The sequence below is a fragment of the Mytilus galloprovincialis genome, chromosome 9 (assembly GCF_965363235.1).
Source record: "Mytilus galloprovincialis chromosome 9, xbMytGall1.hap1.1, whole genome shotgun sequence".
NCBI lineage: Eukaryota > Metazoa > Mollusca > Bivalvia > Mytilida > Mytilidae > Mytilus > Mytilus galloprovincialis.
In genome coordinates, this window is record NC_134846.1 from 84,573,417 (window position 1) to 84,645,505 (window position 72,089).

Below are 72,089 nucleotides of genomic sequence, written 5' to 3' on the forward strand. Positions count from 1 at the left end.
GCAAAACAAAATAAAAATAAAAATGTTAGAAAACACGAAACAATATTGTAACAAATTCAGTATATGTTTTAAATTATGTTTTTACAGCTCTTGATCATATACTAAGTAATATCTAGTTTATTTGAGGATTAAAATAAGAAAGCTTTGTGAATAAAAACGGATGTCCAACGTTACATTTATGAAAAACTGTTTTAACCCTTATGTATAGTGATCCTATTTCTTATTCTCTGATCTTCTTGATTCTTGGCAGGAACAACGACATGTGTTGGTTCTCTGTGCCGTTAAAGCCGTTATTTTGCCAAATTTCATTTGACTCGGTGACTGCATATTAAGCTGGAATAAGAAAAATGTCCAACGACGTTTTTCATTAACTCAACGACTGAAAGTGAATGTTATAAGTAGATACAGCAGAAAATGAATAAAAAGAGTAAGACAATAATAATATCTAACAAAAGTACAAATATTTGCCTCATGTGAATTCAAATATTGCTGATTCAATAAAAATCTTCTCTACACAGTCGTTTTTCAAACGGTAGCCATTTTGTCCAAGTTGATATTCCATTTTTCAAAGCAGTTAACGCGTATTTTTTATAATTAATAAAAACAAAAGTTAGATACACGAAGAGTAAAAAATGCCAATATTCTTTTCTTATTACCTACATATTTGGGTCTTAAAGGAATAAAATGCTTCCACACATTACAAAACGGTAGCCAATTTGTCCAAACGTCTGAAAACGTCTAAAATCCTAAAGACACTAATTTCCGACGTTACATGTGGTAAAGTTTCAATTAAATGTTCATGATAATTAAAACAAATCGTGTTATAAAATTTGGAAAAAGAGGTTGATGATTGCTGCCGAAAAAAAAAGAATAGTGCATGTTGCTATAGACTCCGCCCGAGGACATAGGTTCGACACAGGTTAAATTTTGCAATTTTTATTAATCGTTTATAGCTTTTAACGATTTATTTAAAAGAATTGGGAAATGGGGAAAACATCCCATTACATGAACTTCGTCCAACTTTTGCAAAGACACCAAGACAGTCCTCTAAATGTAAAATGCGAATTGAAAGTTATGTTACGGAAGTACTCCGAAATGGATCATTTAAAGTCGTCACTTCAGTAAGGTGCAATCACCAATATTTAAAGACTTAATACCAGTTCACGGAATGTTTTACTTCGCGATTTGTCCTGCTATTCATGTTAACTTATAACGGTCGTAATGAAAATAATTCCTGTACTAGCGAAGCCGGAACTTTTCGTCAATATAAACTTGTGCATGAAATGGAGGTAATTGAAAGACGAATCCCAAACAGCAACGAAAACCGTTTCATCGAATTAATAAAAACCCGGGATTATATTTGCCGTTTTCGCGGACGATCCAGGAGTAGATTACTATACTTTAGAATGTATATCAGAAGTTAAACGCTATAGATGACTTGGGAAATAATTCTCAAGCCAAGGTTCAAGTAATTGAAGGGGTGTATTTCGACAACTTATGTGCCAGGGAAAATACAATTCTATTCAAATTTTACCAAGGGTAAAAATGTTCGATTTACTTGCAGAGTGTCAGATATATTTGTATTGGTTGAATTAAGATATAGAAATTTTACAATGACAGATGATATGCACCTTGATAGTTAAACATCCTATGATAAAACAAAAATATGGAAAACCGTATGCATGTACTTCCGTCCCATCTTTCCTTCCTACATTACTTGCGACAGTACTGCATTTTTAGTTGAAATAACTTAAAGAGTAAACATTATTAAATCGATTTCCACAACTCGAGGTAATTTTTGACATCACAAAACGAACAGAACCAGAATCAACCAAAAATATGAAAAACCGAATAAAACTTGCAAAAATTAAACGAAGTCAAAAACCCTCTTCGACGCCGCATGTTAAAGTGTAACGTCGTGTTGTAGGAATGTCGTGCCCAACGTTTGAAAGTAGAAATAGAGCTATCAATACTTCAATTCACCCTTATTACAAGAAGCCATGTAGTTTGCGCTTATATAATGGGAGATGGAATGCTTGCCATGCAATGTCAGTCCTCATATATTTCCACGTCTTATTTGTTTATTTCAAACTTGTCTGGCTGTACAGCTCTTCTATGGCAAGTAACTTATAAAAGTTTTAAAAATATATAAGTTTCTCACTGAAGGTATCCAAAGAAGGTAACCAAAGATTTTGCGACGATGCAAATATTAAACTTTACAATGTAAATAAAAAATCTTCAACCAATGAATTCAAATAGCAAAACCTATGCAATTAACAAATATATACTTATAAAGCTTCATGTAAATTATTTAACAATGAAATACATTAAATATGAAATTTGGATTTTTACCAAGGGAGCTAATAATTAATTAATAACACTGTCTGCCACACAGCATTTCGGGGACTCTCCCTTTTGGTATCTTTCCTCCCTCTTTTATAGCTGACTAATCGGGGGCTTTTCTCATTATTGGGGGCATGATGATGACCCATAGTTGTTAATTTCTGTGTCATTTAGTCTCTTGGCAATCATAATACATATTCTTTTATATATAGCGATGTCGTTATTACGACATGATATGTCGAAATTACGACATAGCGATGTCGTTATAACGACATGTTATGTCGAAATTACGACATAGCGATGTCGTAATAACGACATGTTATGTCGAAATTACGACATGCTATGTCGTAATTACGACATAAAATATTTTTTTTGAATGGCCCTTATCGGCTTCCGTACTTTTACAATTATATCTAAACGCTCTAAATATACATGAAATATTTGCTACTGGACATCACGCAAACAGTTTTGAATCAGTCAATACTCCCATGGCCATACATCAGATATATATTATACATTTTTTGTGTCTTGCTTAGTTATATCTAATATTTGATTGACATAACGTTTTAGCTTACCTGACCACAAGAGTAAAGTGAGCTTTGCTCATAACTTGGCGTCCGTCGTTCGTCGTTTATTACTTTTTTTAAATTCTCCTCTGAATCTTCCGGTCCAATTTGACAACACTTGACCACTCTCCTCCTTGTATCTTGTGGCTAAAAATTTAAAAAAAATAGTATAAAATGCGCAGTTTGTCTTTTATATTTAGAAACTCTGTCGAAGCAGACATATTAATTTAGAATACTGCAATCTACCTTCTGTTTGTATTTAAATCAAAACTGTCAGACGACTTCTCCTTGGAGAATTGCCCAAAAATATCAATTTTAACTTTTAATTTTAATTTTCAACAATAAGCAAAATAATCAGCCCGACAAAAAAAATTTGGAATCGTATAATGGTATGATGTTGTCGTCTGTGTCGTCGTCTGCGTCTGCGTCGTAGACGCATTTGGTTTCCGGACAATAACTTTAGTTTAAGTGAATGGATCTCTATCGTCTATGTGTTACATATCTGTTTTTCGTCCATTTTTTGTACATAAATAAGGCCGTTAGTTTTCTCGTTTGAATTGTTTTACATTGTCATTTCGGGGCCTTTTATAGCTGACTATGTGGTATGGGTGACCTATAGTTGTTAATTTCTGTGTCATTTTGGTCTATTGTGGAGAGTTGTCTCATTGGTAATCATACCACATCTTCTTTTTTTATACTCTATGATTTTTTTTAAAGAAGGTTCAATACTACAAAAGGAAGGTTGGGATTGATTTTGGTGATGATGGTCCCAACCGTTAAGGAATTAAGGGCCTAAAAGAGGCAAAAAACAAGCGTTTTTGTAGTTTCAAGACACTAACTTGTGTGTGAGTGTTTGGACCTCTCTGAAATTGTACAAGGTTCCATACCACAAAGGAAAGGCCTGGATTGATTTTGGGCGTCCTTGCTCCAAGGAGGAATTCAAAAAGTTTTGAGGGGATTTTTTCCAATTCTTTTTAAGGGGTTCATATTTTTTTTTCAAAATTTTTGAAAAGTTTTAAGAAGAAAGAATAAACCTTCAATAGCACAGTATTCCGCAATAAAATTTTAAGATCTTTGACCACATTTATTATGTGTCAGAAATCTATATTATGTCAAAAACTTGATCACAATCCAAATTCAGACAGTATAGAATATTGTGTCCAAATTTGCCCCATCTGATCAGGGTTCAACCTCTGCGGTCGTATCAGGCTGCGCTCAGCGAAGTGTTTTATCCATATTAGACATTTTTTACATAAATAAGGCCGTTAGTTTTCTCGTTTGAATTGTTTTACATTGTCTTATCGGGGCCTATTATAGCTGACTATGCGGTATGGGCTTTGCTCATTGTTGAAGGCCGTACGGTGACCTATAGTTGTTAATGTCTGTGTCATTTTGGTCTTTTGTGGATAGTTGTCTCATTGGCAATCATACCACATCTTCTTTTTTATATTTTATCTCTAAAACTATAACGAATATAAATCTATATAGCAAACATGATCAGCAAAACAGGATCTACAAATAAATCAAAATGGTTTAAATTGTCATTCAACTCCTTATAGAAGTTATTGCCCATCAATAAAGGATTTACCATGTTTTGCCTATCATATTGAAAACAGTAATAGATAGATAGAAGCTGTAAAAGCTTAAATGATCAGCAGGACAAGATCTACAAATACTTTAACATTAGGACTGAAATTATTGGTTAAATCTTTATGAAATTATAGCCTTTAAATGATGATTTTTACCCAAAAGTGACCATTCGTGAAGATGAAGATAGGCCCTGCGTCATTACTAAGCGAACTCGGCAAACATAAAGGGAAATGTGAAATTCGTCACTGAGACGGCAATCCATCAACGAGGATAACCAAAAGACACCTAAAGGTCAAAATGCAGTGTCTTTAACAAAATAGACAGTTGTCTTTAGAGCTTTGAATGAATGAACAGAAACTATTAAAGATCTGCCGCATCTACACAAATTATTTCAATAAGAGAGGCGGCGATATGAAAGAAACATTCAAACTCAAAAATCGAAGACAAACTGACAAATGAATGGCAAAAAAACGAAAAACGACGAAATTTAAAGACAAACAACAGCCTGCAAAACACAACATATGAAAAGTCGAGACCGAGCAACACAGTACTAACCCAGTATTTTTGAGATTTCGACCTTCCGTTTTTAATATCAATCAGTGGCTTTACGAAAGAAAACAATAGTCCGTGATAGGTGAAAAGATTTTTTCACTCTAAACTAAAACATAGCAAAAGCAATAACATGATTAGGAAATAAAACAACAATAAACAGCATATACAACAAAGCATGATCGCCGACCCCAAAACTAACTTCTTTTAAGCTCAACATGGCAATGTGTAATATTGCCCTCACTTGTTGTTCATCGTCCATTAACTGCTAAGAAATATTCTCCATAAACATAAAGAGGACTTAGGCGCACTGGGGTTTCCAATTTAAACCGCCCCAGTTTGACAAAAGAACGTAAAGTTTATAGTGTCAACTGTTGAGTGACACCTTCGGTCACATGTTCCAAACAGTACCGGTTGTTCTAATCCGGATTGTCTTCCGTAGAGACCATTAGTCGGAGTACTCCAATAAAAAAACTAATTTGAAGCTGTAAGAGATGGTATCAGTAAAATAAACAGATACATTATATACGGTTCAATCATTTACACAGTTTAAATCATCTATTTTCCATATCAATCAATACAATGCAATTACGGTAATTTACCTGATTGGTTAAATTTCTAAATTCAATCTTAAACCGGCGTAAATCATGAAAAAAAGTTGATGACGTCATGGTCACATGACAAAATTGTGTCTATGATATGATAAACAAAACGACGTCAGCCTATCAGAAGACGCGTTACATCCAAAATTAAATTATTTCTACATATTTTGGACCTGTAGTGCAATAACCTGTATAATATCGATATACTGGTGCTTATCTATTCGTTGTTTTTATCTCGCATGCGATGAATGTCACAGAAACTGAGATTATGGAATTATCGTTGGTCATCTCAACGGGATTGTTTTTCGACGGAAGTGAAAAAAGCAATGGAGCTGAGATGACCAATGATAATATGTTTACCGCTATCTTACCTATGACGACGTTTTAAATTTCATTGACAACGGCCGTGCGCCCTTAGTTTTAGCGATAATTTTTCTTATATACTTAGACTCAATAACATAGGATTTTTATTGTATGATAATACTAGCATTAGATTAACGTAAATTCCATATTTTTCGAATTGGTTCTTAGCGGGCTGATATGAAAAGTTTATCACATGCTTCGATTGTTATCACATGCATTTCCGTAACGTTATCGCAAATTATGGAAAATACACCTCAATGCTATGTTTTCTATAAAAAAAAACATTACAAAGTAGTGTACAAAACAATTATTTGGATACTGGAAAGTATATCGTGTAAAATAATAATAAAAATAAAACAACAACAAAAAAACAACAACAAAGTTGAACAAACACAATTTTATTTATTAAATAAATGCATTTTAAAAAGTTTTAAACATGTTTTAGAAAGTTACTTTAAAAAAGTTGACTTTTCCAAACAGTGTTCATTGCGTATATTTTTGTCGATTGTGCACATACAAATGTGTTTCTTTTCTGTTGAGGCATATGATAGTATCAGATTATTACATGTCATTTTTCATATCGCATGTATTATCAGCCCTAGGTTCAATATCAGCCCAAGAGCCGCATGGCTCGAGGGCTGATATTGACAGAGGGCTGATAATACATGTGATATGAAAACTGACATGTTATGATCTTTTTATCATATGCTTCAACAGTAGAGAAAAATAACACATTCATACATTGATTCTTTTACGTGGTTCCCGAAAAGAAGTTCAAAGAGTGAAAAGTTCACGGACGTCGGACTCCAAATTTAATACATTCGATATGAAATCTTTCTATCATATGCCTCAACAAAGAAAAAAAAACATATTAATATGGACAAATCTATAAAAAAAAAATATTCAACAATCTACATACTGAACAGTATTTGGAAAAGTCAACGTTTTTAAAAGTAACTTTCTAAATTGTTTGAAACTTAAAAAATGCATTTATTTATTAATTTGTTTGGGTCTTTTTTTTTTTACTATTAATTATTGAACACAATTGTCTTAACAGTATCCAAATAATTGTTTAGTACATTACTTTGTAATGTTTTTCACTGAAAACGTAGCATTGTGTATTTTCCGGAATTTGCCGAGTATCACCGGAATGCCATGCGATAACGTTACAGAAAGGCATGTAATAACAATTGAAGCATGTGATAAACTTTTCATATCAGCCCGCTAAGCACCAATTCGAAAAATATGGATTATACGTTAATTTAATGATATTATCATACGGTAAAAATCATATGTTATTTAGTCTTAGTATATGATAAAAAGATTTTACATCGAATATACTAAATTTGGTGTCCGACGTCCGTTAACTTTTCACTCTTTGAACTTCTATTTGGGAACCAAGTAAAGGATCAATATATGAATCTGTAATTTTTCTCCACTGGTTGAAGCATATGATAAAAAGATCATAACATGTAAGATCAAAGGAAAAGTACGTAAAATAGCGATAAATACCGATGGTAATCCAGAGACAGTCAAGGTAAAAAATATTGAAAATTCAGAATACAATGGGTTGTTCGGTTTGTCTGAAAATTTCAAGACTGATAGATCTTGACCTTTCGAATAATTTTACCCCCATGTCATATTTGCTCTAAATGCTTTAGTTTCTGAGATATAAGCCAAAACTGCATTTCACTATGTTCTATTATTAGACATTGCGGCCATGTTTGTGGATGGATAAAAAATTCGGATACAATGCATAAACTAATACAGCAGTAGTCCCACTAGGCCACGATCGCGCTACGATCTGTGAATAAATGAAATTTTGATGATCGTAGTACGATCGTGTAGATCGCAGTAAGGTCGTATCACGGTGGTGAGGTCTTCAAGATCGTGATGAGCGTGGCCAACTTTGAACATGTTCAAAACAATCGTGGTGCGGTCGTGGCGAAATCGGGTCGCAGTAGAAGCGTAGTGAGAGCGCAGTAAGGTCGTAGTAAGATCGCAAAGGTCGCTATACCATCGTAGCGAAAGCATGATTCCATTCTGAGATATTGCGCTAAGATCTCACAGCGACGTTATTACGACCTCACCGCGACCCAACTACGCTTCCACTACGACTATACCACGTTTACACCACGCTGTTCAAGACCATAGTACGATTCTAGCACGACCTTGCCGTCCTCATTACGCTCTTCTTACGACCTGACTACGTTCAGACTACGACCATTAATCTCATTGTCATTTTCAATTAAAATATATTAAATCTATCCAGGTTTAGTTCGTCAGTATGTAATTATACCTCTTGTCCATTTTCTCTTACGGCTCAAAAATGCTTCTCGTTTTTAAATAGATTAGACCGTTGGTTTTCCCGTTTGAATGAATTAACACTAGTAATTTTTTGGGGCACTTTATAGCTTGATGTTCGATATGAGCCAAGGCTCCGTGTTGAAGGCCGTACCTTGGCCTATAATGGTTTACTTTTATAAATTGTTACTTGGATGGAGAGTTGTCTCATTGGCACTCATAACACATCTTCCTATAGCTATTGTCACATCTGTGTCATCTCTGCTACCGTTCATTTTCATGCCGCTCATACCGCGACCTCACCACGATCTGAATTTATTTTAGATCGCGGTGAGCGTGGTGCGATCGTGGTCTAGTGAGACTGAGGCTTAAATTCGTAATGGAACATTCATGAACAAATTTTGTAAAACTGTCTTTAAAGAGCAATAACTCCTTAAGGGGTCAATTGACAATTTTGGTCATATTAACTTCTTTGTAGCTCTTACTTTGCTGAACAATATTTCATTTTTCGTTTTATATCTATCTATGATAATATTCAAGATAATAAAAAAAAAAAGCAAAATTTTCTTAAAACTACCTATATAGTGGCAACAACCCAACAATGAGTTGTTCGATTCGTCTGAAAATTTCTGGGCTGATAGACCTTGACCAATGAAACAATTGTTTCCCTGTCAGACTTGCTCTAAAATCTTTTTTGAGATATAAGCTAAAAACTGCATTTGACCCTTATGTTCTATTTTTAGCCATGGCGGCCATGTTTGTGGATGGATCAAATCTTCGGATACAATTTATAAACTAAATACCCAAGTGGACATTTAGTTAAAGTTTGAAGGTATTTGGACTAGTAGTTACAGAGGAGATTTTTTTTAAAACAATTTACGACGACAGACGACGAACGATGACGGACGCCAAGTGATGGCATAAGCTCACAAGGGGCCCTTCGGTCCCCGATGAGCTAAAAACCAGGTCCCCGATGAGCTAAAAACCAGAGAATAGTGATAACAAATGATTATATCAATATGATATGTGAGGTTGAATTCAATGTCATTTATTAATCAACCACACATGAACTTGTTTAAGAAAAAAATACCTCTATGTACCTTTACCTAACTTCCAGGTATATAGTGATTATCTAAGATAAGTGCTTGTGACTATAAACCAGAGCTTGCGGTCATCCGATGCTCAGTACTTTGCTTATTAATGTCGTCTCCATAATACTATGCATATGATTACTAGTAGATACAACAATATTATGAACATGCGTGTAAAGAGATCCAGAAGTGGCTTGGAACCACGCAATCTGAAAAAAATAATTCTTCTAGTCAAACAAAATATTAATATACCCTTCTTTGTTTTTAGAAAGAAACACTGAGTGAGATTTTTGATAAAGTAGACACAAGGTCTTATGAAAAATGTCACACATAGATGAACATACATCTTGTTTAGATGTTCTATCTGGATTTCAAGGTACAGTACTAGTCATTGGTCCGTCTTATTCCTGACTTATATCAATGACATCAACGCACATCTTCAGCTGTAAGATTATTTGCGGACGATAGGTCTACAGGAAAATTAGAAATCCTGATGATGCAGCAACTCTCTAGATAGACCGCACTGCCTTGGAAGAGTGGGAACTTAAGTGGCAGATGTGGTTCCATCCAGAAAAGTGCACAGTCAAGAGGATATCTAAAAAGGGTCACACCCTGCAAACAAAATATACCTTGAACGGACAACAACTAGAAGTTGTTGATAGTGGAAAGTACTTTGAAGTGACCATTAGTCAAGACCTACAGTGGAAAAAAAGCACATTAACAACACCACCGGAAAAGCAACCAAGACCTTCGGTTTTCTCCGCGGGCCGTTGTAAGCCATCTGTCAAAAACACAGTCTATTTTTCACTGATTAGACAATCTATCGAGTATGATGCCACAGTGTGGGACCCCAATTACACCACCTTGATCCAACACCTATAACGGGAACAGCGCAACGCAGCACGATGCTTATACAACCAGTACACAGACACTTCCCTATGATGTATCACTGGACTACTAGACCAGCTCCAGTGGAATACCCTATAGCAAAGATGTATGAAACAGCGATTTGTCCTTTGCTTCAAGATATATAACCAAGTAGAGGAGATACAACCAGCTATATACTACACTCCTGGAGAAAACAGAACAAGGGGTGATCATATAATCAGACAGATAAGAGCAAATAAGGAAGTATACAACAACTTCCTTTACAGACGCTCTACACGGGACTGGAACATACTGCCAGACTCAGTAGCAACTGCACCAACTTGAGGAGTTCAGGGCCAGATTAAGCAGTGTGCCTTGGATCCAGATGAAGCCTATTAAACTAGACAACAGCTTGCCAATTTTTACAGTGTATATAGTTTTTAATTATTTGGTTAATATTTACTTTTATCCAATGGAGAACCCTCCTGTTTTGCCGAGCGGAGTAAGTAAATCACTCATGTATGTGGTCAACTCCTTACCGGAAGAAGAAGAGTTGCCTACATCAACGTCATTTAGTTTATGGTTGTTTGATAGCCAATCATACCACATCTTCATATTTTCATATAAGACCAAATCAGATTACATAATTCTGTCTTCTAACGAACCATGGGAATACACTCACCAGATGACCGAACCTATAACCTCGCGAACCAGACGCAATCACCACACCCCCACCGAGGCAGTAACATCAATAAAATATTCGACAGTCAAAAAGCCTACCTCGAATCGACAGCTGTCGAATATATATTGTTCCAAAACGTGAACATTTCTGAGATGGTTAATTTTATTCGGATTTAAATTTTATCTTTTAAACTATTATTTTTTTCCTTTTGTAAATTAAGGACTTTTCCATCTGCACTACTCCAAGACCCTTAATAAAATTTACAACATTCTTAGGGTTTAACCCCAATGAGGCTATTTTGTTTTTGATCCATGCACGCCTGGTAAACCATCTAATCTCAACCAAATGTTGAGACGGAAAAAAGTATTCTGACACTTCCTGTTGAGCTTTTCTGGTTCAAAATATTAAAAATAAACACAGGGAAGGTCGACTTCTCGTCAATTTACTGAAAATCAATGCGTTTTTTGTAAAATCGGAGAATGTCATGCCAGAGATATTTGACTTACAGTTTGTCTCGTGTATAACACAAATGAATAGGATTTAAAATGACATCGTCATGACTTTTCTCCAGCAGGTAAATTTGGCCTGCGCAGTCAGCTATTGACAAAATGACAGTGATATCATTGATAAACTAGCATATATATAAGTAAATTAGTATTTTTCTAAAACATTATAAACATAAAATTATACTTTGTTCTTTTTCTTTACTAATATAATTTCATTATGCTAAATATGTTATAAAGTATGTCATGTTGAGATTTTCTGGTATCGGTTGAGATATTCTGGAACAATGTTGAGATCTTCTGGTGAATGAAATTTTCAACTATAAAAAGGAAGATGTGGTATGACTGCCAATGGGACAACTGTCCACAAGAAACCAACATGACACAGACATTAACAACCATAGGTCACCGTACGGCCTCCAACAATGAGCAAAGCCCATACCGCATAGTCAGCTATAAAAGACCCCGATATAAAAATGTAAAACAATTTAAACGAGAAAACTAAAGGCCTTATTTATAAAAAAAATAAATAACGAAAAACAAATATGATTTAATATGTAACACATAAACAAACGACAACCACTGAATTACAGGCTCCTGAATTTTCGTCGATTTACTGAAAATCAATGACTTTTTTTGTAAAATCGGAGAATGTCATGCCATAGATAAATCATAATTGTAACTAATATGTCTCTTCTTGGTTTAAAGTATTTTAAATTGAAGTCACAATCACTTTTCTCCTACGGATTATAATGTTTAAATTCTTTAAATCCGACAGAACTGCTATGATATATAATGACTTTGCAAGAAAATACTACAAGTATGTCAATTATTTGTGTTTTTCTTTTTTGGCTTTACGATAACCACGTCTGTAAATTGCCCAAATATCTTTTTGTGAAGCCTACTCAGCAGAAAAATAAAAAAATATATAAATGGTTGAGATATAAAGGTATTGGTTAAGTCTTTCTCTCACAATTTTGAGACTTTCTGGTTGCGCTGTACTATTCGAGACTGGGTTTACCTTTTTTTACGGTTAACCTAATTCATGTTTTCATGATTTGGATGAATTCGATTCCTAACAGACATTAAAATTTATTTAATGCCGAAAATGCGCACATTTATAAAGAAATAAAATAGTTAAAAACTAAACAATCGAACAGGACCCCTTTTCTAGGTTTATTTTTTCGTACACATTATTTTAGGTAAAAGGTGGTGATAACTTACATACGAGTAACAGATGTCATTTTTGTCATTATAATACTTATCACAAAAAAATATGATTCGATTTTAGAATTGCTTTGTAAGTATTATAAGTGACGTCCAACTTAGTGTAATCACAGGTGTTGTATTGAAATAATTAAAACTTAGATGTTTGTTCACAACTGCATTCAGGGCAAATCCTTAATATTTGGTGATATTCAGCAACATTTATATTATAACACGGGCCCCGTCACACTAGGCCGTGATCGCACTACAATCTCTTAAACAATAATGCTATTGGCGATCGTAGTGCAGTATGGTCGTGTTACGGTCTTGATGAGGTCTTGGTATTCGTGTCGAGAGTAGCCAACTTTAATTTAAACATGTTCAAAACAATCGTGATGCGTTCGTGGCGAAATCAGGTCGCAGTTCTGTTCTAGTCGTAGATTTTTTTAGCCGTGGAATAGTTAGGATCAGTTCCAGGTTGAACTGTGTAAATCGGTTCTAGGTAGAATTTACCAATGACCAAATCAGTTCTTGGTTAGAACTGTTCTTGCTAGAGCTGTCTTAAAAGTGTCAGGAGATAGTTCCACATTTGTCCGCTAGAACAGTTCTCCTTCAGATTATGACAGTTAGAGGTAATCTCCATTGTATGTACATCTCCTTTGCAAGTATCTATTTTAAATGAGAATAACTTTTGATGAAATTAATGAATTTAATGATTATCCATTTCTGAATATTAATTCAGTTTTCTTTTTAAATATTTTAAAACTGGATTCGACGTAGCTAAATTGTGGGAGATAGTTAGTTTGAACTCTGGCCTGGTCAACTTAATTTCTAATAAAAAAAAATGTGTGTGTCTATGCTAAGCATGCGATATCTGCTAAAAACTGTGGTCACACCTTACCAGATAGCGCGAACGAACGCCGAAAGGATAAACAAAAGTTTTACATTTACAAAAGGAAACTAACGGCTTTATTAATATAAAAAAAAAAACGAACGAAAAACAAATATGTTACACATAAAAAAATAAATAAATTATAGCCCTGGAGATGTTAATTACAACATTACAACATTATTGACGTTGAAGATTCTGTGCAAAACTGTATTTCAAACGCTAGACTTAATCTCCAGCGTTAGAACTTTAATACTAGTACTTAAAAACACAGCTATTTACTATTTAGACTCTATTACAACCAAAGGCCTCTTTAGAAGCTGCTGTGATAACTACAGACAAGATTAAAATGACTGTTTAAATGTTAAACAATATACGGCAAGTTTATGAATTTTGACAGTTGTATATGTAATTGATACTAAGCTACACATGGTCATGTTTTTCTCTGACTGTTATGACGTCTTTACACTAAATTCATTGGATGTTGGATGTGTACGGATTGATAGTTTAGTCTTAGATGCATGATTTTTTTATTAGTTGTTAGTGGCTTTGAACTTGCTGTCAGATAACTGTGAGTACTCTCAGATCTGTTCCTAGTGTCTTTTTGTTGTCGGGATGTTCAAGAACCCGGCCACATCCGATTGTATTTTTGTCCATCTGATGAGTTTAATAAACCTTTTTCAACTGATTTTTATAGTTCGTTCTTATGTTGTACTGTTATATATACCACTGTCCCAGGTAAAAGGGGGGATCCCGCTAACATGTTTAACCCCTCTACATTATTTATGTATGTGCCTGTCCCAAGTCAGGAGCCGGAAGGGTAAGCAGATAATGCTTAACCTGTGGCACCCGCAGTTTTGCTAATGTAAGTTCAAACATGATATAACAGATACCTTTTTTCAATAATCAAAAAGAATCTGTCCAAGTTTCATTGAATTCCACGAATGATAACCAAATGTTACCAATGTTTAAAAAACTTAAACTTAAAATATAAATGTTACCTGCAAAAACTTCAGCTTGTAAAGTATAGACAAAAAAACATTTTCAAAAAATTCACTGAGGAAACTGTCATTTGATTACGAAAAAGATACTATCCAAATTTTACAAAATTTCATGAAGGTTTAATATCTTTTAAATACAAAACTATTTTTTAATCGCTGACTGAACATAATCAAAGCGCTGTAAGCACTGTAGGCAGTTAACCAAAAACCAAGGCAAACATAATTATGAAAACTGTGGCAATGTTGCTTCAATTTTTTTTTAAAAGATTTAAAAGAACAAACATTAAACATTCATATATAATTGTACATTTATGTTCATTTAATGAATTAATCATTAAGGCAAATAATTCATATTTTATCAAGGTTTTCAATAGCAACGTATACATCAAGTATATATTTTTTCATGGTCATGAGTCTCGAGTCAGCAGTGGTACAAATTCGCAATGATTGCAGTTCTTCTAGTTGGTTGTAATAGTTCGTATTAGTTGACGGTTAGTATTTCAAGTTGACTTTAGTACAAGCTTGTAAAAGTATGAATGGACTTGCTACCCTCGAAAGAAAACTGAGTTTGTGTTCTACAGTACAATATATTTCATTTGTTTTGTTATATAATTGTCCAATACATGAATATATATGGTTGAGGTGTGGGGATCTCATCTGTTCCCAAGTTATCAAACAGGATTGGGTTAGGGTGACCCTTAGGACTCTCCCTATATTTCATTTGATTTGTTCTTTTGTCTTATACATGAAAATATATGGTTTAATTTAAGGTTACTATATAGGATCTTGACTGTTTCCAAGTTCTTCAACAGGAGGGGTGGGGTGACCGCAGGGACTTCCCCTATATTTCATTTGATTTGTTATTTAGTCCCATACATGAGTATATATGGTAATGTGGTGAGGATCTCGACTGTTTCCAAGTTCTCAAACATGAGGGTGCAGTGACCCTAGGGACTCCCCCTATATTTTATTTGATTTATTATATTGTCCCATACATGAATATATATATGGTTTAGGGGTGGGGATCTCGACTGTTTCAAAGTTCACAAACAGGAGTGGTGGGGTGACCCCAGGGACTCCCCTGTATTTCATTTGATTGGTTATATTGTCCCGTACATGAATAAATATGGTTGAGGGGTGAGGCTCACGACTGTTTCAAAGTTCTGAAGCAGGAGGTGGTGGGTGACCCTAGGGACTTCACCTATATTTCATTTGATTAGTTATGTAGTCCCATACATGAATGTATATGGTTGAGAGGTGGGGATCTCATCCGTTTCAAAGTTATCAAACATGAGGGGGGTAGAGTGCCCCAAAGGACTCCACATACATATAATTTGCTTACATTCAGGTATCATATAATCTAGTTGTACTATATGTTTAAAATAAGAAACTTCCAGCTATTTTAACTGACCCATCAAAATTGAGGAAAAAAAATACCCATTTAGTAATATATTTACACTTTAAAAGCATCTAACTTGCTTTACCAACATTTTTTACTGATAAAGAAAATTTTTACTGTCACCAGGACCATATATATTGTAAGATATACTGTTCCCAGCTGTCACAAAGACTCACATTGTATTGGATTTTGACATTAAAATTTGTCAAAAAGTAATTTTTAGTTTCCTATGGGTACCTATGGATCTTCAGAACGCTGGCACTATTGCACCATTATTTTCTGCTCTACTTCATCATCATGGTATTTAATTGTACGTTTCTCACATTTTCAGTACAAAATATTTTCTGTTTTTTCATTCTTTACATATATCTTTTGGTTTTCAATACTAGTGTTTATATTTAATTACCATGCAAAGATGTATTTTGTCATCTATCTGATTTTTTTAAAAGTTCAAAGATCGCCAAAACCCGGAATTACCCATATCCGCTTCCGAAATCGGATCCGATATTAGAATTTACTTCTCATGTCAGCCATTTTCTTTTCAATGTTGTTTTTGTCAGATACGATTTTACTCGAATTTACACATTATTTGTCGGCGATTTTCTGTATAAAGCTAGCGGTTGAACAAAATGAACATCGTTGTCATGAATAATAATGCTAAAAACAAGTTTTGAGATCGTTTATTAGGTACTTTGGTAAAAAAAGTTTGCAAAGTTATTTTTTATTTCCTCTCAAGTCGTGCATGTCGAGCGTAGCTAGTAACCAAGTCGAAAGTCCGACTGCAAAAGTGGAAGTTCGCAGACCTCGGACAGCCGCTAATTGAACCCTTGCCTCCAAATTGAAAATATACAAAAATTTCGTCTTATAATTTAAAATTGCCGCCAACAGCATGAACAGTGGAACTTATTTTAAGACTACTGACGTAGTTGACTACGTATTGGCGACAAACAATATTCCTACGACTTTTGCCATTTGGGAAATCTAAACTACTTGTCTTTAGAAATTTTCGGCGATTAAACATTTCATATATTTGTTCTTTGACAGCTTAGCCAAAATCTCAGGGGATAATAAACTACATAAAGATTTCTAATGTGCCCTACTTCCTATCTGAACTTCAAAACTTTTGGATAAATCGACGATCATTTAAGGTTTTTCTGATCCTATTTTTTGTAATCAAGAATTAAAAGTAAGAAAAAACTGTCCAATTAGTTATGAATAACATAACATCCAGCTAAAAAATAACAATGGCACATATTTCAGCATTTATTGGGGTGAACACAAATCGAGGGTGCTCGCATAAGGCAGCTTAACTGCCTAAAAACCGACGACAGACGACTCTCCTCTGCGATTTTCGTCGCAGGCTCGACAAAAAACCCCGTATCAGTGCCATCAGAGATAATTCATGTGCCTTTGATAGACAGTTTGATATTCAGGCTTGATTTTAATATAACGATTTGGTATGACATAATTTGTAGAATAAGATATACAAATAAGCAAACACCAGAATGTGTGACTATGTTCTCAGTGTTTTGAATTTGTTTAATGAGTAAGTATTTTTTTAAACTATGCTTAAACACCTCTTGCTATAAGTTTTCGTATTGTGGCAAGTAATGGAGCGTAGCCCGCAGCATTTCCAGCTGAAATTTGGCCTGATTCAAAAATCTGCCAGTGTCCTTGAGAGTTTCTAGACACAGAACACATAACAACTGCTTGGGAGTTCCTGGCATGGTGAAATGTAGTTTTACATAGATCCACTCTTGGCTTTGAAGCATCATAAAATTTTAAGCTAGGGTTCGGATACTGGGCTATAGTTGGCGCGGTCCAAGCACTTAATGTAAAAAACAAATGTGTAATATCTGATGGTATTTTCTTCAGAGAAACTTTAATCGTATGATGTCCAATTCGCTGTACACTATTCATAACGTCACCAGAATGTCGAACAGCTTTTGTGCTGCTGGTGCAATTGTCATAATCAACTGCATCCACAAATGAATTTCCTTTAAACAACAGACACGAAGCATCGAGATAGTCCACTCCATGAACAGGATAACCCCAGTACAAATCAAACACCACATCATCAAAATTTTCTGGAATACTGAACAGGCAAATGACTACACAGATCGTGGTATTTGGTTTGACACCATAATCGGATAAAGTTGCGTAACTTCCATTCTGTCTAATGGCCTGTAAAGAGCAAACTTAACTTTAGTACAATAAAACCTCCCGCGACAAAGTGTAACTGTGTTTGGTAGTGAAGTGACAATAATTCTGCCGTATTAAACGCAGTTGAATCTGTTAACAATTATTTTTTTAATTTATTAAGTTTGTCGAAAAATAAGACGTCTTCCATCTACACAACAACATACTTAGTATAAGTGCTATTATTCAATTAATTAATTAAAGGAAACAATTATATGTGAACACATAGAAACTTTTTTACATTAATATTAAAATGGATTCTAATAAAACAGAATAGTTCATCCGATTCATATAATCAAAGAGCTGAATAGCTCTGAGGGGAAAGACGGCCCTTGTTTCTATTCATTTTTCTTTTTTTTTGGGGGGGGTGGGGTATCTTTTGATAGTCTTCATATAAAGAATGAAAAAAAGAACAGCTAGAACATGTACAAAGGTTGACAATATTGAATTCAATTGTTGTTTAATGTAATTTCGTTTCCTTAGTTTAGGATTCAATTTGGACCAATGGAAGAGATCTGCATCTTCTAAATCTAAACATTCGATTAAAGTTGATAGTTAATTATCTAAAATTCAAGTGAATTCTGTCATTTAACAACAACTACAATATATTTGGAAATCTTAATTGTGTACCACTGAACTGCAGGCTAGGGCCATTTTCCATTTTTTGTGACAGTACTAAGATTTTAAAGTTTTTTCTTAAGAAAGTTTGGACTGAAAAATCTATTCAGTTTTAGATTTCCATTGATAAAGTTCCCAGTTACAACTCTCATCACAGGGATATAGGTACTAATAAAAAAAATATGATTGATGTAAACTGTGTGAAGCTTGTTTCCAAATCCTTCATTTTGAAATATTTCTAAATTTCATGAATAAATAGGTATACACAACAAAATGCAACATTTTTAATTTAACTCAATTTATTTTTACCATTACAATGATTATGTTGGTACACAAAGATTTAGTTTAAATGGAAGACTAATAATCATAAATCAAATGAAATGTCACATTTTGATTGTTCAAATACATTAACTTTTATTTTAGTGCAGAATTACTAATCAATTGAGGTGCTCCTGAATTGGAGGAAGATTCTCAAAACAGACTTTTACAGAAAAAAATGAAAAAAATCGTTTCTCTCCCCTATCTCATGTATTCCCACGATCTTTGTTACTTTGAAAGTTGTTGACCTACAAATTAAAGTACTACATGTTGATGTTTGAATCATCTACAGCAAACATTACTATGTTTAAATTTAACAAATACCAATTTTTAATTAGTGCACGATCTCTGAAAATGTTTTAAATAACCAGTGAAGGATATCCCTGCTTCTGTGTAGTGTGGCATTCCAACAATGACGTCACTATAAAATATAATGTAGGTTCGATATATTTAGAATATCTCGTCATACTGATTTTTCCGGATTGTAAAGGAAACGTAAATAGTGTAAAGGAGAGCTCAGGATACGATAATTTCGCGAGAAACAGAAGGGAAATGTGTAAAAAAGTGTTTAAAGTCAAACTATTCATTTGTGTGTCTCCCTCTCATCAATTTCAGTAAGATTTGTTGGGGGGTTTTCCACACTATAAAAACAAAATGAATGATGTGAGGGAATGTCACTCTGGTCAACCCCATAGGGGATTGACGGCTTGAAGCCGTCTTTCCCCCCAAAAATAAGGAGATGTTATATGATTGCAAATGAGACAACTATCCACCAAATTTCAAATGAAGTAAATGTAGGCAATTATAGGCAACCCTACAGCCTTCAACAATGAGAAAAAAAACATACCATACGGTGGGCTATAAAAGACACTGACCTGAAAAATATGAAACAATTAAAATGGGAAATCTAACGGCCTTATAAAATTTATAAGAAGAAAATATTTTCGAAAAAAATAAATATGACAGTCACGAACCAACGACAACCACTGAACTGTAGGCTCCTGACTTTTTCGAATAACGCAGATTTTGGATGTGACTGTAAAAAAAAATCGTAGCACTTCTTCGAAAAGGCAGTTATGGAATTTCTCTTTACATTGTGCACATTGTACGACAAGAAAACTGCGGAAAGAAATATTTTATAATAACAAACTAGAAATTTTATGACTAGTCACTATGACCACATCAATATTTGTATTTATGTGCATGGAACAAAATAAATGGATCATGTCAAAATGGAAGGACCCTTTTTTGTCAATGTTGTTTACTACATAAGGACCCGGTTTTGTCTCAGTATAGTTTTGTTTTGAAACCACAATCTTTTGTTAAAGCTAGTACTTACACACTAATATGAATAGTGTCCGTCAGAAGAAATTAAAATTTGAGTCATAAAGATGTTATTACAATAGAAACCTGTTGTATTAATATATATTTTCGAAAAAAAAATGGAGTAGACATTTTTCGAACGCTATACGTATTTCTTATTCAGTTGATCTATACAAAAAAATAGATTTATGTACAAAATGTGTACATTCCTTCATAAAATGGTTTTTCTGAGTCTTAAATATCAAGTTACCAACTTAGTGTTTAATAGTATAGATGCCATCTAATTAACTATCGAGATGACCCCGAAAACTACAGATGGTCAAATAACACGATTTATACTGTACTCGTTCTATTTGAGAAGTAACGAATATCAAGGCTCAGGCCATGTGTAAATTTACAACAAATCTATGGCTTCCATGAATTATTTTAGATTCTAATATGGTCACTAAAAAACTGAAGCGAGGGTGGATATGCCGTGTGTATGGCTGTTCTTTTTTAGTCCCTGCTAGATAAAGCTAAACAAGAATTAATAAATCTGTAGCTTGCCTGAGTTATTTCGTAAATAACTGCTATAAAATGTGCTCAAACATTTGTCACATCTAATTTACATGTTTTTCTCGTAAGCTACCGTCAAATCAAAAACTGACATAATAAAATTGGCATAGCGTTTGCAAATAGGTTCCGATACATGTGGATTTGCGTGGGAGGTATATTGTAACATCTATTATTATGTATACCTCTGAGCCTTTGCTAAGTATATATATATCGAGAATTTTATCATGGTGTTGTTTACAAAGCGAAACAAGCAAATTCTATTAGAATTAAGAAATAATTCACGGGTTGGCCCTTCATGCCGATATTGTACCCCTCGCTCTTGAATTTATACTGATTTTACCACGGGTTGACCCGTTATGCTAAATATTTTTCAACGAGAGACCAGCTTTGTTGAAACCGATATTAATTGAAAAGTTTCAAATATCGCTACTACACTCAATTTGTTAAAATACGACTTCAAACTGATCTCATGATGATGAGAACTATAATATGCTTATCATTAATTGTGTATGTATATATGTAAAAATAAAATCCCAACATATTACTCTTTTACTAAATGTATGTGGATTTTGGTTTCGTCTAGAAGGAATGTGAAAATTGAAAGTGGAAATGACTATCATTAAAGTGGATAATGTCAAGTGCCGTTCAACCAGCTTCAGTCTAAAATTATCGATGAAAAGTGTGTATGTCTATTTAGGTACGTTATTTTCAATTTTCTTCGAAAGGTGTTCCTTTGCTATTCATATCCCACATCGGAGTAACATTCCAAGATTTTGTGCAAATTAACTTACATGCATCTCGTTTCCTTCATATAACAGCTTTTGTTTTGCTCTTTCGTGCTTCATATTCTCCTGTATCTTTCTCTTTAAGTCTTCAACAGTCATTAGAGGAGTAAATGGGATATTTACAGACTGTCCAGTTAGGCCTGTGACGTTAACATACTGATTGCATCCTCCAATATCTACCAATGGTGTGTAGGCCGACTCGTACTCTTTAAACTGTTTCGAAAGTGTTGCTTTGAACAGCTGCATAGTTTGTGACTGTTTTGCAATCACTATGCTGCAATTAGGATGAGGACATATTCCATTCTTCTCAATATGATCCAAAAAACACTGCAAAATAGTCAACATATAAAATAGATCAAATATGTCTTAAACGTTAATTTGCAAAATCGGCTGATAGTTGTGATTTTATAATTAAAATTAATTTCAACTTAAATAGATATCAATGTGATGACCTCCTATAATTAAGTGTGAATTAGTTTCAAAGCATTTGGTTTAAGAAAATTTAATTTAGAATACTAAACGAAAATGGGACAAATGGACGGACGGACGGACCGTCAATTGTAACACTTATGCCCCTGTTGCCTACAGCGGAGGCATAACACCCAATGAGAGATCTTATTTTGCTTCGGATCATAAAATGATCAGCAAAACGAGATCTACAAATAGATCACCGTGATATCGTCAGTGAATTCCTGAAGAGTTTACCATTCGGATAGTATTTTGACATATATTTGCGTGTTTAGTTGCAATCTTTAAAACTATAGATGATGATGAATATGGAAGTGTTGAACTACCTTGACTGGCCATATGTATATATATACTGTGAGATTCCGCCAGTATATACGAACCCATTGAATGACTGCAAGGGTACAGCGGATCCATGTACACTCCCTAAGGATTAATGGAGATGTGTCCTTTACAATATTAACCCACCACCAGAACAATCCCCATCCCAACATCGCCCAAGGGAGCATGTACTGAGGACACCGGGAAGTCTGTTATTATGGTACAGCCCTCGCTCGGTCGGTTTTATAGAGAGAAACTGTAAACGACAAACATGCTGAGATCTAATATGCAAGATTAACGGAATTTTGACAAAAGACGACTATCAGGCGAAAAGTATGAGTGTTTGTATATTTTTGGAGAAATCCCATATCTCCGTTACTATTGTAAAAAATGTTCGTCTTTTTTTACCTTTGATAGGTTATCAATGAATCAAAATCTAACATTACAGGTGAACTTTTGTCCAATCGCTGACCACTGGCCGACTCATTCATTGCATGCACAAAAAAAAAAATGCTGGTGTATAGTACTTTAACAAACGTTTATCGATTAATTTTCAGAAATACAAGCATATATTACCCGGAGACATGTAAGCGATGGATGATCACATTCCGTCGATCCATTGTAAGGTGGGTATTCATTGGACAATTTTTCCACTTTACAAGAAATGCAAGCCATGTTTCTGGTTAGCTGAAAAAATGCATATATCATTAAAGGTTACTGGACATCCAAATTTAAAGTAAACGATACAATTATCAAATCAAAATCACCCATTATTTGTCAACTAAAACTAAATTTTAGGCAAAATAAGTGTACCGATGTTCATATTTCAAAACTCCACTAAAGAGATACAAATCAAAGTAAAATCTAAGTACTGAACATCGGATGATTGCAAGTTCTTGTGGATGGTCAAAAGCACTTGTCACAGAAAAAGATCACATTTCTATACCTGAAAGTGAGATAAATGTACAGAGATATATTTTTTCTGAGACAAGTTCGTGCGTGGATACTGAATAAATTCAACAGCACCGTTATAATTATTACATGGTCGTGATACAAATCAGTACACACGTGTTTCAGTCTCCTGGTTTGTTTTTATATAATATATTTATACATGTATAACAGTTACATGTATATATAATTTTCATCCATGTGTATATCTTTCTATTCTATTATTGATAATTCTAATTATAGTGCAGTGCAAGTGCATGGTGGACACACTTCTGTAAAAATTCGATTTTTCTAAAAGATTGGATATGAGTAGGCATTCATATTTTCCTGTAAAAACAATTACAGAGTTACCGGTCCTTGCCGGGATTGTCGCAAAACTTTCTTGAGATATTCTTCCGCATGCTTTACACAATTGTTCGGTACGTGTGCATAGATATTATCAATGATATTTTACTTATATATTATGTCAAACGACAAAACATTTTCATATCATTAATTTATGTTCTGAACAAAAATATGCTTATCAGTATTCATTGAACGGAGATGTATTTATAACAAACGATAAGGAATGTTAATTGTAAAAAGTAAGTGATGAAATATTCACGGCTGTCATTCGGTTTATCGAGAGAAATGATCGTGAGAGAATACCTAACGATGGTCATGCATTGCAATCGGGTAGTGAAAGGTAATTTATTTATAGTAATTCTACTTTCAAATCTGTGAAAAATCTGCTGTATTTTCAAAACGCGGAACAAATCCGGAAAAATAAATATGTCTGTCAAAATGAATTATTTTTCTTCATATTTATGTACAATAATATTAGAAAATATGCAAAACTTTTATAGAAAACACAAAAGGCGCAACTCAAGTCTGTTGAATTCACTAAGGAAAAAAACACGTTTTGTACCTATAGTGATCACATTCCAAGATGTAATAATATATGTGAAACTGAATATTTGGTGAGTCAAATGGTATATAAAGTAATATAAACTATTCTTTTCCTTGAAACCGTTTATTTTGATTTTGAAAACATTGAATTCTGTTTATATTTCACCAAAATCGGTCGTACAAGATCGGGCATTGTATCATCTTGATCGTGAAAGACAAAGTGTGAATTTGCGCTTTTTACCTTCAGCACTAAAGTTCATTTCAGCATCAAACACTTTGAATATTTGCCGTTTATACTTTGATGCACCTGTGCAAAATTGACAAAAGACATTTTCGCTTTTGACCTATAAAAGTATAATATTGAAATATTAGAAAAATTACCAAATTCATGGAAAGATGTACAAAATCAAAAAGAAAAAAAAACGGGTAAACCAGGAATAAAATAATCAAAGAGCTGAATAGCTCTAAGGGGAAAGACGGCCCTTGTTTCTTTTTTGTTTTTTTGTTGTTGTTTTTTTTTTTTTTTTTTTGGGGGGGGGGGTATCTTTTGATATTCTTTATATAAAGAATGAAAAAAGAACAGCTAGAACATGTAGAAAGGTTGACAATATTGAGGTCAATTGTTGTTTAATCTAATTGTGTTTCCTTAGATTAGGATTCTATTCGGACCAATGGAAGAGATATGCATCTTCTAAATCTAAACATTCGATTAAAGTTGATAGTTAATTATGTAAAATTCAACTGAATTCTGTCATTTAACAACAACTACAATGTTTTCTAAAATCTTAATTGTGTACCACTGAACTGCAGGCGAGGCCATTTTCCATTTTTTGTGACAATACTCTAAGATTTTTTATTATTTTCTTAAGAATTTAGTTAGGACTGAAAAATCCATTCAGTTTTAAATTTCCATTGATAAAGTTCCCAGTTACAACTCTCATCACAGGGATACAGGTACTTATAAAATCAAAGTGCTGGATAGCACCTCAGGAAAGTTTGCAACTGTATATGTGTATTATTTCAAATATGTATTTAATCACAGTTCGGATTTTTCAAACTAAACCATTGTCTCGACAGCAATTTCCAAAAATCACTTTTTATGCTCCATTAATGGGCATTATGTTTTCTGGTCTGTGCGTCCATCCTTCCGTCCGTTCGTCTGTATGTCACATTCAGGTTTAAGTTTTTGGTCGAGGTAGTTTTTGATGAAGTTGAAGTCCAATCAATTTGAAACTTAGTACACACTAGAACACACCCGTGATATCGCGGGTCCGTGACTGAATTAAAGTATATAACTATGCGTAAGCCTTATCTTAGTATTGGGATTGTCATCTGATAAAGTCATGCCGATTATAAGATGCACAGTTTTCTCTGCTATCAAAATCTTTCTGTTAGAACCCGTCGACCTGGAACTTATCAATTATTGGTAATATTAATTATTTGGAAAACAAAAGGTCCTGGAATGGAGTATTTTTTAATCAACAGCATTGTCCTATGTTAATTAATTTAGTTATAAATAAAGTTGAATTTTTTTATTCGCTGTTTTATGTCATGCCCGCTAACAAATTGAAAACTGTACCTATACGCCTTATTTTAAGTCCAGACTTTTAGTATTGGTATTATCATCTTAGAAAAGTCTTACTGCTTTAAATACTACAATAGGAAGAACAATTTGACAATGATTGAATTTAGTAGTGTCAACCCTGTATTTATGACCCGTGTATATAGCAAAATCCGAAATACACCGTTTGGTGGTGCGCCTGTCAGATGAGAAACGTACAGATAAGGTAATAGGTAACAGGTGAATATACTATTGGTATCGGTATCGGATTCGACCCGAAACTTGTTAATTATTGGCAATATTAAGTATGTGGAAAACAAAAGAGTCTAGAGTGGAGTACTAGTAATTTTTAATCAACCCCATTGTCCTATATTGGATATACATAAAATTGAATTCTTTGATTTGTCGTTATTTTAGTATTATAAGATGTTCCCTATGATATAATCTTTCTAATTTTTATGCCAAATTAGAGTTTTTATTCCATTTTCACGGTCCACTGAACATAAAATTTGGTTCAGGCAAACTAACTGAGTAAGAGAACAGAGATCAATTTTGGGATTTATGGACGTACGTACAAGGGACGTACATACTTACAGAAAAAAACAAGGATAAAACTCAATATGGTGGGGGCATAGCAATAGTAGTATGACCTCAGGAATAAAAAGTTTATATACACTAGATTCATACAATGTTGATCTGAGGTGCTTATAACCCTATAATACATTTTAGTTGCTGCTGTGTGATTACCATGGAGGCAATGACATTTGAAATTTCAGTAAGATTTGTTGGGGGTTTTCCACACTATAAAAACAAAATGAATGATGTGAGGGGATGTTACTCTGGTCAACCCCATAGGGGATTAACGGCTTGAAGCCGTCTTTCCCCCAAAAAAACTTAGTATACGTTGCTTTGCTACCGAAAGAGAAAACGAAACATTTATAAATGGAACATTAAAATTTTTACATAATTCTTCAATTGATTTTTAATAGATCGAGGAACTGTACCATCATAGTTTATATTGGCTTGTGAAGACCGAAATTTTATGTTTAATAAATAAAGGCAACAGTGAAGTATACAGCTGTTCAAAATCATAAATCGATTGAGAAAAAAAAAATCCGGGTTACAATCTTAAACCGAGGGAAACACATGAACTCTAAGAAAATATATTTTATGTGAAGTTATGAACAAAAAGGACGCACAAAAAAGGGAGCTACCTTTTGATTTTTATGAGGAGGGCTGAGATGAAATTAAAAAAAATTAGACAGTAAAAAGAAAACTCAGGATAAGCAATTTGGGGGGGGGGGGGGGACACACTTTTACTTAATACACATATTTATCATTGTTTTTTTGGTACTGTGAATTTAAAAAAATGATATATATAATAGTCAGGATTCTACTTCGTCAAAATTATCTCCCTATTACGCCAGTTCATTTTCACAATCGTAGAATTGGAAGCCATTGTAGGGATGACGCGCTGCCAATTTTGCTCTTGAAAACCGATAAATTTATCCAAATAGCACCATTATGATCCTTATATGTCAGTTGTATTTTAAAAGACAAATGCATCTACTAGTTAATGAGCATCAGTTAATGATCTTGTCTACATTGATTCAACTAAAAACTTATTGTCTGATCGGTTGTCAGGTGGAATTTTCGAAAATTCTTAAACATTTAAAAAATTCTAATTAAATATTTCGTGGAAGGGCAGACTAAAACTTTTCAGTGGTTGAAGATTATAAACCCTTATTATCACACACACAAAAATATATTTTTTCGAAGATATACATTTTCATTTTCCAACTTAAAAGACTGTCGTCAAGTACTTTTAGAAGAAAATAGCAATTCGAACACACCTACTCTGTTTTTGTGAATTATTAGATAGGTATTTCACTTGACCCATATATTTCATCTTTTCGTACTGTGATTTCTTTATGTTATAAAGTCAACCTGTAGCTTTGATATATAAAAAATTATAGAAACTGAAGTGAGATGATATATCAAACACTCTTGCTTTGTACGTTTTAAAGACAAATATACACCTCAATCACGCCCTAACATGATAAACAGCTACGCCGTGAGCGCATGATACGCCCGACGTCTTGTGTGGAAGTTTTATGCAATAATCATAAATAGTTTCTGAGAAAGTTTTAAGCAATAACCATTATTTTTTTTGAGACACGGCGGGACATGTGAACCCCCCCCCCCCCCCCCTGTTTGTTTTTACAAAACACTAAATATCACTAAAATAAAAATTTTAATCAAACCAAAAAGTATACAGATCTTAAGATTAATATAACAAAGAAGTGTGTACAGTTTCAAGCAATAATCATAAATTGTTTTTGGGATAACGCGACATGTAAAAAAACCCTCCCCTTTTTTACAAAATACTCAATAACTCAAAAATAAAATTTTGAGTCATCACCAAAAAGTATACAGATCTTTAGATTAATATAACAAAGAGGTATGTAAAGTTTTAAGCAATAATCATAAATCGTTTTTGAGATACGGCACGACATGTAAAAAAAAACTCCCATTTTTTTACAAAATACTCAATAACTCAAAAATGAAAATTTTAAATCATCACCAAAAAGTATGCAGATCTTTAGATTAATATAACAAAGAAGTGTGTAAAGTTTTAAGCGATAATCCTAAATCATTTTTGAGATACGGCGCGACATGTAAAAAAAAACTCCCATTTTTTTTACAAAATACTCAATAACTCAAAAATGAAATTTTGAATCATCACCAAAAAGTATACAGATATTAAGATTAATGTAACTAAAAAGTGTGTAAAGTTTTAAGTAATAATCAAGAATCGTTTTTGAGATACGGTGCGACATGTGAAAAAAAAATCACACCACTGTTTCAGTAACAAAGTGCCGTAACTCAAAAAGTTTAAAATCTTAATTTCACCAAAAAGTATTCAGATCATTTGACCATCATAAGAAACAGCTATATTAAGTTTCGTGAAATTTAGATAAGTCGTTCTCAAGTTATGGTGCGACATGTTTACGCCGGACAGACGGACGGACACCGGACATTTGTATATAATACGTCCCGTCAAAATTTTGACGGGCGTATAAGAAGGTGCACTCGATTTTCTCTTTTCGATATAATTGTTACCCGTATTTGGGTCTTTTTCTTGAGTCACATTATAGAAGGGCAGACACGAAAATTACTGAACTGTTATGTTCTCCGTCCGTGGTAAAAAAAAAATCAAAAAAATCGGAGGTTATGCATTTTCCAATCTAATTAAAAACCGATCTCTCATCGTTCCTGTTTCTGATATGTCGCGTGGGAGATCTAACGAAACCCGCTTTGAGGTCACATGTGAGTGACCTCGTAGGTGTGTCTTTTTCGACCAATGAAATTGAGTCTTCCACGATCTTTGAAGTTTAACGTAAGGCAAAGGGATGTAACTCATTTTATTTACGACGAAATCGTCAGTCATAATAATTCATAAACTTTTTTGATTGGCTTATTAATAGGTCGTCAACTCATTTGCATATCTTTATAAATTCATGACTTTTAGTTCACTCACATGTGACCTCAACTTGAGCCGGTTTCGTTAGATCTCCCACGCGACATATCAGAAACAGGAGCGATGAGAGATCGGTTTTTAATTAGATTGTGCATTTTCTACATCCAACTTGATGGATACCTATGTCGTGATTTGATATATAATCGTTCTGCACTACTATGTAATAGATAAATTGAAAACTTATGCAAATGGTGTTTTTAAAATAAAACACTTCGTAATTGAGAAGAAAACTGTCGTTTTATTTGTTTCTGTTAACTATTATTTTTTTTGTTACTATAGTAAACATTACAGAAGGCATTTATCGCCTTCTCTTAGAAAGAGCTGCGATTCTTTTGTTCTATTTCAACTGGGTTTCCGCCTGAATATCAATATGTAGCCTAATTATATAATCTAATGTATGTACTGTAAATTCCTCCGATATCCGAAACCAACCCTCGACAGCTGAGGGTACAGTGGAATACATGTACACTCCCTATAGGGATTAATGTGGATGTGTCACTAACATATTAACAATGTTCAATATTTACAATCCCCACCCAACACCACACCGGACATAATCTGTTATTATGGTGGAGGAAGCCGAAGTACTCGGAGAGAACCACAGGCTGCTCGGCAGGAACAGACAAACCGAAGAGATATCAGCAGATTGATCTCCAGGTCAAAGTCGGGAGCAACTTTAACTAATCGAGGCGCCAAAAGTACCCATTCTAGTTTAAACTCCGTTCTGGGTACCATTGGTGTGTGTGAAAATCAGGATCTTCAGCACTTTGGCCATCGGTCTCAACAACTAGATGAAGCGAGAGGATTTACATGAATTAAATATTTTTAGCTTTTATACGTTTTCAAGACAATTCAGTCAACTCAAACACGCCTGAAAGTAAAAAGGTGTAGCCGACTTCCTCTTTCCGATAAGGTCGTTTCTGTTTTTGTGATGTTTCCCAAAAACATTTTTTTTTCTCCTGAATTTGAAATTTTACTAAATTGTGCACCTACAGTAAACTAGTAAATGCCATATAAACAGATGTAAAACAAATTGAGTTAAACCAATGTCGTCATTTGTACCTTCTGTATCATACATGTACCATTTCTTTTGCTTACTAGTTTTAATATGCCTATTGAATGACAATTTGTCTACGTTTGTTTTATTTATGTCGCACATTAAAACCTACAATGTATCTCAATCATAGTTTTACCTGTATTTGTGGATTTTTGTGGACAGATTCAGTCAAATAGACTACCCGAGGACTGCCTTGTTTCACTTTTCACGGTTGTTATTCTCTATTGATTTTTAATAATTGACTGAAAACTAGTATAGATGGACCCCTCTTTTTTCAAAATGAATTTTGACGTGATACTACATGCCGGTCATAAATTGATTTGCTGAATGAAATCAAGTCTGTGTCTACTAATGAGTAACGAAGGAGGTCCACCGTAGATAGAGGAAGGGTTTCTCGGCATGAAACATAAAAAATTCAGAGAGTTAATTCACTAGTGTGAAGCTAGCCGTCGATAACAGCCGGCGTTAATATTCATGAGGTCAGCCTTCAATAATATGCATAAGCCGTCACTAATATTCATGAAATGACTTGCGTTCGATGAGGTGTTGTAAGATACTATGATCGATTATGATTGAATAACGTTTTGGTTTATATTTGATATTATTTTAACCGGTTAGTCAATGGAAGTCTTCTTTGAGGTCCGCGTTTACATAAGCAATTATAAAAAGGGATTATTGGTATTCTGTAAGGCCTACGTGTTTTAACAATTTGTTCTATTTCTTTATTTACAGTATTTGCTATAAATTTTATCATCCTTTTATCTATTGTAGTTTCAGTAACATCATTGTATTTATACTGAACGACTTTAAAAACGCAACACTCATTTTGTTGTTTTTTTTACCAAATCTTGTTTGATTCTCTTACAACTACTTTTCATGCTTACCATACTTCTTTCTCTTGACAAAAAATAAAAATCTGACTTACCTGTGGTTATGGAACATACCGAATTTTTGAAGTCGCACGAATTTCTTAAATCGGCGAAATTTTGGACCCATGAAAGACTGTCTCAGTTTTTTTTTTGCTTTGTGAAACAGTTCTTCAATCCTTTGCCACACTTAAATCAGTTAAAAAATGTTGCATCTCCATATTGCCAAGACTGAGAAATAAAAAACTGAATCAACCCTTAAGAATACTGCAAACAGGAAAACATAAACGTGCTGCAACCATACTATACGACTTCAGAAACTCGTGTTACTGTCCTTCCGACAACGATACAAGTAGACAAGATTTGTTGCTGGCCGCAACGTCAACTGCTAATCAAATTGCCAAATGCCATTACGTACAGATTCATGCCATAAAGGTTTCCCATCAACTGAATTGCCAAAGAATCGACTGAAGGAAAACCTTTAAAGCCCTTAAGTTCCAACCGCATAATTGCCAAAACCAATTTATGGGTTGAACAAACGCAAAATCAGAAGGTGTAAAACAGAACCCAAAACATGTCAGACAGAATTTGTTGACCTTTCTAACAATCATTTTGGCGTTTGTAACAGGCAGTCATCGCTTTTGACGGTGACACATTCATTCAAAAATAACAACAAAATAATCTAGTGTTGCGTTTCTAAGGTCGGTCAATATATTACAGAATTTTATGCGTATTAAAGCATTGAACTTTCTACTTACTTTAAGTTTAAACGGCGCGGACCTTGCAGAAGACACCTATTGATTTTAGATTATATATTTCTATAAATAGAATAACCATATTTGATATTTACAGCAATAAGTGATTTTATTGTCACAATTAATTAATTACACACACCACTTCATCGAACGCGGTCTCATCTCATGAATATTAACGCAGGATATCTTCACACTAGTTTATAATACGTAATACAAAATGTGCAGTTGCAAATATTTCATGCATAATTTGAACACAGAAAAAATAATTCTTTTTCTTCTATGTGCTTTCGGACGTATGTTTTGAATTGTAGTTTCTCTTTCTATATTCAGTATGTTTTCTAATGTTGGCCCCGCGTGGTAAAAATAATTTGATGCAGGAATATATAATCTTGAAGTTGGGATATTTCTTTCTTTTTAGGGGGGGACTCCAAACAGAAAATATTCTCGGATTTGAATAATGCAGAAAAATAACTTTTTAATGAGTCTTGACTCTTCACATTTCATTAAGTGAAAATCAATTAAACCTTCATTTTTTAATATTATTTCCTTGTCCCGCGTTACACTTTCAGTTTGGGGAAATTCTTTATATTGTAAAAACCATATAAAAAATTCCACCAAACGATATAAAAGTCTGTCTAGAACAAGCACGACATAATTGGTCGATGATGTAATTTCGTTTTTTTTTCTATGAAAAGACGGAATTTCGAGAAAAAAGGATATAGATGATACAAAGTATGTGTCCCATGCACAAAAAATTGCAGTCATTTTTCTAAATTGTCCAATAAAAAAATGGACACCAGAGCAATCACTATGTCGTAAGGAAATAATTATTATACTAGTATTTTGAACAAAGCTCACTCTTTCCCCTCATGCAATAATCAGGGATTTTAATAACAAATTCTTTTTATTCGAGTCGAATATCAATGTCCGACAATTTGTCCCCTTCAAACCCAATTGACGTAGGATGACGTTTTTCTGTATTTTTCATGATATTTATTTAATACAGTGCTATTCGCTACATAAAACAAAATATAAGAGAAAAAGTACAAAAAGTTATCTCTATTTTGATAGTAAATTCTCATAAATTTAATCTAAAATACGAGATATCGGATAAAACTATAATGTCCGATACAATGTCCCCACATACGATTTTAACGTTATGTAACAAAATATACAAAATTTACATCAATTGTCATTATTGCGATTTTCACAGACGTTTCAGAATACGGGTAATTTTTGTTGCTTGTTGAGAAAACTTCAAATGTTTTAGGTAAAAGCTCAATACTGACTCATGGGAGGGGGTAATAGTTCCTCGCGGAACTGCATGAAGTGTTTCCCGGAATTTATAATAATCAACCGATCCGCTACAATACAAAATCATAGAAAAGAAAACAGCTGTTGTTCCCGCTGCTTCCTTTGTAAATTGTATATATTTGTGCAGAACTTAATGGCACTGTCATGCTATATATGCCGTAGTCCATTCGCCTCGACATTCAAAGTGTATAAATGAGTGCATTAGCCATGTTAGCAGTGCTTAGTGTATTAAAAAATCGATTGCTTTTGTAATTAAAATGTATATTAAACAAATAGTTTCAATTAAATTTTTATTTTTTTATTTGTTAATAAAAAGCTTAGTCATCGGTATAAGGACATCATTCGGAAATATAGCTCGGCAACATGCAGACTTCTTATACGTTCAGGTATTTCACATCCAATATTTTATGGAAATATTCTTTATAAAGCACAAAAATGTCTGTATTCACCTCAGAAGCTAACAAAACCTTTAATAGACTTATTAAGAAAGGATATAGTTACGATACTGTTGTCAGGTAATTAAAATTTAAGATTGCATATTTTGGCGTTAATATTGATTCACTTATAGGGTCTTTGCATCGGAACTAAACATATTTATCATTAATAAACCAGTTGTTGGCATGACACGGGTTATGTTCTTCTCATATATGTTATGATGGTATGATACTAAACCCCCCACGGGGAGGATTGTGCCTGATATTCATATGATGAAGACATAATTTTTCAATCAGTTTAATTGAAGTCTGGAGCTGGCATGTCAGTTAACTGCTAGTAGTCTGATGTTATTTATGTATTATTGTCATTTTGTTTATTTTCTTTGGTTACATCTTCTGACATCAGACTCGGTCTTCTCTTGAACTGAATTTTAATGTGCATATTGTTATGCGTTTACTTTTCTGCATCGGATAGAGGTATAGGGGGAGGGTTGAGATCTCACAAACATGTTTAACCCCGCCGCATTTTTGCGCCTGTCCCAAGTCAGGAGCCTCTGGCCTTTGTTAGTCTTGTATTATTTTAACTTTTAGTTTCTTGTGTACAATTTGGAGTTTAGTATGGCGTTCATTATCACTGAACTAGTATATATTTGTTTAGGGGCCAGCTGAAGGACGCCTCCGGGTGCGGGAATTTCTCGTTGCATTGAAGACCTGTTGGTGACCTTCTGCTGTTGTCTGCTCTATGGTCGGGTTGTTGTCTCTTTGGCACATTCCCCATTTCCATTCTCAATTTTATTAGTATATTATCTAGGACAAAATGAATCTAAAGTTCATAAATTTCGCTCATAAAATCCATTAATTTTAGAAAGCCATCTGAAAACGTGCATTCGAACGTTTTTACGTTTTTATTTTGGATAACGTCTTCCAGTAAGTAACGTTAGGTGACTGGTATCTTGCGACGGTTGTAGGGATGACGCGCTTCCAATTTTGCTCTTGAAATCCGATAAATTTATCCACATAGCACCATTACGATCCTTATATGTCAGTTGTAATTTAAAAGACAAATAAATTTACTGGCTAATGAGCATCAGTTAATGATCTTGTCAACATTGATTCAACTTAAAACTGTTGTCTAATCGGTTGTCAGGTGGAATTTTTGAAAATTCATAAACATTTAAAAAAATTATAATTAAATATTTCGTGGAAGACTAGCTTTTTTAAGTGGTTGAAGACTATAAACCTTAGTTATCACACACAAACAATTAATTTTTTTCGAAGATAGAACAGAACAGAACAGAACATATTTTATTTCCAATTAAGGGCCCACAAGGGGCATACAGAGCATACATGAATAAGGCAAAAGAATATTGATTTGCATAGATACATATAGATACAAACAATTTTTTACATACAGTTACAATACAATTACTAACTCATATTCACTTTAATAAATTTACCAACAGCATTAAGGACCTGATTGTCTTCACAGTTTAATAAATAAATAAATTTATGCTGATTATCAAGTGTAGAAAAATTCGGAATTCTTTGGCAAACAAAGTCAAAGAGAGCATCTCTATCCGATTTAAAATTTTCACAGTTAGTTAAAAAATGTATTTCATCTTCAACACAGCCAGAGGAGCATTTTTTGCAAATTCTTTCATTTCGTTGAGTATTTGAAAAACGACCAACTTCAATTTGAAGCTTATGAGCAGAAATACGTAATTTGCATATAGATCTTCTAAAATCAAAGTTCTTAATTAAAGAAAGATAATTTTCATAACCAAAATTCTGCTTAAATTTCACATAATTAAACAGTTTTCCATCAGAAGCTTTATTTTGGCTAGCATACCAATTGCTAATATATTTAGTGTGAATTAATTTACTAGATATGTTCAAAAATTTATATTGTCCGAAATGTTTTACTTCTTGTTTAATTTCAAAAACTTCTAATACTTTTTTAACAAATGAGAATCAAGAAGTTATGTTAGATTTGTGAAGCTCTTGGCTGCATTTATAAGCATCTTTCAATAGACTGAATTCAGTTGTAAGATTTTCAAACCTATACCAGTATTTTACAATTGACTTTACAATATCATAATGTAAGGGGAAACGTCCCAGTTCTGATAATACAGCAAAATTGACACTCCTTTTGTGTACACCAAGTATAAATTTAGAAAATTTAAATTGGAGATTCTCACACTTAAGATTTTTAAAAACATTTTCAAGATTAAATAAGGAAGACTGTAATTTATTACAAGAGACATTATAACCTCCTCATACCTCTGAATTATATAACAGAATGGGTTTAAGGGTATGATCAAAAATATGAACACAAGATTTTATTCCAGGAGACAAATTGATAAAATCCTTTCTAAGTTTATAGTAGGCCTTAAGAGCCTTATTATAAAGTTCAGTTTTAGCTAGATGAAAACTTCCAGATGCAGTAAAGTGAACACCTAAATATTTGTAATGAGCGACACAGTCAATCAAGTTATTCTGCAGTCTAAAATTTGCCTGAATTTTCCTTCCAGCGTTATTAAAAATTATGACTTTAGTCTTTCTAATATTAACTTTCAGGCACCAGTCAGCACAATATTTTTCTAGCTGATCAAGTCTACTTTGAAGCCCTGTGGCTGATGTTGACATAATCACAATATCATCCGCATACATCAAACAATTTAATTTTTCTGAGTGCAGGGAAACTGCATCCAGACAGGAGTCAAGATAAGATGGGAAGTCATTTATAAAAATTTTAAATAATGAAGGACTCAAGTTGTCTCCTTGTCTTACACCTAATTTAATGCTAAAAGGGTCAGTGAGAGAAGCTCCAACTTTTACACATGCTTTACTATTATTATACATATCTGATATAATATTATAAAATAAAGTACCAACTTTCATATTAATAAGCTTCAGTTTAAGACCTATATGAATTACACTGTCGAATGCTTTGCGAAAGTCTACAAAACAAGTATATAGTCTACCCTCTTTACTGTGACAGTATTTGTCTATCAGTGTTTTCAAAATAAATATATGATCTGAAGTTCTGGCATTTTTTGTAAAGCCAATCTGAGAATTATGAATTAAGTGGTTTTGGTACAAAAATTGTCAAGTCTTGTACTCAAAATATTGTTAAAAAGTTTACCAATGGTACTAGTAATTGTTATACCTCTATAGTTAGATGGATCACAAGGAGCATCTGATTTAAAAATTGGCGAAATAAAACCATCAGCCCAAATCTTTGGGTACACACTATTCTTGAGGCACAAATTAAATAATTTATATAAGCAACCTATCAAATATGACTGACTATATTTTAACATTTCATTTGAAATCAAATCAGGTCCACAGGCCTTGCCTGATTTTAAGCTCGCAATAGCATCAGAAATTTCTTTTTTACTAATATCATTATCTAAATCATTAAAAACTAAAGATTTTTCTTTGTCATTCAGGATCATTTCCAACTGGTTAAGTCGTGAATAAAATGTGTTATGCATTTTCATCATGCAACTTGAAAGACTGTCGTCAAGTACTTTTCGTTAAAAAAAAAATAGCTATTCGAACACACCTACTCATTTTTTTATGATTCATAAGATAGGTATTTCACTTGACCCATATATTTCATCTTTAAGTACTGTAGCTTTGATATATAAAATTGATAGAATCTGATGCGAGATGATGTATCAAATATTATGGCTTTGTACGTTTTCAAGACAAAATATTCAACTCAAACACGCCCCAACATAAAAAGGTGCAATCGATTTTCTCTTTTCGATACAATTGTTACCCATTTTTTAGAATTTTTTCTTGAGTCACATAATGGAAGGGCAGACTCGAAAATTACTGAACAAATAGATTGAAATGTTCTCCATCCGTTAAGATGTTTTCAAAAAAATCGGAGGTTATGCATTTTCTACATCCAACTTGATAGATACCCATGTCGTCGACTTGATATCTTATTGTTCTACTCAACTATGTAATAGATAAATTGACACCTTATGCAAATGGTGTTTTAAAAACAGAAAACTTCGTAATTGAGAAGAAAATTGTCATTTTATTTGTTTCTATTAACTTTTGAAATTTTTTGTTACTATAGTAAACATTACAGTAAGCATTTATCGCCTTTTCTAACAAAGAGCTTAGATTCTTTAGTTCTTTTTCAACTTGGTTTCCACCTGTTACTCACTGTATTATATGAGGGGAGCTTCTCAAACCTCTTTTAAAACTTATCAAATTTTGACACATTCTGCAGCAAAGAAGAAGAAAATGAATGCCAAAATATCCGTTAAGTTACTTAAAATGCAGAGTTATACATTTGAATTTTAATTATCAAGGTCCAGTCATACTCTAAAACCTGTCCAAGTGCAAATGTTTGCCTTTACTCAGTGAAAGGAGATATAGTAGGTCCGATAAAGGCCGATTTTGGCCTCAAATTTCATGTTCATCTGAAGATAATAAAATGGCGGCAGGAGTAGGAGTCATGAAAAATTGTGTAGAGACTAAAGTATTATAATGAAGTTATAAGTGGTGTTTTAACACAATGATTAGTTATTTTGTGAGAAACATTGATCGAACTAATGATCTAACTACATTATGAAGAATTTTATCGGGTATGAATAATAATAAACGAAAAACAACAGATACTCCTTCTCCAAACAAACCAAACAAGATGGCTGACCTGAACGACTCAGGTTCAAAACAGTACTCTTTACCTCCAACATTAATGCAAGCATGTACAAATCAATATGCAACACAGTATACACCGAACTTAAATGATACTCCGCTGTCAAGTAATGCTATTTCCTCATCTAGACAAGTACTTTATGGAGCAGACAATGGCTATGCGTTCACCCCATATCACCTACAAGCCCCACATACAACACCAGCTCATATGGGACATCAGACACCGTCAATGCCAATCCCTATGCACCCTATATCAACTCCACCTTATCCTGATTTAATAATGTTTATGCATGAAGTCAGAGAAAAATTACAAAAACTTGACATTTTGGAAGATATATTATCAAGGCTAGTTGATATGGAAGTACATTGTAATAAGCTGGACAGTGAAATTTGTGGCATCAAAACTGAGTTAAAAGACCAAACATCAAATATTGTGTCATTAGACAAGGGTCTTGGTGGTCTACACTTAAAACTACAAGAAATAGAAACACAAAATATAACATTAGCTGATGAAAATTATATAAACTGCAGGAAAAAATCATTGATCAGCAAAAAAGGTCTATGAGAGACAATCTTATATTTAAAGGCATTTATGATGATCATGATCCAACAGAAAACACAGAAGAAACAGTAAAAGACTTTATTAAAACAGAACTGGGTCTTGAAAGTAAAGATATAAATTTTCATGTTGTGCACAGGCTTAGGCCCAGACAGGACAGAGGTCCACGCAATATACTTGCAAAATTTGAAAGGAGAAAAGGCAGAAATATAGTTTTGGAAGCAGCAAAAAAAAAACTTAAACAAAAACCCCAATATTATGTACATGAACAATTTCCAGTGGAAATAGTAGGAAGGAGGCGTGAACTTATCCCAATTCTAAAAGATGCTCGTGACAAGGGACATGAAGCAGTATTGGTAGAGGATAAATTGTTTATCAACAAAAGGCGTTTCGATCCACGTCAATGTGTGCCTCAGATAAACCCACAACATCAACAAGGACCCCGACAACCACCAACTGATCATGGGCCTCAACAACCACCATCTGACCAACACACTCCGATGTCTGTACCTGGAAACAACAACAGGACCATGCCGAAAAATCCTACAGAGTCTATACCACCACAGAACACCACAGGACACTAGGACAGGCGTACAAGAGGGCAAAGGAAACGAAACAACATTGTATTAAATTAAAATAAACACTTATCTGGACTGAATGTTTATTATCTTAATGTATGTGGTTTACAGTCTAAACTAAAATTTACTGAATTTTCAAATATCTTTCAAACATATGATGTATTAGTTTTTGTTGAAACTAAATTAGATGATTTAGATATAATTGATCTTCCTGATGGTTTTTCATATGTAACAAAGAATAGAAAGGGTGCAACTAAAAAGTCAGGTGGAATTGTAATTATATACAAAAATATTTTGAAACAGTTCATCAGTTTTATTGAAAGTGAAAGTCAATATGTACAGTGGTTTAAATTTCAAAAATGTCTACTAAACTGTGAAAAAGATGTTTTATTTGGTGCTGTTTATATACCACCGGAAAATTCTAAATATGCAAATACTGATGCATTTGAAGAAATTGAAATTGAATTATTGACATTTGTTGATAAATTTGATTCATATGTCTCTCTTATTGGAGATTTTAATGCAAAATATTCAAATTTTAAAGTAAATTTGGATTTTATTAGATAAATACTTACCATCATAAATTCTGAGTGTAACCCCAATTGCGTCATAGGTCAGATGGAAAATCCCTACTAAAAATAAACGTACTCTCACTGGTCCGGACATATACCCCTGTTTGCCCATATTCTTCGATTCAATTTCCTCAAGACAGAAACATAAGGAAAGGGGATGAAGGGGAGGTGGGTGGGACCTATAATTTATGATGGTAAGTATTTATCTAATAAAATCCAAATTTACTTTAAAATTTGAATATTTTATAGCTATAAATACGTTACCATCATAAATTCTGAGTAACAGAATCTAACGTAAAGCTGAATCCCCTGTAACAGAAGAAACAGGAGGAAAGTTCAATCTTTGTGCTGAAACTATAGGTCCAAGAGAGTATAAACTCTCGGCAAAAGTAGCCATAGATTGGAGGTAGTGAGATATAAAAGAGTTCTCATTTCTCCAGAAACTTGCAGACAGTACCTCTTCTAAAGATGCACTGTTAAACAGAGCCCAGGATGTAGAGATACCCCTAACATCATGGGCTTTAACATTAAAACTATTTAAAAGTTCTGCCTTAGAAGAACCATAAGCTAAAGATATGCATTTGCATATCCATTAGAAATAGTTTTGACAGAAAGATCTGAGATTCCTTTTTTAATAGGAATAAAGAGTCTTGAGTTAGAAACAGAACGTAAACTACACGTTCTTTCCAGATAAATAGAAAGGATTCTTACTGGACATAAAAGTACAGAAATAGAATCGCTAGGGAGTGCAGGAATCACAACTGGTTCTGCACCCTTATCTGGAATCTGATTCTTTGCCAAAAAAGCAGGATCCGTTAAAAGAGTAACAGAAGATTTATCCCTGTTAAATCGAAGGCAAGCATCAGAAATAGAGAAGGCATGGATTTCACTCCTTCTCCGTCCAGAAGCCAAAGCTAAAAGAAAACAGCATTTATAGGAAAGAAACCTTAAATCTATTGTTTCTGCTGGTTCAAAAGGAGGAAGTTTTAAAAAGGATAAAACTAGTCCAAGGTCCCACTTAGGAACTAAAGTTTTTTGTCTTGGTCTTTCAAGACTAAAACTACGAACCAAAAGAGAAATATGCTCATTGATTCCAAAATCTGGGCCACCAGAAATATGAATAGTTCTTGAGATAGCTGATCTATATCCCTTAATAGCAGAGGGACATAATCCTTTGGATTCAAAAAGAAAAACTAGAAAGTCTGCTAATTGTTGTACAGTGACTTGGAAAGGATCAATTTCCCGCTCACTACACCAATCTGAGAAGATTGACCATTTTGCATCATAGACAATGCTATAGTGGAGTCTCTGACAGACTTTGTGAGATGCTTGGTTGCTCCTTCAGAAAAACCTCTCTTTCTGATGCTAACCCTGAGAGAAGCCAGGCGTGTAGATGAAGTTTTTCTGGATTTTGATAAAGAACCTTGCCCTTGATTTGAGACAGAAGGTCTGGTCTCAGAGGTAGAACTAGAGGACAAGCACATGAAAGGCGCAGAAGATCTGGAAACCAAGACTGTTTTGGCCATGCTGGAGCAATAACTATGATCTTGCAATTTTCCCCTGCTATTTTCTGAAGTACTGGGGAGAGAAACTTGAAAGGAGGGAAGGCGTACCCGAACATTCCTTTCCAAGATAGGCTCATTGCGTCTACCGCAAAAGATTTTGGATCCGGAACCGGAGACACAAATGTTAGAAGTTTGTGATTGAGACTGGTCGCAAACAGATCTATCTGAGGTGAACCCCAATGAAGAGTCACAGCTTTGAAAACTACTTGAAGTAGTTCCCACTCCGTGTTTACTGGAGCAAGGGATCTGGATAGAGTGTCGGCTAGAATATTGAGGTGCCCCGCAATATGTCTCACCACTAGATGAACCTGGAGTTGAAAACACAGAAGGATAATTTCTCTGGCTATCTGATAAAGAGAAGGTGAATGAGTTCCTCCCTGATTCTTGAGATAAGCTACAACTGTTGTGTTGTCCGTGGCCAGAATGACAGACTGATTCTTTAGAGACATTTGGAAATGATTCAGTGCAAACAGAACTGCTTTCATTTCCAATACATTGATATGCTCTTCCAAAAGATCTGGACTCCCGAGATTGTAAGCCCCTCCAGATATGCTCCCCAACCGAGGGTGGAGGCATCTGTGAATAATGTTAGACTGGGAACTTGAGGGAACAGACATAGGCCCCTCATTACATTTTCCCGTACTAACCACCATTGAAGGTGTGGAAATAAAGGCTGAGTGATTGGAATCAATGCTTCCCATTCTTGTGAAGCTGCAATCTATAACTTGTGCAGATAAAACTGAAGCGGACGAATGTGAAGTCGTCCCAATGGAATTACATCTGCCAGAGAGTTCAATAGACCCAGAAGTTGCAAGAATTGACGTGCTGTGACTGATTGAACCGTCAGGAATAAATGTATTTTCTGACATAGTTTTGTAAATTTCTCCTCTGGTGGGAGGACTAGGCCTACACTGGTTAGGAAATGTTCTCCCAGGAGATAAGGAAACCTAGGGACAGAAAACAATTGATGACCAAATCTGTCTGAACCCTCAATTTGATTGGGCAAAATTCCTTGAGAAGGGAATCGTCCAGGTAGGAATGAATCTGAATAGACAGGGAATGTAGGTGAGCTATAGCTGCCTGCATGATTTTGGTAAAAGCCAACGGGGCTGTAGACAGGCCAAAAGGGAGAGCCTTGAACTGGAAAACTTTGTTGTTCCAAACGAAGCGAAGGTATTTCCTGTAAGTTTGGGAAATGGGAATGTGGAAATACGCGTCTGAAAGATCCAGAGAAGTAGTCCACATTCCTGGAAGGATTGAAGCCCTGATGGATCTGTTTGTTTCCATTTTGAAGTGGGGAACAATAAGAAATTTGTTCAGAATAGATAGGTCTATGACCGGCCTCATTCCTCCAGTCTTCTTTGGAACCAGAAAAAGACGGGAATAAAATCCCGGAGACAGAGTTAAGATCGACACCTCCTCTATTGCAGCTTTTTGTAACATTGTGTCCACTTCTACTGATAGAAGTTGACACTTTACTGGGTCTTGAGTATGAGACAAACTTATTGGAACTGCAGACAGAGGAGGTGGGTTCTTGAACTGAAGTGTTAATCCCCCTCGAATTATTGACAGCACATAACAGTCTGAGGTAATTTTCTTCAACTTAACCTCCCCCCTACTGGTATTGATTTTTGAGGAACTTGTAAATTTTCCCCTGGGGAAGCTGTCAATAACGTACGAGGGGGCAAGAACCTAGGTACTAGACCCAGGTTTCTTGGAACCCTTAAAACCACCAGAAGGCTTACCTGAGCTTTTTCCTGAGTTATTGGGTTTGTTCTGCGGTTTGCCGTAGTTATTCTTCCTTTTCTTAGCAGAAGAAGGAGGACCACCTGAAGCAGAAGTACTAGTAGAACTAGATGTAGCATTAACCGACCTCTTGCCATTAGTAACTTGTACACTAACTTTGACTGGAGGAGGGTTTTTGCTGAGTTCCTCTTGAACCCGCTGTAAGGGTAAACCAAACATCTTGTCAGAGAGTGGAGATTTCAGTAAAAAATCTTTCAAAGGCTCAGCGATAGAAATGTTTTCAAGAAACTCTGCTCTTTTAGATAGGGTGCAATTAGCAATAGAACCCATTAAAAGCAACTGAGATGAACCTAAAGCTTTATCCAGTTGAAGTAAGAAGGATCGTACTTCTGCTGGAACAACCGAATCTTCGCTGTTAAGCAAATGTCCGGTTGCAGCTAGAAAATGTTCGGCTGTGCCAAGAAATTGAGAAGCACTACGAAGGAGATTCTCAGTCTTTGACCAAACAGGTTGAGTGAGACGAAGACCATCTACTGGCTTTTTCCCAATAAAGATGACATAGATTTGTCACAACTGGAACAAGTCTACCCAGTGAAGAATCAAAGATATCAAAATCCTTGTACTTAACCTGATCAGAAAAGGATGACATTCCAAATCCTGAGATATTGTTATTAGCAACCTTTTCACTAGCAGAATTAGCGATACCTTCATTAATAAATTGTAAAGCAAAAGCCATATGGCCAGATTCAGGAAAAATATTGTGACAAGTCACAGTATCCTGAGAAATACCACAGGAAGCTTCAAAAGTTGAAGAAGGTTTCTTCGGCTTGGAAGGAGAGGCAAAAGGGATATGTGCTTCATCCCTCATCAAGGTATACACCTTATCCCTAAGATCCTTCAAGGAAGGAGGATCCTCAGTCTCCTTGGTGGGAGGTTGTTGAGCTGACTTAGAAGAAGGCTCAGGGGCCGTCTTCGATACCTTGGGAGAAGAAAAACTTTCAACATCCTCATCAGTGAGGAAAGCCCTTTCATGACTCCCAGGGGAAACAGAAAGCTCGTCATCCTCCCTCTCATCACATTCTACAGACTTAGCTGGAGAAGGTTGATGAGAAGAAACTCTATTCTCCAGTAGAGTCATACGACTGGATAGAGTACTAAATTCAGCCTTGAAAGATTCACCAAAGTCCAAAAGTAACTTCTGTAAACCATCCAAAGGTGATGCATGATCAGAAATCTGAGTACCATGAGAAGAACTAGAAGCTTGAGAGTCAGGTACGGTGGTAGAAGGAGCTACTGCAGAAGTCAAAGATACTGCTACGGGTAGAGCAGGAGCTAAAGGTGGTGCAGTAGCTACCCCAGAAGGGGGACCATAGAAATTGTCCCTATAAGGCCAAAAACCAGGTTGGTTTGGCATAAACCCACCATAAGGGTAAGACTGTGGCCAAGGTGGCTGAGACCATGAGGGTAAAGGTTGTGTGCCCGTGTTGGGAAGCATATACCCACAATAGGATAATGGGGGTCTAGAACCTGGCAAGTTCAAGCCCATAGCTGTACCTGGGACAGAACTAATAGTACCCGCTGAATTAACAGGCCTAGATAAAGTATGAGTCACCGAAGTTGACGTAGGTACCCCCCCCCCCCAAAAAATGCATGGCCGAACCTTGTGAAAGGGTCGGATAGGTAGCATTACCAGACACCGTTGTCGAAACTCCGGTCAATGTACTGGTAGTTTGGGGGGGGGACTTAAAGGTAGTGACCCATCTAAGAGATAGTCCGAACCAGGAATACTTACATACGGACTATTCAAATTAAAGTCCATAATAAATTTTACTTTAGTAAAAAAAACACAAATAATTTGTTTAGAAATTTAAACAAAACAAGGGAACATATTTCCAATAAAATACACAATATATATGAAAAGCAATTAAAGTCATAAGAAACGAGTAACCGGTGAAAAATAAAGTTCTTCCAATTCTTGAACCAATGCATACAAACATCATAAACTTAGTCTTCTGTGCACGAATTTATCATTTTTTTTCGTGTAAATTTCGTATAACTGTGATTTTTTTTCCAATCGGTCAGTGTTGTTGTCAAAATATGGCAGGTAATTAAAGTTCGTGTTTTGAAGCCGAAGTTTAACGATTGTCACCTGTTTGTCAACAATCGACAAATAATCAACAAAAAGGGATGGAAATTGAGCACGTGTTTAACATGTAAATTCAGATAATAGTCTATTTTAAGGACATCCATGCGTATTGTGATCACCGGATTTTTACGAGATGGGTCACACTGAGGTCACTTTGCATACGGAAAATATGTCGGGGGAATTGCTTGCTGGAAGGAAGCAATTAAAATAAATTAAACTTCTTCTAAATATGAATAAATTAAAGAATTTTCTTCAGAAAAAAAGTATATGTACATAAGTTTTATAATGAAAACTATCCATTGAGTTATAAAAAAAACATATGCATTATTTTTTTTGATTTGAGGTTTCTTATTACTTTAAGCTATTCAAAAAAACTAAACACTTCTCTGTTGAATCTGTAAAACTTGATGTGCACGTGTGACCGATGTCGCAGATGGAAATTGAATGGAAGAATATGGGCAAACAGGGGTATATGTCCGGACCAGTGAGAGTACGTTTATTTTTAGTAGGGATTTTCCATCTGACCTATGACGCAATTGGGGTTACACTCAGAATTTATGATGGTAACGTATTTATAGCTATAAAAACGGGAACACGAGATGATTTTATTGTTCCTGATGAGTCATTGATTGGTATTTTTGAATTAGAAAGTGATGATGAAATTTTGTCATACATGTTAGATTATGAACAATTGAAGCTTCAAAATATACCGTTATCTCGAATGTCAGAGTGTCATTGCAATATTAATAATTATGGTCATAAACTGTTGGATATGTGTAAAAAACTCAATGTTTATATAGCTAACTCCAGACTTGGTTCTGATATAGGTATTGGACGTACTACATGTAAAGATATCAGTGTTATTGATTATTTGCTTTTATCATCCAAATTGTTCTCTTTAGTAGATGAATTTGAGATACTTGATTTTGTACCACTTTTTTCTGAAGTTCACAATGCAATACACTTTGTTTTTAAATCAGTATTACCACATGATGAAATTACACATGATACATCACAAAATTCAACTTAAATCAAGTGGAACGACAATAACAGAAACGAATTTGTAAATACATTTCACAATAGTCAAGATCAGCTGACCCATATAATGAATGACCTTGAAAACATATACACACGTGATACATGCACTCAACAAGATATAGACAACATCACCGGAGAAATAAATGAGCTTTTCCAAAATACGGCAAAGGCGACACTTTCAAAACCGCACTACAAATCACGAAAGAAACCGAACTCAAAACCCTGGTACACAAATAAATGTCTCACTTCGAGAAAAAAATTTCATAAAGCCAGAAAACGTTTTAACATTCACAAAAATGAAGTAACACGCAAACAACTACTAGAGACAAGTAAATCATACAAGATGGTTACAAACCAAGCATACAAAAACTATCAATTTGACTTTGAACAAAAATTGAGAAATACGTCAAAAAAACAAGGGAAAAAGTTTTGGAAAATTTTGAATAAATTTGTTAAAAATAAAGATGAGAAATCTGGAATATCTGTAGAAACATTACATGATTATTTTAAATCCATGAATGAAAATAATGTACATGATGAAATTGATATAGATATTGATGTTAATAATTTACCACCAGATATAGAAGAATTGTTAAATTCTCCAATAACAGTAGAAGAAATAAAATGTGCTGTAAAAAAATTAAAGAATAATAAATCTGCTGGATATGATAATATATTAAATGAATATATTAAATGTACATTAGATGATATGATGAATGTGTATGTAATGTTATTTAACATTGTGTTAGATACGGGTATTATACCAGAATGCTGGACCAAAGGAATAATAGTTCCAATTTTCAAGAACAAGGGTTCCAAATCTGACCCGAATTCTTACAGAGGTATTACTCTCAATTCATGTCTTAGTAAAACATTCACTGCTGTGCTCAATAATAGATTGAATAAATTGTCAGATGAAATAGGCTTAATTACAGGAGCACAGGCTGGGTTCATAAAAGGGTTTTCTACTATGGATAATATTTTTATTTTACACTCACTTATTTCTCTATATTTTTCATTTGGTAAAACATTATTTTGCTCGTTCATTGATTTCAAAAGTGCATTTGATACAGTTTGGAGAGCTGGACTTTGGCAAAAGATGCTACAATATAATATTCAAGGCAAAATATTGAGAGTTACACATAATATGTATCAGAATATCCAGACATGTATTAGAATGGGAAAGGATATTTCTGCATTTTTTAGTTGTAATATAGGAGTGAAACAAGGGGAGAATGTATCCCCCTTTCTTTTTTCTCTCTTTTTGAATGATTTGGAGAAATTTTTATTAGATAATGATGTTAAAGACCTCGAAAATATATCAGATACATGCAAAGAAACCTTATTATGTTATGTAAAAATATTTATAATATTATATGCAGATGACACAGTTATTTTATCTGAGTCAGAGGAGGATCTGCAACATGCATTGACTGTTTTTGAGCAATATTGTAATTAGTGGAAACTCACAGTTAATACTAGTAAAACTAAAATTGTAATTTTCAGCAAAAAGAAATTCAAGGTTAAATCAGATTTTGAAATCTATGGTAAAAATATTGATGTATTAGACTCATATACTTATCTGGGTATTGTATTCAATTATAACGGCTCTTTTTGTTCAGCTAGAAAGAAATTATTGGAACAGTCCAATAAAGCATTGTATGCACTATATAGAAAGATAAGAAATATTGCAATACCCGTAGATATACAGCTAAAGCTTTTTGATTGTCTTATTCTACCTATAATGATTTACTCTAGTGAAGTATGGGGATTTGAAAATAAACAGGGATTGGAACGGATGCACTTGCAGTTTTGTAAAAATATTCTGCACGTGAGGAAAAGTACGCCAAATTTTATGGTTTACGGGGAACTGGGTCGTTATCCCATTGATATTACTATTAAGCTACGTATGGTTTTGTTTTGGAATGATATGCTCTCAAGTGAGAATAAGCCATCTCATACTTTATATAGACTTATGATACAACTTCACCAGAGTAAACCGACACATTTTAAATGGGTTACGTACATTAAATCCATTTTTGATGAATGTGGTCTTACTTTTATATGGAATGATCAAATACCTATGAATAGAGAAATATTGAAATCTCTTGTCAAACAAAAACTGGTTGATCAGTTTATACAACAATGGTTTTCTGTAATTAATAATTCTTCAAGAGGAGAATTCTATGGTAAATTCAAAAGTATATTTGAATTAGAACCCTATCTACTTCGATTGGGAAATACTGATAGATTGTATATGGCTAAATATAGATGTTCAAATCTTAAATTCCCAATTGAAACGGGAAGATGGAAAAATATTTTAAAAGAAAATAGGATTTGTCATATATGTAATCAAAATATTGGCGACGAATATCACTATTTGTGTGTTTGTTCACATCCTAGTGTATCACTTCTTAGACAAAATCGTGTACCTAATTATTACCTACAATATCCTTCAAGGCAAAAATTAATCGGTCTACTTTCATTTTGCAACATAAAGGTGTATAGGAAAGTATGTACTTTCCTTAGAAAGATTACTTATTTTTTGTAGATGCAATTTTTATACATTTATATATATTTATGTACTCACAATCACTGATTAATAAGAAGGAATTCTGTACATATGTAATCCTCTAAACTCAATAGGTATTATATATAATGTATATGTCTCAATGTCACGAAAATCACGTGTTATTATCGTACACTACTCTGCTGTCGATTTATATGTATACTTTATCATGTTTTGACCTCTTGTACACGTTTGTGTCTGAGGAAATAAAATATTTTGTCTTGTCTTGTCTTGATGAAAGATTTTGACACTTTTTAAACACTTTTAAAAGTGTCTACTTCAGTCGATTCAAATAGTCTATGTGAAGGACTTTCACTAATTTAGTCATTTAAGACGCTAAAATTGAAGCTTAAATATGAAAAATCCATCAAATTTGCCATGATATGTCAATTTTCAGATGTTTTTTTTCAATAAAAGTGGCCACATCCGTGTTCATCCTCAACCTTTACATATGTTATGCCATTAAAGTGCGAGGTTTGGCCATGCCACAAAACCAGGTTCAACCCACCATTTTTTCCTTTAAAAATGTCCTGTACCAAGTCAGGAATTTGGCCATTGTTATATTATTGTTCGTTTCTGTGTGTGTTACATTTTAACGTTGCGTCGTTTTTTCTCTCCTTATTTTTGAGTGTAAATTCACATTGCGATAAGACGTGTCACGGTACTTGTCTATCCCAAATTCATGTATTTGGTTTTGATGTTATATTTGTTATTCTAGTGGGATTTTGTCTAATGCTTGGTCCGTTTCTGTGTGTATTACATTTTAGTGTTGTGTTGTTGTTCTCCTCTTATATTTAATGCGTTTCCATCGGTTTTAGTTTGTTACCCCGATTTTGTTTTTGTCCATGGATTTATGAGTTTTGAACAGCGGTATACTACTGTTGCCTTTATGTATTACTAACATTTGAATATTAAGAATGAACACAAATGAGGCCACTTCCAGTACCGTCTAAAATGTAACTCAAATGCTAAAATTGTGAAGATTTCAGTAAGCTAGCATGACTTAATGATGCTAGCTAGTACCCTAAACATGTGCATTGTATTGTTAGAAACAGCCCCCTATATATGTAGCATAAGTATTCTTCTTTCAAATAATTAGCTAAAAGTTTACATTTTAACAATTTTGTAAAACTGCGATATTTTGGGGCCAAAAAGGGGTCTTATTGGACCTACTCCTTTGCGGTGTAAAAGTGTAAATACGTCCATATTTGCCAATGTCAATTTCATGTCACACAAACAGGGGCTCAATTTTGGGTAAAAAAAGAATATCCTAATATTTTTGGCAATTTTTTTAAAGTTTTTTTTTAAATAATGTTAGAAATTATTGCCTTTTATTGCATTTGATAGTGTGCACCGATGATAATCCCCGACCTGTCCCCCATTTCTATTTTCTGACACTGACCTCGTATTGAATATATATATAGAGAATATCATATGGCTTTTTCAATATAACATCCGTATCAACCCGAGACACCAATATAATCCCACAAACCCATCAACAATAAATGGTTACGGCCCATGGTATATTAATTACATAGTTGGTCATACATAATAAGTATTGCAAATAATGACTATATTAATATGTAATATTATAAACAATGATTATAACATAAATTAGACTAGTCCAAATAATTATGACATCTGGCAAGGCTATTTTAATTTTTTTGGCCATCCTACAACGTTAGCATTAGACATATTGAGTTTGTTTATATTCATATATAAATATTATATAGTGTATTGGTATTTTATTATACGTTTTCTGCTAGACTGATATGCCATAAGTTAAGAACTAAAAGTAATTAAATAATACATATTTTACATTTATATTTCATTCAACATTACTTACCTGTGTAAAACTGTACTTTTTCAAAGAGGAAGTAATGACCTACTTAAACTTTCTGAAAGTCGCCCTCGTATTTGAGAATCACATGATACACCCTGGGGGATATATAGACAATAACTGTTTAGTGTCTTTAAATATCAGCTGTATTTGTACGAGGCTAGGAAACAAGGTGTATGCGAGCTTTTAGCGAGCTACTACACCTGTTTCGAGCCGAGTACAAATACAGCTGATATTTAAAGACACTAAACAGTTATTGTCTTTATCCTGCAATTAATTCTGTATATTGTTTGTGTTTTGAAAGACACAAAAACTAACATATTTAGCATTTATTTTCGATTTGTAATCCCTTGAGGCCCGCGTAGTAATATCAAAATCACACATTACGCTGAAGACGGGTTCGCAAAAAAGAATCTCGAATGGTCAACAATAATACATCGCTCAAGGTGAATAATTATCTATTTTAACATAACAACTAATTTCAACAGTAAAAACAAATAACAAAACATTGTCAAATTTGAAACAGAAGTGTACGAGTTGTTCTACGCTTCAGACTTGACATTCACTAAACATTCATGCTGAAATTGACATGGTTGATTTTGTAACACAATCATACACATTCAAGTTTTGAAATCGACAATTGTCATCGTCATTGGAATGCAACTGGAATACACATTCTGAGGTCACACAGGTTCAAACAATACTCAGTCCGGCAGTGGGCGGAGCTTTAAAGCGATATCTGTATAGTATACAGATACAGCATAGCGATATCTGTAGGGCTGTATCTGTATAGTAGGACACCCAATTGCAGGATAAATAATACGTGCGATCTCGAAAAGCAAAAGCTGTACGGGATTTATAATGGCGTCCAGTTCCCCAGGAACAAGTGATTTGGGTGCTGCACATGGTAATTATTTTCTCGTGTTTACATTTTCTTTTTATATCGTGTAGTTTATTCTTTTGTTTAAAGACAATAGTTTAAAAACTTTATTGATTTTCAAATATATCTGTTTTCATAATGAGACAAGATTTCACACATATATTTATATACATTGTACTTTGCTTTGTGGTCAATTTTTTTTTACAAATCATGATCATCACCGAAAAAAGATTTAAAACCTCCCAAGTTTACTCGGGACATTAAAGTATTTAACATCGAAATCCTCATCAAAATCAAATGATTATCAGTCTGACAATAACATGAATAAAACAAATTATTGTACTGTATCCGTTGACCATGTTTCTTCGGTAATACAGTTATATGCATGTCTAATCTAAATAATTTTAAAGAAAAAAATGTCCATCTCGTAAAAAAACACAAGCAAGGCAAACGCAGCTTGAACAAGGAAAAAATCCAGAACCCAAAATGTATTTTCACTTTCGATTTTAATCGTTTACAGAAAATTCAAAGTGAAACGAGAAAGTACACTTCGATCCATGGGTAGTCCTATAATATATGACCTCGGGGGCATTATTTACTATTTCTATTTACTGTTCTGATAAATTTTTTTACTATCAATGTGCCACCATTCAAAAAAAAATAAAAAATGAAAATATCAGTATAAAAACGTTAAAAATTGAATAAGAATGCGAAGTCATATGTTATAGGACTAGACCCATGGGGTAAAAAGTATAATCACAAAAATACTGAACTCCGTGGAAAATTCAAGACGGAAAGTTTCTAATCAAATGGCAAAATCAAATGATAAAACACATCAAAAACAAATGGACAAGAACTGTCATATTCCTGACTGGTACATGCATTGTCCTAAATGAAATTTCTGATCCCCAATTTCCAAATACATATTGTGGTTAGGGAGCTTCCATTTGATTTTTATGGGGGGGCTAGGATGAAAAATTTTGTCCTGCATATTTTTTTAGCTGTAATCTCTGTCCTGCCTTTTTACTGATTTTTCACTCTGTTCGGTCCTGCCTTTTTTTTTTTTTTAGTTTATCCTGACTTTTTTTTACCTAAATTGTCGTCCTGACTTTTTTTTTTGCAAGTGTCTCATCCTGCCTTTTTTTTTTACTCAAAACTCCTGTCCTGCCTATTTTTTTCAAATTTCATCCTAGCCCCCCCTCCCCCCCCCCCCCCCCCCCCCCCCCCCCCCCCATAAAAAGCTCCCTTTAGCAGATGACAAAAAAAATATTTTTATATTGTTAAAAGTTCTGAGTTTATTACCAAACAAAGGATTCTTGAATTTTCCCTCCATCATGTGTATGGAGTGTTTGTTTTCAATATTTAAAAAAAAATCGATTTCGAAATGTGAATTCTTTGAGATGGTCCCCCTCAGGTAATAATCGTATTGTATCATATTGATTGATATATTTAGAGGGACAATAGAAATCTACTCACAAAAAAGGTGATTTAAATAATGTAAATGAGTGGACTGTATCAAAGAAAACTCCGGTGTTCGTTTATTTCACCATCTTCTGTGGCAAGGAAAGAAAAGTTCATCAAAATCCACAAGTGTTTGAACTTTTTAGGAGAATTGGTTGTATGATCATTAATTTATTTAGGTGCTGCCATGCTTTTAAACTTTTAAGATTACACAGTTGTGTCTGTACTCAGAAAAAAAATCCAGGTGCAACAGTAAGTAAACAAAGTCATTTTGATGAACTTTAAATTCTACACAAAAAAGATCAACTTGCAAAATCTGTCGTTAAGATGCTTTTATTAAGGTTTATGTACCCTTCTGTAGCCATTTTTGTACGAACTTTTCAAACTTCAATTGTATCAAAACTACAGATATAATGAATAATAGAGATAGGCCATTTTGTACATATTCCAAGGGGAAACTTGATGCAAAGCATTATTTTGTACTGTTCCATTGCATTTAATAGAAACAGAGGACTTTGTGGCAAATAAATCAAGATTTTTATAGAAAATCCACAGCCTTTATCCTTGTCTTGATGAATATTGTCCAGTAGCAATGTTAACCCTTGCTATTGTGCATTAGTCATGAGGAGAATCACTATTGGAGTAATCTCATGTATCTGTAGCTAGTTCTGAAGGATCCCCCCTTGATGACCTTTGCATTGTTGTGATGAAGTCCCTCACTACTGTGCACTGGTCATGAGGAGAACTACTGCAGATTGAGATACTATATTCCCGGTTCTATTTTTACTATTTTTTAGTTTCCGTATTTTAAAATAAACTTAATATCATATCCTTTTAATATTAAATCGGCCTCATTGCACTCAATGTCTCTAACTATAATTATATCCTACATTGCTCATATTATCAATTTATTATTTGTGTATTACTTATTGTGTATTTCACTAATGTTTATATAATCATTGTATTATGATGTTTTTGTATCTTGCCTGACAAGGGCCCATGATTGGAAAAATAAAATAATGTCTAATGTCTAATGTCTAATGTACTGTCATAGTTGGCAATTTGATGACTGATAGATATAGGATTATTGCATGCAATGCTATCATTGATTTCCTTAAAACAAGTTTATAAATGTAGTTATTGGTTAAGACAAGTATAAATATGGCTAAAATCAAGTACACCTTTAAGGGTGCGCTCGACTTTAGTGACTCAGCACGAGGTGTTTTGGAATTTACAGGTTACTTAGAACTTTTTGTAAAAAATCATAGAAAATCAAGTGAGTAATTTATGTTTCAAATTTTATAACAAAAATCTCTGTATTAAAGGCTGTGGATTTTCTATAAAAATCTTGATTCATTTGCCACAAAGTCCTCTTATTCTATCAAATGCAATGAAACAGTAAAAAATAATGCTTTACATCAAGTTTCCCCTTGGAACATGTACTAAATGGCCTATCTTTATTATTTATTATATCTTTAGTTTTGATACAATTGAGGTTTGAAAAATTCGTACAAAAATGGCTACAGAAGGGTACATAAACCTTAAGATTTTTTTTTCAAACACACCATTTATATATGTTGTTGTGCTTATTATAGTCATTTCGCTCAACCCATATACTTCTTCGAACAGTGACAATTTAATGTAATCATATCAAAACGTTGCCTGTATATATAACTAAAAAAAAGATTTGTCTAGTTTAGTAAAATGGGAAGAGGATTGGCAAATGAATTTTAATCCTGAGAAGTGTTATGTTATTCATATTTCTAAAAAAAGTAAACCTTCCACTTTTGATTATATATTGCATAATCAGATTTTAGAAGCAGTAAAAGACAGTAAATATTTAGGTGTAACTATAAGCCATGATCTTGATTGGGGAACACATATAAACAATATTACTTGTAAGGCAAATAAAACCTTAGGTTTTCTTCGTAGGAACTTAAAAAACTGCACACGTAAGGTTAAAAACCTTACGTACACATCACTTGTCCGTCCGGTCGTCGAATACTCTTCTCCTGTCTGGGATCCGTACAAAAAACAACACATCACTCAGGTTGAGCAGGTACAGCGTAAGGCAGCCAGGTTTGTCTTCAATGATTATAAAGACAGATCACCTGGAGCAGTTTCAAATTTAATAAAATCGTTGGAATGGGAAAATTTAGAATTAAGAAGGAAAAAGGCTAGATTAACTATGCTGTATAAAATAAATTGGGGGTTAGTTGAAGTTCCTAAGGACAACTTAACAATATCTGATAGACGCACTAGGGGGAAACATAAATTTAGGCAAATATCAACAAATAAAGATTTCTATAAATTTTCATTTTATCCTCGAACTATTTCGGACTGGAACTCACTACCTGAAGCAATAGGTATGTCAGACACCCTGGAATCCTTCAAAAGTGGCATATCCACTCTAACATTTGAAGGATCCACAGCAACTTATTAAACTTTAAAGCCACTGTACATAATGTATATATGTTATTGATAACGATTTTTCTTGTCATATTATTTTTAAATTAAGTCCATATGTACATAGCACACAAGTTCCGGGAAGTTTTACACTCCTACCTAGGAGTCTACTCCCGTATTCGGAAGAAGAAGAAGAACTAGAACACCTGTGAAATCGCTGGTCCGTGACTGAATTAAAGTATATAACTATGTTTTAAGCCTTATTTTAGCCTGTATAGCCAGTCAAGGTCGTTAAAAACTTCCATTTGTTGTATTTTAGCCTGGATATTTTGTATTGATGTTGTCATCTGATAAAGTCATGCTGATTATAAGATGCACAGATTTCTCTACTTTCAAAGTCTAACTCTTTCTGTATTAAACAGTCGACCTGGAACTTATCAATTATTGGTAATATTAATTATTTGAAAACAATAGGGCCTGGAATGGAGAAATTTTTTATCAACATCATTGTCCAATATTAATTATAAATAAAGTTGAATTCTTTGTTTCTCTGTTTTGCGTCATGCCTGCTAACACATTGGAAACTGTACCTATACGCCTTTTTTAAGTCTAGATTTTTAGTATTCGTGTTGTCATCTTTTAAAGTCATACTGATTAAAATACTACAATAGGAAACAATGTGACAATTATAGAATTTAGTAATGTCATCCCTGTGATTATGACCCGTGTATATAGCAAATTAATCCTAAATAAACCGTTAGGTGGTGCGCCTGTGGTATCGCCATTTCGCGCCCATTATACTTTCGCACCCTACACGTTCGCACCTCACATGTTCGCCCCCAAAAATTCATAAAATTGTGCATAGTATTTATCACAGAAACGCACCAGTATTTTGGTGAATGAAACACTTGTCATATTGTTTTAAAGTCAAAGGCGGAGTGAGAGGGTTTTTCAGGGGGCCTGGGCCGCCCCTTTTGTAGGAAAAATTTGGTTGTTTATATAGAGGATCATTGGAGCGGGGCCCCTTCTGAGGCATTCAGTGGGCCCCCGCTTATAAACATTTTTGGATCCACCACTGAAAGTTTCAGTATAAGTTAGATTAGCATTTCTGACAAATTATGTTGAAATTTGAACAGAAAATGAATGAAAACCTAATAAATTTAAAAATGCACTATTATTGAAAGCTTTCCTTGCTTATTCACAAGGATGTAACATATCCTCCATGCTATACCGATCTCAGTTTTTATTCATACATAGTCTGGTGCTGTTCCAAGTACATGTAGTCTTCTTTTTTCTGTTTCTTGAGAAGTATTTGTTTTACCTGTTCAGTCACTATAAAGTGTTACAATTCTTATTTAAAGTCAACACATAAATAGTGACCAAAAAGGCACTGCTACCACATGAGAGAAGCTAAAAAAAAAGTAAAATGTATACATTTTAAACATTTTTGTGGGACCATGAAAATGTGGTATATAGATAGATATTCATAGACCATAAAACAAATAAGCAAACAAATTCAAAGGAGATGTACATTTTAGATGAATTATGAAAAAAAGAAGAGCCATGGCCAGGGGCCCCATACTTGACACCATTTGGTGTTGAACAGGTAAAATGTCTGCATTGACAATAAATACATGTATAGCCTTTGTTAGAGGTGACCCATGTCGCCTTTCCCTAAATCAGCTATATTAAAGGTAACCGCATTTCTAGGCCGGTTTGAAAAATAAATGAACATGATTTTGAAAAAAGCTAAAATTTTAAGCAGAAAGAAATACACCAAATTTGGGAGACATCTATTTAAATGTTTGAAATAATACGGAAGTTGACAAGAACTAAGCTTTTTCAGAAAATACACAGACTATTACAGTCAGCCTTAAGACTCTTTGCCCCCTGGAATGTTTGCTTACACAGTGCTTTCCTAAAATGATTTAAAATCAGTGTGATAGTTTTCATGAAGAACTCTGAGCGTACAGGTATAATTACAAAATAAATGTTATGTTACATGTATCTACCCAAATATGTAAAATTTAAAAGTTCTTGACTTGTAAAACAATGATTAATCTCCTGATTAACATCTTATCACTCTATACCAATGCTATGTGAAAAATAAAGAAATTTGACTTACCAGTATGCTTCCATCCACTGATGAAAGTTCCATCTGAGTTGATTTAATATTATTAATTAATTAGTGCTTTGAATACACCTTATTGCTACAATATGTATACGTCCGCCATAATAACTGTACATCAAAAATGTTCCATGTAAAATTTTGATGTTATAATACAAAATATCTGATTCCACAATGGAAAAGTAATTGTTGTATGACGTCAACGGTTGAAGAAGGACAGATTATCAGGTCAGCTGGGACAATTAAGAGGGGGGGACTTCTCCAGTCATGCTTCAGTGATTGTGATTCCCTACATAATCAACCAAATAGTAATTATCATCAAGAAAAAATATACTAATTGTAAGACCTGATGTGAGTAAATTGAAATCAGACACATCAAATGCAGTTCTCAGTGCTGTTGATATATCAATGGACAATGTATGCTGATCACCACTGTGTCCAAACTGGGACTATAATACCCTGGGCCCCCTCTAATTCACATGCCACATGCAAACAACTTTTTGGAGCTCGCTGTGTTGCAAGTATTTTGGGTTTGGAGGAAATAAGATCCGATCGTATAAATTGCTGCCTTCAAGTTCAATAATAACATCATCTATAGTCGTGGACGTCCAGCTAGAGCGGTCATTGTCAGATATAGAACTGTACATTGTAAAAAGCTAATATTGCCACAGCTGATCCTATAGTGCACTGAAACCCTTGCCATTACAGCAGATTCCAACGAGGATGAAGCTACAGGTAGCAGTGCTAGCAATGATTTCATTAAAAAAAAGTTTATAAATTTAGATATTGGTTTAAACAAATATATATATATGTAGGACTCTAAAGTGTGATGGTACTCTAAAGTGCGATGGTCACGCTAAAGTACGATGGTCTACGCTAAAGTGCGATGGTGTCAGACGCTAAAGTGCGATGGTTGTTTGTTTTTTAAGTGCGATCAGAAATCACGCTAAAGTGCGATGGTATGACACGCTAAAGTCCGATGGTGTAACGGGAATGTGGTTCAGGCAATGGTTTTCGTTTGTTGCTGAGTTCCTATTACATTTTCGTTTATTGTTTTGATTATGTGTCAACCGTAGTCTTTATCTTTTGAATTGTTTTACACTGGTCATTGTATAACCCTATATAGCTTGTAGCGGCATTGACCAATGCTTTACGTTGACGGCCGTATGATTATTAGCCGCATACATGAACGGCTTTACGGATTGAATGGACAAACCTTCTCGTCATAATGCTGTCGAACGTTTATAACGTCGATGTATTTGCAGAAAAACGCACTTTAGCGTATCAAACCATCGTACTTTAGCGTAGGCCATCGCACTTTAGCGTGACCATCGCATTTTAGCGTCCCCATCGCACTTTAGAGTCCTACATATATATATGGACCAATTCAAGTACACCTTCTAGGGTGCGCTCGAATTTCGTGACTTCGGACGATTTTATTTTAATTTACATTAACGGTTGTCTAAGACTTTTTGTAAACAATTAATATTAGCACATCATAGAAAATCAAGTGAGTAATCTATGCTTAAAATTTTATAACAAAAATATCTGTGGATTTCATTCTACAAAAATCTTTATTTGCCACAAAATCCCGTTTAATTTTTAAATGCAATAAAACTACAAATAATAATGCTTGATAGAGGGATGATTTTTCATTTCCTATCGTTAATTATCCGTTTTTAGATGGTGACGTTCCCTTGTCACCATCTTACGGTGTTTATATATCTCAACTTGTACGATTTGCTCGTGTATGTAACAATGTTTTAGATTTTAATGAGAGAAATTTATGTATTACTGAAAAATTATTACACCAGGGTTTTCGATATCACAAACTAGTCAAAACATTTACTAAATTTTATCATCGGTATAAAGACATCATTCGTAAATATAGCTCAACATGCAGACTTCTAATACGTTCAGGTATTTCACATCCAATTTTTTATGGTAATATTCTTTATAAAGCACAAAGGTGTCAGTATTCACCTCAGAAACTTACAAACCCTTTGAATAGACTTATTAAGAAGGGATATAATTACGATACTGTTGTCAAGTCATTAAAGATTGCATATTTTGGCGTTAATATTGAGTCACTGATAAGGTCTTTGCATCGGAACTAAACACATTTATTCTAAAAACAGTTGTTGGCATGACACGGGTTATGTTCTTCTCATATATGTTATGATGGTATGATACTAAACCCCTAACGGGAAGGATTGTGCCTGATGTTCATATGATGAAATCATAATCTTTCAGTCAGTTTAATTGAAGTCTGGAGCTGGCATGTCAGTTAACTGCTAGTAGTCTGTTGTTATTTATGTATTATTGTCATTTTGTTTATTTTCTTTGGTTACATCTTCTGACATCAGACTCGGATTTCTCTTGAACTGAATTTTAATGTGCGTATTGTTATGCGTTTACTTTACTACATTGGTTAGAGGTATAGGGGGAGGGTTGAGATCTCACAAACATGTTTAACCCCACCGCATTTTTGCGCCTGTCCCAAGTCAGGACCCTGGTCTTTGTTAGTCTTGTATTATTTTAATTTTAGTTTCTTGTGTACAATTTGGAAATTAGTATGGCGTTCATTATCACTGGACTAGTATATATTTGTTTAGGGGCCAGCTGAAGGACGCCTCCGGGTGCGGGAATTTCTGAAGACCTGTTGGTGACCCTCTGCTGTTGTTTTTTATTTGGTCGGGTTGTTGTCTCTTTGACACATTCCCCATTTCCATTCTCAATTTTATTCTCATTGTAAATGTACAAAATGGCCCATCTCTATTTCAATATCTTTGCTGTTTTTATATTATTGCAGTTTGAAACATTCGTAATTCAAAGGCTACAGAAGGGGTCATTAACCTTATACATACACATAACTGGATGTAGAAATGAACTTAGTAATCTATTGAAATTAATTGGCAAATCAAACACACCTACAACATGCTTGTGAATTGGCTTATACTTGTCAATAAATTTTAAATTTAGATTGAAAACTTATTTTTAAACTGACTTGTAAAACAAGTTTTACAATGTTTATATTCTGTCACTAGTTCTGATTGGTTCTCTGTTTAACTATTGACTCCACCCAAAGGCTTGTGTACCTTACCTAATAATGATTTCATGGTTGAGCTAGCAAGGAAGGTAACCAAAGAATCTACATTTAGCTTCATACTCGTTGGAATCTGCTGTAACTATACCGTGATGCTTGGTGTAGACTTCTTTGCACACAAGAAACCATATTGCTCACCTTGTAAGTTTTGTAATCTTCTAATCGGTCAGCTGTTTCTTCTATCGTCGATTTTGTTTATTTATGTAAAGCAAAATTATATCCGGGTGAAATTTGATCCAGAGGAATTAAAATACTACAATAGGTAACAATTCGACAATTTAGTAGTGTCAACCCTGTGATTATGACCCGTGTATATAGCATATTAATCCTGAATACATCGTTTGTTGGTGCGCCTGTCAGATGCGGAACGTACAGATAAGGTAATAGGTAACAGGTGAATATACTATTGGTATCGGTATCGGACTCGACCCGGAACTTCTTAATTATTGGCAATATTAATTACGTGGAAAACAAAAGGGCCTGGAGTGGTGTAATTTTTAATCTACACCTTTGTACTAAATTAGTAATATATAAAGTTGAATTCTTTGATTCGTCGTTTTTACGTGATGACGGCTGACAAATTGGACCTCGTAATTTTAGTATTATAGATTGTAAGTCATCTTTTTACATAAATGAATATATAGAAAATAAGATTTAAGGAAAAATTTCACTATGAAATAGATTCAGGAATCTTCTATACTATTAAACGAGAAGACCTCACTTTGTGTGTCGCTTCTCTTCTTTCCACACTAAATTAATAAACACGCCTCTGTGTCCTATAGGTACAGTGTATAGTCGCATTTGTCATCCATTTATATGATTATTCAGATTGAGTTATTTTGAGAGAAAACGAGAAAAAAGGCAACCGGATATTGTCCCGTCATTGGACGAAATTTTAAGTCAGATTAGTCTTCCGGTTTGCGTTTTTCTGTATACTTTGAACATACATATACTACGAATAAAGTGTATTTTAATTCTATCTGCTATCATTTTCAAGTTGACTATCCACGGCGGTCACAGAGTTTATTAAATGGAGAGGGTATGTATACTATATCAATTGACCACCATGGCTCGGTTAGTAAACTTGGAATTGAAAGTAAATACACTTTATTTATATAGTAATGAATGTTCATTATATACAGATAAGCGCTAAAATTATTCATGTGAACTTTCGATACCTTTTCTGAAATTCTCCAGTCATTAATTTTTTTACAAAATTCTTTTATTACAACAACAAAAAAAGATGTGGTATGATTGCCATGTTGAGACAACTCTCCACAAGAGACCAACATGACACAGAAAAAAAGGTCATCGTACGGCCTTCAACAACGAGCAAAGCCCATACCGCATACTCATCTTTAAAAGGCCCCGAAATGACGATGTAAAACAATTCAAACGAGAAAACTAGCGGCCATATTTATGTACAAAAAAATGAACGAAAAACAAATATATGTAACACATTAACAAACGACAACCACTGAATTACAGGTTCCTTACTTAAATGTTCATAACATACAAAATGCATACATATTTTAGAAATATTCTTCCAACAACACTTTACATACTTTAAACTACGCTCTGAATGCCCGCGATTTCGCAGGTGTGTTCTAGTATAATTATATTTTAAAAATATCCTTAAAATATAAATTGCTCATAATTACCTCCCTTTGATAAATTATGCAAATTTGTTCTACCTTTGTGAAACATTTTATTTTATAATTATAGTCAGGTATATATTGATTGCGAGTAACTTGCATAGTAGTTAATGGGACTCTATTTAACAAGGTCTTGATTTGTCGTTTTTACCCCATGACGGCTGACAAATTGGACCTCGTTATTGCAGTATTATAGATAACGGAAGCTGAAGCAAAAAGATCAGTCTTTTATATTTAAATGAATTTGTCTTCGGGGTCTTAGAGGTCTTAGAGGTGCACAGTTTTGTCTTTAATGGTGGAGTAGACAGTTATATTATGTTATAATATAATGTTCTGTTACTTGTATATGAACCTTATTGTACTGGCCGAACCAGTGAGTGTAACCAAGATGACTGGGTTTAAGTAAGGAGCTGACTTTTATTTTATTACCAATCCAAAAGGTGAAAAACTGAAAATACAAATATAAATACAATTTTACAATGTGTTCAATGATAATTAAAGTCCATTAAAAAACGGATAAACAGTTCGTAGATATATAAAGCTGTTAATGTTCCTTATAATAATAGATGAATATTCTTGCACACGTCGGGTTTTGTCTTGAATTAAATTGTGTTGTCGCAGATACGAACATTTTGAACGGTAAAATGTTCATAGTTTCTTTATAACATAGGAAATATATTAAAACAGTTCATCGCTGATGTAAAGACATGATTTGTAATATTTTAAATGTAACTCACGCTGTGGTTAGCTAGCCTTTCTACCTGCCACTAGGTTTAAAGGACAATTATGTTCTAATTCGCCAAGCTTAACCGAACATAAATTATTTAGTCAATAAAACTCAACACATGTATACAATATGAATGAGCTCTCCTTGTGAGTAGCACACTAAGGCCACACCAATTTAATTTCTTGTTCTACGGATTTTTGGACTCTAAAATTTGGGGCGAGCGAGCGATTTGAAAATAAAAAAATATTTAATTTGCAAATTTTTAAGGCGAAGCTTGAAAAGTAAAGGCGAGCGATTATAATTTTTTTTTTGTGAACATAAAATAATAGGTTTTGACAATATTAAAACTTGATTTATCACTTGTACTTTGACATTTCTTTAATTTCTGAAGTATTGTTTCCCTGTTCACCAAGAAATAATTAAATCTGGTCTATGTATGTGTGACTGACAATGAGACAATTCTCCATCCAAATCATAATCAGTTTGGTGGCAACCCACTAATGTTATAAATATCCCTTTTACATGTTTTATGAGGGATCAATATACATGATATAAGTTATAATATATTTGTTCGTACAAAAGGGTTCATATTTTCTCATAGAACTATATATCTATCTGGTATTAAATGGTCAAAACATGTCCAAGAATTTAGTAATATTCCTGGACTTTAACCATGTTAACACATTTACTTTAACAGTTTAATATTATTCAAAATAAGTGGACCCCTCTTTTAAAAACATTTGTTTAAAATATGATGTAACTCTCCTCTTTTTGAGTACAAAATTCTAAGTGTTCAAAGGTTTTGTATAGAAGAACTATACAAATCCTTGGTATTACTATTTTCTTTTCTACATCAGTAAAATGACCCCTTGTCTGAGGGAGGGTTGTTCTCAACCTGATAATAACAAACACAGGTCAAAGTACGGCCTTCTACACAGGGCTTTGATACAGACCAAATAGCAAGCTATAAAGGACCCCAAAATTATTAGCGTACTCAATTCGAACAGGAAAACCAACGATCTAATTTATATATCCAAACAGGAAAATACCAATGAACAACATCAACAAACGATAACTGCTGAACGACATGCTCCTGAATCAATCAGGACAGGTGCATAAACATGCAGCGGCTATGGATAGTTTTGTTTCGCCAGCATACAATATAATTGCAGTTGAAGGCAAATCCTTCACAAGTTTTTTGTACTTTATTCTATCAACGAACATTTTTTAATAGGGAATATAAGTAAGGGGGAAAGAAACCAATTTTTTGTTCTTCACGGAATACCCGCTGTTATAACTTTTTATCGGAGCACTCCAGTTTCATGCTGAAACAAATATTCTCACAGATATTTACACAGTGTGGTGGGGTGATTTTATGTATACAGGTTAGACTGTGATTTAACAAATGTTGATATCTTTTTATAATATTTACAAAAAATAACGGTGCGGGAAATGGACATGATTACAATTCCGGATGCGGGAAGCGGGAATAAAAAAAAAAATTAAAAAAATCTGTTTCGAAAAAAATAGGTGCGGGCGGGTCCGTCGAACAACGGATCAAATTGGTGTATTGGTATTTGATGAAGTTGGAGTCAAATTAAATTCAAACTTAGTAAACAAGTTCCCTATGATATGATCTTTCAAATTTTAATGCCAAATAAGAGTTTTGATCACAATTTCACGGTTATAGAACATAGAAAATGAAAGTGCAAGTTTCAGGTTAAAGATTTTAGTCAAGGTTGTTTTTGAAGTCCAATCAACATGAAACTTATTACACATGTTCCTTATGGTATGATCTTTCTAATTTTAATGCCAAATTAGATTTTTATCCCATTTTCACGGTCTACTGAACATAGGAAATGATAGTGCGAGTGGGGCATCCGTGTACTGTGGACACATTCTTGTTTTAATGAAATTCGGACTTGGAAACAAATGTCACACCTGTTTGAATGTGTAAACAGTTGTATAGCCCATAAATACTATAAAATGCTTAGCTACTTCATGACCGTAACTGACGTTAGAGAAAATAACTAAATTTTAACAACATCAATTTAATGATAATATTTATAGTAGAGAAAGTTTGGAATGCTTCGTGTGTTATGAAGTTAAGCACATGTTTACATATAGTTCATTGGCAAACGGATTTGTGTTCCTTTACAGTCCGAAGATCAAGAAATCAAATCGGTGTGGTCTTTATATACATTTTCTTACAAGATATATTAATTCAAAGAATGACTGCAACTTTAAGAAATCATAGCGCATATTCCGCCATATCAGAAACAAACTAATTCAAGAAATTATAAATACTTGGTATATGAAAAGAATGCTGCATACATATGTATGGAAGTTATTGTTGAGAAAAAGTATTGAAGGTAATAAGGAACATTTTTGTACTAGCATAATTACCATATATTTAGTATTTTTCTGTCAAATGAAAACAAAAATTAGCCGTCCTAAAAAATTGAAAACAACACGTTTAAAAATTTTGTGCCTCCGAAGCACTTTTCTGGATTTACCTTCATCGGGAACGCTCAAATCGAAACATTTGAAATCCGAGGGATGTATAAGTACCGAAACAGTTGAAGAGCTATATGACAAAAAAAACCCTAAAACAAATGGCCAAATTCATCTACGGTATGATATTGGTATCGTTGTAATTCCAGTTACAACTATCAGTTTAACATTTACAGCCGACTTCATTGAGTGTGTAGGAAAGGGTAGAGTCATTGGTTAGCTTGCTTGTTAGCTGAACCGTGAATTCATTATAAGGTTAGGTAAACTACCCTACTTTCGAAGTAGTCTAGTCTTACAGACAGATAGATTGGTTATCTGTCGGACTAGTCTACTCTTAAAAAGAGAGTAGTTTACCTAACGCAATAATAACTTAGCGGTTCAGCTAACAAACAATAAAGCTAACAAATGATTCTACCTTTCCCTACACACTCAATGAAATCGGCTGTAATATTGATTTTTTTTTTATTAACCACTGTTTCTCGGCATAGAAAGACTACATATTTCTTGATTTGCCATAGACCTAAATAATAATCCTCATAATTTAGAAACTTTTAAGCACGACAAGTGTAAAATAGATGCTTTATCAAAAAATATTACAAGGACAGTGCCAGATTTGAAATATAATTATTGCAAAATTACATTTATGATAAATAAAATACGTACAAGATTAAGGTGGTACCTAACACTACAGGGAGATCACTCTGTAAAATCAGTGTTTTAATTACGTTGTGTTGTTAAGGGAATATCAAGCTTCTAAATGATCAAAATAAGTGTTTATCAAACTTGCTATATAACCAGTGTCATTTTTCTGATAAAACGGTTGGTTCAAATTTTTTGAAATTTTATATTTTTGTAAAAGGGTCAAAGTAAATACTTTGTCAAAATTTTAAGAAAATTAAACGAGCCAAATTAATTTTAGTTAAAGTGTTAAAGTGTTGGGTACCACCTTAAGAAGATAACAAAGCAGTTTATAGTAAATACACTTATACTAGTATCACGAACTTTCTGACGTCATCTGTTCAAAATGTAAAGTAAGAAGATGTGGTCTAAAATTTAAATGTGAACGAGACAACGAACCACCCAGAGTTGAAACGACGAATATGTATATACAATTATAGGCCACCGCGCATGGCTTTCGACATTGAGAAAAAACTGACATACTGTAAAGTTAGTCCAAATAATTATGCAAGGCTTTAAGTATTTTTCCTACGACGCGTTCAAGATTAAATAGCCTTGCAAAACCAAGACGTCATAATTATTTGGACTAACTGTAGCTTTAAAAGGGTCAAACATAAACAATTTGAAAACAAATCAAATAAGAATTCTAGCAGCATCATGTATACAATACATTTACAATTTTACAAATGTAATGGACATGCACTAACGACAACCAATGAAGTACATACAGGCACATAAAGAAGGTGGCGGGATTAATAACCTTGGTCAGTGGTATGGACGGTAAATCACATTTTTTGGGGGGTTTAAAATCCTAAATTACAGGATTGATACAAAGCCACTTGCAGATAACTCCGTTTGAATTCGCGTTATATATGTCCGGATCTTCTCGGTAATTTTCTTCAACTTCATTTTGAAAGGGGGATACACTACGTTGAAATGTGTAAAAACGACTGCATTGATGTGTTCAGTGTGTTTCGATTCTTTAGTATAAATCATTACGGAAAGCATAAAAATTATCCTTAAAGACAGTGGTGTGCAAGCCGAACATTAGAACTTTAAAATCAGTCATAAATTGCTTAATGTCATATGAAACTAGTTTCTTAAATAATATAGTCGAGGAGATCATTGAAACAATGCATGTAAATTTCATAAACGAAGTGCTTATTAACTCACATGTTTGCAGACGCAGCACTGTGCCCAAATTAAAGGGAACACGGAGCACATTGATAACAGAGTTGATTCAAGAAAACTAACTTCCTTCAAGTTACATAAATAACAAAAAGAAAAGAAAAGCAAACAAACAAACAGATATGTATATACATGTATGTGCAATCAAAATAGTGTATCAATACAATAACTCATGCGTAATCCATCTCTTGCTTAAGGGTTAAATTGAAGGTCACATGATGCATAAGGATTCGATGTAATTTGTCTGACGACCCCTTATTGCCATTCAATAACATTTTTTACATATTGTTTGCGTTTTTGTTATCTGATAAACAATAATAGACGGATAGGAGCTAAGTTAAACAAAAATTATCAGCAAAACTTGATCTTCAAATAGGTCAACATAGCCGAAATCGTCAGTTGAATCCTTTTTTTTTTTTTTAATTCTAGCTATTTTATGACGATTTTGCGGGTTTTAAAAATGATCTGCAAGACAGGATCTACAAATAAGTCGAATTTTGCTACTCCTTCTCTTCTTCATCTTGCTGTTGAAAATTTTAAAGAGACAAAAGGCATAACCGAGAACCAGTCTATAATTCAATGGTATAGAACAGTTCTAATTGTTTAGTATTTTGCTAGAACTTGTATTGCTGATAATTATGTTGCTGCCGTTATTTTCTGTGTATACCCGTTAAAATGTGTTTTAATATGCCTTCGACGTAGCAGAGGAACATATTACCCCTGTTCTAAATTGAGTAGTGCCACTTTTACCGATTTAAGAGTTAGAAATGGAAAGAATGCTTAAATTTTTCGTTTCCTTTCTCAAACTTTAGTTTGCTTCAAACAAATGTTATGTAACTTATACACAATGCTAATTTACAAAACAATCTTAACTACATGAATCCTTTCTCTGTATGTAGAAGTTGACTTGTGTATTTTTACAAGCGGGGGCATATGTGGCCCATGATAGACACTTTAACCGTTTATTTTCTATATACATGATATAAGACGCAAAACTTCGAAAATTAGTAGACAAAATTTATCTTAAAATTTTATATTTTTAGCTTGTGCCATTGGACTATCACCATTGGTTCCATCAAACACCATTGAGGCAGAAGAAAAGATACAAAAACAATTTTATGGAGTTCTTCAAGAATTCAATACCAATCCTGTTCTACGAATGCAAATGAATACGACCTTAGATATCAGGCTATCAAAATTAAAGTTTACGTATTTAGAAGGTTCTCAGATGGTAGATGGAATTCTTACTTGCAAAAGTCGTGATGAAATACAGAAGGTTAAACAACGCATACGAGATAACAGATTAGCTGACTTTCTAACAAATTATTTAGACACTATTGGTTTGAATATTGAATTAGGTTTAACCATCAAGGAAAAAGTGGAAGTAATCGTGTTTGAAATAGAAGATGAGACTAACAAGACCAAAAGGTAAGTTGAATTGAATGAAACTAGTATAGGTTTTTTTTATTGCAATAAAAAAACGAAAAGACAAATACATTTTTGTTTAGACATGTTAGAATTATCTTTAAAATTGAGATAAAAAAAACTTAGATTTATTCTAGAATTTATAAATTACAATTGTATATCACTTGTAAGGATTTATAATAGGACTAATAAAGCTTCCAATTCAGAAGTCAAAAGTATAGGCAAGTGAAAAACACAACTTTGAGACTGGAAAATCTTAGTTAATTATAAACTGGTTCTCCTATTGAAAGATTCAAGAAAATTTGTCTTAAATTGGCATAACCAAAGACCTGAAAAAAATGGAAATTGCTGCTCGTCAGCTAAGCACGCTTCATTAAGGAGTTTTAAGGTAAATACGGTTATGGTGACATCATCCATCTTCCATCATCCATTATCATTATCGTCGTCGTCGTCGTCATTATGGTAAACATCATCATCGTCTTCGTTAACATGGTCATCATTCAATCGTCATCATCATCATCAACACTGTCGTCGTCGTCGATTATCATCATCATTGTCGTCTTCGTAATCATCGGTCATCGTTGATCATCTTCATTGGTTATCGTCGTCATTAGTCATCATCATCATCTTCAGTTATTATTCATTATCAGTCATCATCATCGGTCATGAAACATCAATCACCGGTCCTCATCATCCGTCATCGGCCCATCTTTCATTAATCATTGGTCATCAATCATCGGTCGTCATCATTATCGGTCATCAATCATCGGTCGTCGTCACTATCGGTCATTATCATTATGACCGATTATCATTAGTTATCTTTTTTGAATTTTTGGTCCTCAATGCTCTTCAACTTTGTACTTGTTTGGCTTTATAACTATTTTGATCTGAGCGTCACTGATGAGCCTTATGTAGACGAAACGCGCGTCTGGCGTATTAAATTATAATCTGGTACCTTTGATAACTATTATCATCTTTACTCATCATCAGTCAGTCATCAATCATCGGTCATCATCATCATCATTCATCAATCATCGGTCATCATCATCCGTCATCTGTCATCGTCATCATCATCTGACATCGGTCATTCGTCATCCTTTATCATCCGTCATCATCTATGTTCACCATCATTATCTTATCTATGGTCACCATTATCCCCATATATATGGTAAAAGTTTAGTAGTCGACATAATGAGTTTGGATAACAGTTAATCGACATTTTATTGAACAACGATCATTGGACTTGTATGACTTTTTAAACCACCACCTGGAAGAAGGGGATAATAAGTGGTTATTGTCCATTCGACTGTCACAAATTTGGTTTCCGTATAATCTTTTTATAATTGCCACTTGACCAAATTTTAAAAACAAATCATGAAATGGACCATAATATAAAGGTTCAGTTCGATTATAATGGTGTTGACATGTACTTTTTAAGAGCTATGCATTACTTACATGTAAAGTTGGGTTTTGTTCAGTTACCGGATGCTGATGATAATCCCGCTTGACCTTTTTTCTTAAAACTTAAATACAATGTCATGGACCATGAGTTAAATTTTGACAGTTTTACTTTTTACCGTTCAATAGTTATGCCTTTAAGGATGAACTTAGGTGAGGGTTTGTGAAATAAAAAAAAAAAACAAGAATTTAAAATGTACAAGTCAAAAGAGCATTGGTTAAGAATCAAAATAAGCAAAAAATATTGATAGGTCATGGACCTCATTTTCGAGATAATTGATATTTAAAATATGGCGGGAAAAGGCAGACTCGGACTTTAACCGTACATTTGTATTGGTATTGTTTGGGTCTCAAATCAAAAGAAAGAAAATCAACAATCTGCTATACTTTTGGTAAATGACCTTTTATAAGCTATTAAATCTTGTATGGAAAAATAAATGGGTGTTAGGGGCCAAAATATTTTACCTTGTATTATATGGAAAAACACCAAGGAGTCCGAACATTTGACACAAATGCCAAAACCTCACCTGAGTACATCCTTAAAGGGGCACTACCTGTCAAATTGATGTTCACCGATTTGACTGAAATTCTTTTCTATGATTTATAACAATGTAAAACATTTATCCAAATTATTAAAAGTCGAAAATAAACAATTAACAGAGCATGAGATCGATAACATTTATCTTCGTTTCGTGTGTATTTCAGTCTAGACTATATAATTAACTATCGAGTTGACCGCGTAAAACCTCCGATGACCATATAAGGTATATAATTAATATAAATATAAATAGATTAAACGAAATCATCGTGCAATTGGATTTTTCTAGGTCTATTAAATTTCATATAAATTATAGATTTAAATATATGTTAATCATTGTTTTTATCTGTATAAGAATGATATTTGTCGATCGAATCAGTCAATTAAATGATTTACCTTTGTTTTCATTTCAATGTTGACATTTTGTTCCTTTAAAGGTGCACTAGCTGCCAAATTCATGTTCACTGATTTGACTCAAATTCTCATATTTTATTTATAACAATGCAAAACATTTTTCCAAACTATCAAAAATATCAAATAAACAATTTACAGGACATGGTCTCAATAAGATGTTGCTTCGTTTCTTGTGAAATTTAGCCAAGACGCCATCTAATTAACTATCGAGTTGACCTTCTATGACCACAGATATTAATAGATTAGGCAACTCGTGCAATTGGATTTTTATAGGTCTGTTAAATTTTGTATTATAGATTAAAAATGTATGTT

At 33.8% G+C, this 72,089-nt stretch overlaps 2 protein-coding genes across 2 annotated transcripts in view; one reads left to right on the top strand and one right to left on the bottom strand.

Moving 5' to 3' along the window:
* Positions 1-17,336: 17,336 nt before the first annotated feature.
* Positions 17,337-51,267, bottom strand: LOC143047085 (uncharacterized). Its single transcript, XM_076220049.1, has 4 exons — positions 51,206-51,267; positions 23,116-23,226; positions 21,760-22,080; positions 17,337-18,139 (listed from the first exon to the last, which is right to left on the bottom strand). Exons 2-4 carry the CDS (start codon positions 23,212-23,214, stop codon positions 17,525-17,527), a joined length of 1,035 nt encoding a protein of 344 aa, XP_076076164.1. The 5' UTR covers positions 23,215-23,226; positions 51,206-51,267; the 3' UTR covers positions 17,337-17,524.
* Positions 51,268-69,170: 17,903 nt separating this feature from the next.
* The window catches only part of LOC143046863 (uncharacterized), a 16,885-nt gene continuing 13,966 nt past the window's right edge, over positions 69,171-72,089 (top strand). The window contains exon 1 of the mRNA XM_076219922.1: positions 69,171-69,370. Coding sequence (XP_076076037.1) covers positions 69,171-69,370 — 200 coding nt within the window. The remainder of the gene's footprint in view (positions 69,371-72,089) is intronic.

Bases quoted from the DNA above. Each gene is read 5' to 3' on its own strand.
- LOC143047085 (XM_076220049.1), bottom strand. From the start codon at position 23,214: ATGGCTTGCATTTCTTGTAAAGTGGAAAAATTGTCCAATGAATACCCA. The intron at 22,081-23,115 runs GTAATATATGCT...ACTATTTTGCAG, and splicing joins CATCGCTTACATGTCTCCGG to TGTTTTTTGGATCATATTGA. The intron at 18,140-21,759 runs GTAAGTTAATTT...TGCTCTTTACAG, and splicing joins ATGAAGGAAACGAGATGCAT to GCCATTAGACAGAATGGAAG.